We start from the raw sequence: 60,948 nt of genomic DNA, 5'->3' as shown, positions 1-60,948 counted from the left end.
AAAAGTTCAAAAGCTTGTTTTACACAGCCCTGTGTTTGATTCCAAAAGGCCTTATAAAAGTTACAAGGGGAGAAAATAAGAAAGGTCATATTGCTGGGATTCCCTCGTCCTTGCTGTGCTGGAACGACGTGCTCTCCGTGTCAGTGCCAACTCCAGCACCATGCCCTACGTAATATGGATGCTTCCTTGTTACGTGGCACACACAAACAAACCACGTACAAAAGGTTTTACCATAAAAATGAAGATATTTATTCAAGAAGTACAAATCTGATGGTACCAGCCATCTTTGAAAGCCATTACCATGAGGCAGAGAGGACACAAACCTAAGTCTCTTGCTCAGGACGTGTGAAAGCAGGTGTCTTACAAATCTCCAGCTAATGCTGTCATTCCAATCATTGCTCAAAAGCCACCTCCACTTTTTAGACACTCCCTGGACTTGAGAGGCACAAACAGGGTTTTTATTACAAGACCAGTTAGTTATTTTAATAAAGCCATCAGCTAAGAATTAATTTGTTTTAATTTTTCTTTGTCTCCAGCCTTTAACTGGGCTCAAATTTCCTAAGGAAATGGACTTTGAGATGGGCAGGTGCAGAATTTTTGGAGCTCAAGATGAACTGAGAGTTTTAAGGCAGGAGTCAGGATTTTAAGTTCTCTGTTTGCCCCATGGCTCTGATCAAATGGTTATTGTCTGTAAAATATACAAATACGAGTTCTACCGGATAAATACCCAACAAGTGGTCCTGCTGGAACACACTTCTTCACAGAGAGTCCAGTGGACACATTTACAGCAAGTCTCAAAGTCCACAGAATGAAGCCTGCTGGCTGAACACCTCATCTTCTGACTGCTGACGTCTGTAGGGTCGGTGCCATGCCACGTCTGCCATGGAAGGAGCTCCATCTCCTATGAACAAGAGCAACACACACATGCGGCCACGAAGCATCTGAATGGATGAAGTGTGGGAAAGGGGAGCCATCGGCAGAACAGAGCAGTCAAAAACTCTTTATGAAAATGGAAGTCTCAAAGCAGGCAGACTTGTATATACAGTCAGTGACCAACAGAAGCGTTGTAGCTGCGGATATAAAGCAGGACATTCATCTTCTTTGGGAGAAGACAGAAGCAGAGTTGCTGAGTTTAGCTCAAAAACTTCCTGCAATGGTTAACTTGCAAGGCAGACTGTCACCATCTCAGGAATGTGAGGCTTTCATTTTGTTTTGTCCAAGCAAGTTTGCAGAGCGTAGGAAGCTCATCCCTCATCCCCAAAGCAACTCTGCAGTAACTCCTTTCTCAGAATCCCTCTCCATGCTTCCCATGGAGCACAAGCTGCCCAAGAGCTGCCAGCCGGGAGGGATCAGGCTTATGGGGAAGTGGAGAAGGGCGAAGGAAGAAAGCCCCTTTCCAACAGAGCCTCCATTTATTTCAACAGAACGAGATCTGAGCAGCGTAGTGAAAAAGCCAACAAAAATCCTTCATTTCCCACCCCCCTTCCCCCAACGTTAACATGATCTGCAAAAGGTGCAGAGAGTCTGGAAGGTATTTACAGTGATGCAGAAAAGAGTTTGTAGAATATAGATCAGGAGTCAGAAATGTCGCTACCGCTTGTCTCTCTGAACAAGGCAGAGATGGAGAAATGTACAGCATTCAGTTTGCCAACACACAGCTAAAATGCTTTCAAAATCCCACGGCTAAAAGCATCCCACCGTTGCAACAAACTAGGCTCTTTAATAGTATCGTTGAAGTTTTTACATTACTAACAATAGATATCTATGCAGAAGCATGTCATACTACAGCAATACTTTTGTCAGCTGGCCATCTGCTCTACTGTTACTCGCACTGCACGTGTTGCCTTGTTGCATCAAGGAATCCCACCCCTCTCCTCCCCAAGCCGACCTATGAGCTTGCTATGGAAGGCAAAGAGGAGCTGTGCTCTGTCTGGTTGATGAGTTCATCTGTTGTGTTGTTTCTATTACTTTCAGTATTTTTGTGGCTATTAAAATCCCAACTCGTTACACTGCTGATTCACATCAATAAATCTTCCAAGCTCCAGAGTATAAAGGCTTCCAGAAAACTAAGAACATTCATAGTGCAGTTATTCCCAGCTGTTCCTCTGTACATGATGCTAATACACAGCCACTCACAAGCAGCCAACGCAGTGAACTGGGCTCTTAGGTGCAGGGCACCATGCAGGACTGCTGCCAGTTGGCTGTGGAAGACCAGGAGCCCCCTGCTGCAAGTAACCTCTGTCCTGCAGCTCCCAGCAGGCAGTGTTCTGTCCTTTGCACTCCCCACTGCCCAGGAGCGTGGGCTTTTACTGCTTTGTCACTTCTGGGTCAGGAAGAAGCAACAAGGGAGGGTAGAAAAATCTGAAGCACATCAGACAGCAAAAAATGTCATCTACTGGCTCAATTCACGGCCAGAGTTGATCAGGAATGACACAAAGGGCTGACAGGCTTAACAAAAAAACCCAGAGTCCTATTTTTCCTCACTTGTGTGCAGCTGGCATTGCAGTTCGTGGTTGTGCGCATCACTGAAGTTGCTGCATCACTCAGCCCAGCACAGCCCAGGCTGCCAGCAGCACTGAGCTCACCGCTCAGCTTTTCCCACACCACTAAGCACAGGGGCAGCACCAGCAGGCTCCTCTCATCCCCCCATGTGAGCAGCCACAGACCTGCCCCCGTCCCACTTCTCCTGGGGCACTGAGCTGAAAGGCATTTCAGTTTGGTTGGACTCGCTTCAGCCATGCCCCCCCCTGCTCTGCACTGCAGCAAGCCCTTCCCTCTGCCCTGCTCCGGGAACCAGCACGAGTTCCATGCAAATCCAACCTGGGTCCCCTGCACTGGCACTGGCACTGCAGACCATCTTGGAGCACAAAGACAAAGCATTCCGCAGACAGAAGTGACTGTTCTCTCAATGCATACTGCAGCCTCCAGGAATATACAAGGGATAAGTTAGTCAACATGCTGTATGCTTTCCTTACTGATTTTTATTATATGTATTCCTTACTGATTTTTACTATATATATATATATGTATATATATTTGCAACTTGGAATTCTTTTCTCATGTAAATCTTGTAAAATTTGTTTCCAGCAGGGTATGTGCTAAGCACATTTGCTTCATTTCATAAATGAAAAGATTTCACTGCCACCTGTAAAAACACTGAATTTCTGACAGTTCTGGCTGTGTGCTTAGTGGTCAGGAGAGAGGAGAGGCTGTCAGAGAACAGAGCACCTTCACCAACCACTCCTCTGTTCTGCTCAGAGCTCACACATGACACAGCCTTCAGACCATCACTGAGCACCCTGCCAGAAAAACATAACAAAAAACGTGATTATCTGGTACAGCATACTGCAAATGATGCTATTCTGAAAGGGTCAAGAAAGGAAGAACAAAGTCTTCCAGCTCCTATAGTCTAATCTCAAAAGCTGTACATGGTGACAATTGCCTGAATGAAAAAAAAACCCAAAACTCCAAAATATACCCCTCAAAAAGTAGTGTTGTAGTGTTCACAGTTTCAGAAATATCAGGCTGGTTTTAACTTTGCTCTCTCTTAATCACCTATCACAATTTCCCCTTCCCAGAAAGGACTGGAGGGACGTGAATGTTCATATGAAGATGTACAATTATGCCTTACACGACAAGAAGAGCCTTCCTGGCACAAAGCCACCCTTTGACTAGTGAAAAATCAAAGAGATTTGAGTTGTTTATATACCAAATAAATATTTTTCCCTCTGGAATGCAAAAGACTTGGCTGCAAAACCCCAGTATAAGAAAGCATATTTGTCATAAAAAACTCCACAATAGAAAACTGTTGTTCTAGATTAGTATTTATCAGCCTTGATTTAATCTTTAAAAAGAAAAACCACAAATAAACCAAAAAAGCAAAGAACAAGTCACTTGGGTGTTTATGAGAACAAGAAACTAATTCTCCTTTACAGCTCTGCCACTACACTTCCAACATCCTGCACAAAACTGGGACTTTAGAAGCTGTAAGGAAATCTTAGCATACAACACAGGGACCAAAATGAAAGCTATTCTGGGATAGAGAAGTAATACACATAAAATGTGGATCTGTTTTCCAAGAGGTGAAGGTTGGCTGCACCTATTACCTGCATCTGCTTCCACCTGTTGGGTCAGACTTGCGATGGTGTTCCAGGGTCCTTCTGGCTCTGCAGTGATACTTGTGGAGCAAGAAACTCCCTCACAGCCAGACAAAGGGAGTTCTATGCAATTAATCAGGTTTCAAATGGCTGATCCTAACCCAGCAGTTTCACCAGCAGATGAGTAAGAGTTGAGGCAACTGTAGGTTTAGATCGCAGATTCAGAATGGGAAGGCAGAAATCAATGAAACAAAATCAAACCTGGCCAGTGTGTTGGACCTTCGAAGAAATGATTTCACTGATGGCTGCAAAAACAAGCAAACTAGAAATGAAGTTTAAAAGGAGTGGATTTGATCTCAAGCAAAGGCATTGCCAGACAAACCCAAGGAACAGAGCACATCTCTACCCGAGGTAAGCGATGATCAGATTCTTCCCCCCCAGATATGTTTGTCTGATTCAAATTTTTGAGACTAGAAAAGGATTTGTCATTTGCCACAAGGACTCCTCTTACATTCTGAAGGGAAAGTACTGTTGATTGGACACCACAGCCACACTCTGCACTGCTGCTGTGTGTTGGTGAGGATATCTCCAAATCGAGAATGACTGCTGCTTTAAATGACATAGGAAAAGCTGAAACTTGTGTGCTTTTATGTTCTTACCATTTTCCACATGGAGCCCTCCAGAAGGGAGCAGGGGAGGCTGCAATCCATTGCATTTGGGTGTATCTGCACTTAACCTACTGCAGTGGGCACACCAGTGCCACCACACAGTCATGCACCTCATCCTTAATTGCAGACCAGCGCACCACTCCTCCTAGCTAGCTTGCTCAAAGTCTGTTTGAATGCTCTGAGTGCTATACAGTACTGCGGCAGCACACACCCAGGTGCCAGTCAGCAGGTAAACTTCAGGCAAAGTCAGTCTTGTAGGTTTACAGTACAGTACGTGAGAGTATACTTTCACAAAGTTATTGCCTAAGGCCCCAGCAGGCTGCGTCCCCAGCGCTGGCACCAGCAATGGCACAGGACTGCATTGCAACCTCGGAATGTACAACTGTGTGGGCTGAGCACGGCAGAAGCTGCCAGAAGGACAAGGGCTGAGCCCCAGCCTCGCTCCCTGCCCAGGACTGGCAATGCCTCAGCAGCACCCAGATGAAGCTGTGCATTGGGTTAGCCAGCAAGATCCCCACAACACACAGTGGGACCTACGCAGGGCAGCTGCAAGTCTTGCGTGAACTGTAGGTGGTGCTGATATGAAATATCAATTTTTTATTTTTTAAATAAAAGTGCTCTCTTACTCTTGTTCCGTGGATCAGGACACCACCTACAGTTTTAAGGATCATTACATGCTTTTATTGTTTAAGTGAAAGACAACCTTGTCCCTCCCTCTTTGCACGCCCTCCCTTTTCCCTTCCCTTCCCCACTCCTTTCTTCACCCTTTGCTGCTTGCTGCTGTGTTAAATATGAGATCAGGCAAATCCCAAAGGCCAGTTTACGTTTTTATGTTTTGTTTTTGCAGATCTCCATCACAGATGGAATTTTTGCTGGTCAATTCTTGGAACCAATCCATTTAGCAGGACAAAACGAAAGAAGACAGGGCAGTGAAAACCAGTCCCACGACAGAGAGGGAAAGAAGGAGAATCGATAAACAAGCAGAAATCAGTTTTCCACCGGGGTCGGGTTTGCTAAGGGCTGGCTCACAATGACTTGCACCACGTAGTCCTTTGGGATTTTCAGCTCCTCCAGTTTCATTTTGTCTGCGAGCGGCCGGCCCGAAAAGAACCAGCGCTGGCTGCCGGGCTCCACTCCCTCCACTGCGTGCAGCCGCCTCTTCATATGGTACACCGTGTCCATGCTGCGGACCATGAGTTTGAGGTCTTTGCCTGTGGACAGGCGCAAACGGAGCTGGCATTCGTGCCCTGAGTTGGGCGGTGGGTCAGGGATGTCCAGAGTCTCCAGGTCGCCCTTCTCCTCAATCATGTTGATGGGCGGAGCGAGGCAGTAGACGGGGAGCTGGTACCGGTTGCCCAGTTCATCGTAACACTCTGTAAGAGCACCTTGAGGGGTAAGAGAACAGGAAACAGTGAGTGTGGATGTATTTCATGTTTAAAACTGAAGCAGTAACACTTCGGAGCGTTAACCCCACTGTTATGGCAACGATTTAGGTTTTGAGGTCTTAAAAGATCAACCTTAAGTTCCCATTAGGAACTGCTTCACCTTGTTTCCACGTGGAAACTTGGGATTGAATTGAAGCACTCCCTCAAATGCACCCAACCTTTCAGACAGAGCTGATAAACTTCAGGAGCAGCAAGAAGGATGAGATGGAGCGAGCCATACCCTACATGAGCCATGTAGAAGGGCACTTCACTGGCAGCACAGCCTAGCATTTAGGGCATGCAAACATCCAGAAAATACTACTGGGTTGAATTAAACAATCCCAAACATGAGTTATGAAAAGACAAAATGGTGAAGCCTGGAGGCAAAAGACCACTGTGAAAAAAAAAAAAAAAAGACTTTGTAACTTCTCAAGCATGCAGAAATAGCTGAAATGGTTTCATATAGGCTCTGTGTTTTAGTGCTTTAGTGCCAGAGAAAACAAACACAGCCACCCAAGCTGGACAACTCTGCGTTTCCAAATGGAGCAGGGTGTCATTGCTGGAGCAGTGACATGTGGCACACACAGAACCAGAGCAGATTTAAAGCAGTCCCACATCCCAGTAGTGTCAGGAGTCATTTCCATCTCCTCAGACTCCTGAGAGGTTCCCCAAGATAACCTGGCTGTTGCTATAAAAGATAGCTATGCTGCCTTGCATACAGCACATCCTTCCCTACTGGTCACAGCACACACACTAAACAGCTCAAGAACCTATGAGTCTTGCAGAACTAATAAATGCAAGCGGAAAAATTTTAAACCCAGTATGAAACACACCCTGTACAAAGGCATTTCAAGAGCTACCTTGGAAAAACAGCAGCACGTTTTTCTAGCATCCTACAACTGCAGTGTCAGAAGCCAAGAAATGAGCCCTGCTACGCACAGCACACGTCACCGCCTGCAGCGAGCCAGGGAAACGGGATGCCAAGGAAACTGCATCCCCACCACAACAGAAATCCCTTCTCAGTGGAGTTAAAAATAAAACAGATATTCCCACTCCAAGGAAATGCCTCTCCAGTGCCTCAGGTTTACCTGCTCCAGCGAATTTCCACATTTTTGCCCCTAGAGGGGGCACATTCACTTGCAACATTATCCATCCTTTTGTAGTTGGAGCCTTTGAAGGGAAGCCAAGTCCCTGAGCTACAGAATAGTTAAAATGCTTTGACTCGGCACTCCTGCACACAACAAACACCCAACTGCTCCTTGTTAGAAATGATGGCTTCTTTTTTTTTCTTGGCTGGAGGCTTCTTCATGTTGACAGTGGCTTCCCTTAAACTTTGCTGTTTGATCAGCAAAATGAGCGTGCTCTAACATTTAACTTGGGGATATGCTGTGACTCTTACGCTGGATATGTGCTGTCTTTTACACAGATGGCCCCCCCCCCTTTTTTTCTTTGTTGATGAAAACACACAGAGGACATGTTTGGCTAAAGTATCAGCCACTTCTGGGGACTTTCTGTTTGTACCAGTAGTGCCAAGACTGCCGTGCTGTGGTATTTATTGAGAAAACAAAGCAAAAAAAAAAAGAAAATTCAGAGAAATATGGCACTCAGGGCAGTCTTGTATCATTTATGAATCTCCGAGCAAACCAGCTTGATCAAAACTGTATTGGCTCCAGAGCTTTCAGGATGCTTTGCGTGTGATTTATGTAGTAAGGCCCGAAGTCCTCAGCCTTCAGCTTTAAAATGTTCCTTTCATTCTGTACACCTCATCAATTCCGTAAATGGCGCAGCGCTAAATTCTGGATCGCGGCTCACAGAAACAAGCAGACAGTTTGCTGCTGAAAGAAAAAAAGAGAAAGAGCCAAACCCCAACAGTTTTTAAATTTAGCTACTGCAGCTAAAATTGTACCGTTCTTTAAATCCATGCATTTCAACAAGAGCGTCCCTGTTTTAGAGAAGCGTATCCAAGAGCTGATTTCAAACACAATGGGATAAGCTTGCTGTGGAATTTATTCATCGTTTATATCCTTGCCCAGCTGAACTAACATCAAGGTCAAAGCATACGCTATAAACATTCAATTGCTTAATCATCATCAGATAAGTCATATTATAAAAAATCCTATTAAAGAGCAGCCAGCTTGGAGGTGTGGGTGTGTGTTTTTAGGTTTGTTTTTCTTGTTCTTCAAGACACTGTAGAGGAAACCTCTTGCAATAAAAACTGCACAGCCCTACCACAGAAGCATAGCCTCATAGTATGGGTCAGAGATCACCCAGCTTCAATCCCTGCTGTGGGCCAGCTGCCCCCCCACCAGCTCAGAGTGCCCAGGGCCTCATGCATGGCCTTGGGTACCTCCAGGGATGGGGCTATCCTAGGCTGACCATCAACCTATGACAAGTTGCTAATGTCAAAAGCTACCACAAACCTGGCCAACAAACACCCATCCTTTCTCTCTTGTTGGTAAAAATACTCCAGACTCTTGAGCCATATCACATTCAAAACATGGAGAAGGATGTGGATACATGGGTTAAGGCACAGAATCCGTCCACTGCAAGCAGAATCTTCATTTTATGGCTGTGCACCTACGTCAGACCCATCTGCAGGAGCCGAGTGGGACAAGCACAGCTCTGCGGTTGTGAGGCTTTTGGCAGTGACTTTTGGAGAAGGTCAGACTCCACTGACAACCCTTAAAATGCTGTAAATGGCTCAAAGGCAGAGTGTGAAGAAGCGTCATGTTGGTCGGAGTCCAAAAGCTAAGAGAAGGCTGAATGCATTTACCAGAAGGCACGGTGAGTTCGGAGCTATTTTAAGCAATGCTTGCAAATGCAAATTGTCAGAGAGAAGATGAGAAGGCGAGTGTGCTGCCCGCAGGAGTGCTCCCACTGCTGCAGCCAGGCAGAGCTCCCGCCCAGACCATGCAGTGAGCCGTGCATGGAGCACAGCAAGCAAACACCTGAGCTGCAGCACCCAGTAATGCCACTGCTGTAAGTCAGAAACGTTCTGAGCCCTCCTGCATAACACACCAGCTTGGGCTACTGAAGTTGTTCAGCACAAAAGGACACAGAAAAGAATGTTGAGTTCTCATGAGAACACAGAGAGAATGCAAAACAATATATATTTTTAAGGTTTCCCTGTTACCCAGGCAACAAGGGCCCCCAGCAGCCAGTTATGGCACAGGAAGGATGCAGCTCCTTCAGCAGGAAGGGAAGTGATCACTGCTCATGTGAAAGATCACAGCGGTACAGAAGGGTTTTACAGCAACAGCCAGGAGAGGACAGAGCAAGCATATCGATGCTGTAAATACTCAACGAATACACAAATATCTGAGCAGCTTTCTAGATGCTAGCTTGACTTCAATAAACTTCTGCACAGTGTACCCAGGCAGCAAAATGAAGAACTGCCTTTGAGCAAAGCCATTGATAAAAGGTAGTAAAAAATGCACTAAAACCATAAGCCTCTCCAATGCTAGAAACACACTGAAGTATTTTTTTTTTTAATTTATTTTTATATTTGTATTTCAAAGTAATAGAAACTTGGAGACTGGGGAACTCTGGAAAGAATCACAAGGCAGAGGTTCTTGTTGGTTGCCACCCATGTAGGAGACAGCCTGATAGTTTGGGGCAGAAAAGTTAGCAAATGTGACCCTCCAGCACATGGAACTGGAACATTCCTAAACAAATTGCTCTGCAGGCTGTAAAAGGTTGCTTTCCTAAAATGATCAGTATGTGGATGTTTTTCTGGAAAAGGACAGGCTGGAACACTGCTCCATCCTGAGCAGCTCAGACCTTGGACACACATCCACACATGCAAACACCAGCACTTTAACAGACCCAAGTAGCCCAGATTCAAACTTTTTCAAGTATTACTGAAATTATTTGACATGATCACATTCATTCAGAAACATGGAAAGCCTTAATGCATTTTGATGCCATTGCTTCAAAGCTACATACTATTCTCCCCTCAGAAAAAGCTGAATTTCCTGTCTTCTGTTCCTAAAGTGGCTTTTATTCCTCCAAGATTTTAAGCAGTTTGAGGAATGTTGCTCAGAAATGCCCCAACCCTAACAACTGAGCAGATTTTTCCTTTTCCCCTTCCTCAGCCAGACTTGCTGCAGGGAAGAGGAATTAAACCAACACAAAACAACATCTAGCACTGCAATGAGACTACCTATTTAAGGAGCTTAAGTGTCTGTGTATAACACATTTGCCCAAGGAGCAGCTGGTTTGTTTGTTTTTCTTACTGAAAAACTCCATTCCAAAACCAAGCTGAGCTTGGATTGCTGAATAAATTGGCAAGAGCAGAGTTCTCACCTGTAGACTATTGGTTTGTATCCAAGTATAGGTCACAAATAAATGAAAACTCATTACAAGCATCAGAAAACAAGCAAGTCCTATTCTGGATGCAACAGTACAATTCCTAGAGTGATGATTAAGTCAGGCAAAGAAGCTGAGCTTTCTCTTCATCTTCATTAGCAGCTGATTCCAGGTCATGGCTAGGAAACACAGAATCTTATAGGGAAAAAAAAGTGTACTGACGTCAACAGCATGCATGAGTGGTGGTGACTGCTCAGTAGGAGAACAGGGCCGAGACAGACAAGTGAAAACATGCAGAGCTCCGTTCTAGCTCACCTACAACCTCTTCAAACTGGACGGAGTTAAAAGGGAAAAAACCCCAAAATTTCACACAAAAGCCCATATAACTTAACAACCATGGGTACGGATTAGTGCTGCAGTTAACAACAGCAGCTTTCCCATTTTCTGGAGGGCGCTGTGTGAGAGCTCTGTGGAAGCTGTGCCTTACATCATGTGTGAAGAACAATAAACCTGCACTAATCATTAATGGTGTGGATGAAGCGTTTCATAATAAGCCACACAGACAAGTGCCCTCCCTGGCCCCTTCCTACTATGCTTCCACAGGCTATGAAAACTTCAGCTACCCTAAGGCTACCATACAAAGCTGTGCTTCACACTCCCTGCAAAGGCACAGCACGAGCACTCACCCCACACAGCTCTGCTCTCCTCTTCAGCCTCTTTTATTCCGAAGAACTTATTCCACCACCTTAAAGAATGGGTTTTATAGATAATAATTGATCAGAGCTAATAAATACTGTTTCAAGTTCAGTGGAAAAGAGTTGTTCCATTAGGGGACCATCATTGGTCTGGCTCAGCTCTGCAGCACTGCTGCTCCCAGAGCCAGGAGATCACCAGGAGGCAAGCATGAATGGCACTTGGGACAGCACAGCAAGGGGAAGGAGGAGGACGTGAGCATTCTGCTACTGCCTTTGTAACATCTCTCCCAATTCCTTGGCAGGAGGATTGGCTCGTGGTTGCTCTGTGCCCATACCCACACGTGGATGTTCTCCAGAAAGCTCAGAGCTCACCTAGGCTCCGAGATCACTGAAAATACCGTGCATGCAGCTGGCTGAGGAGCTTGGCAAAGCAATCACTTGCATGTGCCTGCAGCACAGCACTGCACTCTTGAGGCCCCTTCTTACCCGAATGATGCTTGCAAACAGCAAATCTCCACCTGAGCATCCAGCCAGGGAAGGGGTGTGCGTTGAAGGCAGGGATTGGAACCAAGCTGGAGACCTCATCAGGAAACCACTCCTAACCTGCAAGTTGCCACACAGGAGAAAACCCAAACCACATCAGCAGCACCAGGTACTTACAGGAACAAGAGGGCAGCAGCACCGCAAAGAGCAGCGCTGGTATCCCAATGGTATTTTGTGAACGCTCCTCTGCCAAAGACACTGAGAGGCAATGAGATGAGATTCGTGCTGGAGAAGAGGGATGTGCCATCATTACCCAACCTGAGGTACACCCCATGCACGTGTTGCAAATCAAAGCCAAACTGTCTGCATGTCATTGCTACATGCATTTGTCAAAAACCTTTTGTACTGGGCTGTATTTTTGAGGGGGAGGGAGGGGAAAAGGAAGGTGCAGTGTGTTTCTTTTGGAATTCATTAGCACTGATTAACTGGGCTGAAGGTGAAAGATAATTAACACTGCCTTCTGAAATATAGAAATTAGATAAGCAATCCACTTTTCTTCAGTCAGCCATCGGTAGTACAACTGAGAGCACCTCCTGCCAGGTCCTGCCCTGAGAACCATCAGGGGGCTCAAACCCCAGCCAGAGGCTGAGACACCTCAATGACACTCAGAGCAGCACCAAGCCACTCAACTGTATTTCACCCGAGTGGGGCACACACACACACACACCAGCTACTGCACACTCTACACAACACAGACTGAGCTGATCCCATATTGGTTGTTTTTGACAATTCTAACAGTCAGACAGCATCATTTCAGCTCAAATCTTAATGGGTAGACAGGGCAGCAACTGGATCTGACCTACAACTGACACCAGAGGAGGATGCAGGGTGCTGCATGCACTATCTGCAGTGAACTTCCAGAAACTCGTATCTCACACTAACCTATGCTACTAACTAAACAATGCAAAAAGACTGTTAACCACAGCCATGGGGTCACCTGGTCACAGCATCATTTACAGTAAGTTTCCATTTCCCCTTCTGTGCAGATTTTTGCAGAGTATTTCTTTGTCCAAATGAGGCTGGATCGAGAAAGTCAATTATGTATTAATGCTCAGTAGCTGTCATATTAACAATACCATATGTTCTGCCACTTCTCTAACACTCCCTAAAACTTGGATGTAATATTGCAAGAAGGTAACAGCTTCCACGAAATGTTATATCAGGGTTCAAGGATAACAAGTCTTTTTTACTAATGAAGTATTCATGCACTATCCTGCTTTGCATTTCATTAAAATGGATGTCTGTCTAGACAGGCTTCTTGGATAACCAGATTTTTATTTTTTGGTAAAAGAGCTCCTTTGTACATCCTCTTCATTTGCATTTGCTGTTCTCCATTACCCATCTTCTTTAAAGGGGGGTGAAGTGGTGCTAGGGTAAAAGTACCCCAATCACATCCCCTCGCAGCTAAGCAGGCAATGGGACCAGGTTATCTGTTCAGTGTGAAGATGCACAGAAGCAGTACTCATGTCACAAAAGTTGTCACTGCCTTTACAACCACTGAATTTATAAGTACTCTGCCAGCAGGGAACACTTAGCACTCAGCATACAAAACCCTATAACTAAAGCGGTTAAAATAGAATACTAGATTGGAGGTTATTAACAGCATTTTATACAACTGTCAGGGGTTTTTCTTGCCAACAAGGTCTCACACCAAGTTTTTGCTCTGCTCTCCTGATACAGATTTGTATAAGTCTCCTTCCAATGCAGAACTCATGGATGCTTGACCATAATGCAGCACACAGGTCACCACAAAGCACAGCGTACCAACCCTTGGGGTACAGACGCTTTATTTTTCACAAACAGAAGATGCCATTCAGGTTGGAGAAACCGCGCTGAGCTTAAACTGAATCCCTCCATTTACAAAAGGACTCCATCATCCTATGAACAGCGGTGTGTTTTGTGGGCCCTGCTTTAGGTGTGCTGAGAAAAAAAAAGCCTTTGTCCATTACAACAGGACACTGCACAGCAACGACACACCAAACACACAGCTATTCAGCCTCGCTTTCCTACCATGACAAACACTTTGCTATTTCCAGTTACTCTTGGAAGACAAGATAACTGCTGTCTAATCCACATTTCACTTTAAAAGGATTTTCCTTTAGCTGAGATCAGCAGGACACTGTCGATCAATACCACTGACTACTTCAGCATCCAACAAATATGCGAGAGCCGGCCGCGCTCCCTTCCGAGTAATACATAAAGACAGAGACAACTTTACCTTTGCTTGGGATTGATCTCATTAGGTACGATCCACGTGTTCTTTCTGCTTGTTCCACTCTGGACTCACTCACATCCCCACCCCAAGATGCAGCATGTCCTTTTGCTTATCAGGCAAAGGAAGCACAGGCTGGCCAGGGAAAGAAGTACTGCTGTACACAGGGAGGTTCAAACAACAACTGGTGACTGCTGTAACTTGAGCCATCCCATCCCTGCATGACCAGTGTCAGTGTGCTTAACCTTGAGCAATCCCCTGCCAGCCACAATGCCCTCTCTGGGCAGCAAAATGATATTTGAGACTTGGTTTAGTCTGAGCTAGAAGTGAATATGGACGGAAATTTGGCTCAAGACAGTACTTATTATAGCCTGAGCTAACACAGCAGTGGAGACAACCCTACAGACTAACAAAAAAGTGAATGCAGGCTATTATGGAGTGCACTGAAGTCCCACATCTGTTTGCAATGAGAGATGAACACACAGAAAATTTCTTCTTTCTAAGACTAAACAACACTACCCCCCCATCTGCATGTAGCAGGGGATGAAAAGAAAGCACAGAATAACCTAGACAAGCTTGCCCTGGAATATTCTTTTCTTACTGCTCCCAAGCTTGCTCATATCCCTGAGTCAACATTCAAAGCCAAGTTAATGAGCACAGGAGTCATTCATTTGCATGCTCAGCCTCCAAGGATAACCAGGAAAAATGTTAAAGGCTCCAGAGAGTTCAAGCACACTGACACAACCTCACATTAGTATCTACATCCTAAAAAAAGACTAAGGCCACAACAAAGGACTGCTTAAAAAGGGCAAGGGGACGATTAAACAAGGTTATGGAAAAGATTTGAGGCAAGTCTGCTGAACAGTTTATTTTATCTAATATCCTCTTCACCTCTAAGGTGTTCACCACTGTTCCTTTAGAATTAATTATAATTAAAAAAAAAGAAAAAAGAAAAGTATTGATTGAGAATAAACGTAGAAAATTGAATGTTAAAGCTGTATCACCCACTCATTGAAACGCTATGACCTGAAATTATCACCTCAAGGAATTCATTGAAAGAGGATGCAGAAGATTACAAGTATTAGAACATCCCCTTCTGGAGTGCTGTGCTGCTGTGTAACACACCAAGGAGCTCCTCCCTCAGTCATCACTTGGCCCCAGAAAGGTGCAATATGAGGCGACTTCTCCAGTTACTCAGACACTGTGAAACATAACTGCCTTGTGAGAAAAGGTACCACTGCTGTCCTACTCAGATACCTGAAGCCAAAATAGAGAATGATGACAAACTTCCTGACCACTGCCCACCGGACATCATAGAAAAGAAGCAGGGTGCACCCCTGGCACGGAGAGGAACACCTCATTTATCCACCTGAGCTTTCAAGGGGACAGTGTGCTCCAGGTGTACAAACGTGGAGACAAAATGCTCTGTGTCAAGCACAGAAACGAGCAATGCCACCTTTGAAGATCACCTGTTTGGACAGATGGCAGCATCTCTCACTGGCTTACACTGAAATTTTCTATGACAAACAATTTTAAACTCTTCGTATTTCTTTTTCTCATTTTAGTAGCAGACAGCAAGGCACATTAAGCTGATGCCTAGTTTCCCAGCTGCAAGCACCCAGGGATGGAGTAAATGTCCACTGTGGAGTATCTCATAAACTACTCATCATGTCCTCGCTGTCAGATACCAAAGGAACACTGCTCACTTCAGGCAAACATGCACTCCTGTCTGCACGATCTGCACCACTGTATCAGTGAGCAGTCTGCAGCTTCTGCTGAGAAGAATTTGAGATATTTTTTCATCACGAGGCCAATCTTATTTTGAGTGTTTTATGGCTGTAACATACGGTCTGTCTTGTTTGCTTTTTGTTTTTTCTTTAAAGGGGTTTGCTGTACTTTCCTGATCACAGATTAATGGTAAAGAGAAACAAACAAACAAGCTGCAATTTTGAAAATAGTGTTGTACAGTCATCCTCAGCACAGCAGAAAAGGCAAACTAAAACCAAAGACAGGAAACAGACGGGCATCTGCTACCAGGGGAAGAGACTTGAGAAGAGTCCAAGCAATTATGTTGATGAAACTCCTCAAAATACCTTTCAGAGAACAAGAGCATAAGTTAAAAATACTTAAAGAAAACAACTGTAGGATGTAGCTGTAAGTGGGTTTCTATTTGAAGGGCTGATCGTTTCTAACCTGCACTTAGATTTATAAATATTTCAGTCAGTCACAACTGCTTCACATCCTGATGATTTGCTTCAATATTCCGTACGAGGAAAACATGGAAATCCAGCACCCCTCAGACAGGATGTTTGCAGCTATTTTAAAAGCGTTAATCACGGCAGTCATGACAGAAAGCATCACCTCAGTTGTAACTCAGGGCTCGAGGGGTTTTTGAGAAAATATCTTGTCGCAAGGTTAGCAGTTGTGTGAAGTACCCAGTCCAACAGGCACCTCAGTGACAAGTCCTTCGCTGGCACCAACACACCTCACCAGAAGCAGCAATGAATGATTTCCACTGAAAACACAAGTGATGAGAAAGCTGCTGCAGGCGCATCGCAGTGCCAAGCGCTCGCTATGGGGAGGTAAGGGAATGAAAGCCATCCCTAGGAGAGATCTGGGTACTGACCCAGCTTGTTAGCTTGAAGCAATTGGAAAATGTCATTCTACACATCAGTCTGGAAATCTGAAGGTGGGAAACAAAATCAAAATAAAAGAAGTGGGTGCACCATTAAAATAAAAGCCCTTGTGGTAATGATGTGCTAACCCAATTCAAATGATTATCTTTAATTGCCTCACTGAATAGCTACTGTCATTTCCTCTCATTCTTTGCTCAAAGGTCTCTGTGCTCAATTTTCCACTACATACTATGAAAGGTGCTTGCAGTACAGAGAAAAGCAAACTGGCCAAATGTTAACCTAGCTGTTATTTCTTTACTTCAGACGGAAAGAAACACCAACTCTTTGGAGCACCATGTGCTAGGCACTCTAAATGCAGTCTTCTCAGACAGAATTCACCAATTACAAAAGAATTTATTAGCATTTCTCTTGAAGCGCTCTCTTTTACAACAGGTATTTCTCTAATGAACAAGCCTGTACAAACAGGTGGCTCTGATCTGCTCAGAAGCTGCTCAGGGACAGCCTGGCAATAGAAGATGACCAAAGCATCCCGTCCTCTCCCCTCCAATCACACCACTGGGGCACACTGTCCTCTCAGGACACAATGGATACATCCCTGAACTATTTGGAAACCTGGCATCACACCCAGCTAGGAGGGAATGGAGATGAATAATCCATTTAGCAGTGCTCTTAAGAATCACTTTGGGACAAGGGTTCCTCTGCAATGCACTGCACTTTAAATAAGTGCTGGTTTACTTTCTTGTTTTCCTAAAATACTCACAAGCTGCTGGTTGTAATGGTAAAGGCCCTTCACAAACGATCCCTTCAACAACCACCTCTGAGGCTGTGGATTTACAGATCCCTGTTTAAGCAGCAAAACTGTCCTCACAGCCGCCTGACTCCCAGCATTATCCATTGACTTGCTAAAGGTGCTCACAGCTACATTAAAAACTGGACTGCTGATGGATAGCAATGTCAACCTGCAGTTGTGACAAAGGACATTTTAAACCTAGAGAAGTTCTCTGGCCCTCTAACAGATGTACTGTGAGAATGAGGAGGTTACACAGAGGAATGCCAGCAACCTGCTCAGCCTTGCTCTGCTGCTTAAAGCTGTCAGGATCCTCAGCCATGATCGGTTTTGGGAAGCCAGTGCTTTCACTTTACCCTTGCTCTCTTGAATTAAGAATGCATGTTTCTCCTGCCTCCTGTACCTAAGGAAAATTGTGAATATACACTCACACCCTGCTAAAGTAATTGGTTCTCAGCTCTTGCCCTGCTAAGATACACACCCTCCCCTCCAAAGTATGAAAAGCTCTCAAGATGAGAACATGGCAAACCAACAGCCCCATCTTGCTGTACAGAACTGATGCTCTGCTTCCTTACATCCCTCTTCTGACTCAAGTACAATCTAAAAAATTACATCAAATGGAAAAAAAAAAATACCAGTAGCTAGCTTTACTATTTAGGAAAGCAATCTTTTATATCACCTCAAGTAAAATCAAGGCTTTCCGTTCCTCAGTGTGTCTCATTGCCATCTTCACTTAACACTGCTTGCGTGGGTCCTTCTGGAGCAAAACCTGGAGCTAACACCGGAGAGTAGAAACAATTGGCTGGGAGATTCCAAGTCAGTGCAGGATTGTGTTATTCACATTAACTCCCTGCCCCTCCCTGCTAGAAGGCTTTCAAAAGGGAAATGGGTAAAGTACTCAAAAGCTTAAGAATTCAGAGCTCCACTTAAACATAGAAGTCAAATCAAAGGTTTCTCCAAAGCTTTCAACTACCAGCTCTGAAGAAATTACTTGAAAGTGTTTCTGGGGTGCTGTGGTCTATAAATGAAAGCTGCACACTTGCCCTTTTTCAGTGTGAAGGTAAATAAATGCGTTGCTTTGCACATCCAGGAACTGAAATAACGTGCTGTATTTTCTGTTCGGAGGAACTGTTCTCACTCATGTTTGTAAATCGAGTATCACCTCCTTGGAGTTCTAGCTTAAAGAAAGAAAAAACAAAAGAAGCTGTAGCTGCCTGTCATGCAGCACGGTCGTGTGATGAAGCTTGTGGACTTCTAAGCCAAACAACTACAAAATGGTTGAAGAGAACGTGAAGCAAAGCCTTTAGAAATGGCATCTCACAGTTTGCATCTATATTTAACTCCTTTTCAAAGGACAACAGAAGGTGAAAACATTGGTAGAATTACTTATTCATCTTTTTAAATTTCACTTGGATACAAGGCAAAAATTAAGCAGTTCTCTTCCTTTTACCAGAAAACTCTCTAGACATAAGTATCTGGCCAGCCATAAATGACGACAGTGACAGAGCAAAGGGACCTTCCTGACACAAACCCAACTTCTATAAGGCCTCTGCTCATGCAATAAGGCTGCAGCATAGGCACGGCTCATCCTCTCTTTCCCAGCACCACTCATGCAGGTGCCTTCCTGGTAAAAGGTGCTTCCCAAGTGGAAGAAGCCATCCCACCAGCTGGATGGGCTCAGCCTGCAGCAAAGGGAATGTCAGGAAGTGTGGAACCTAAAATTAGACAGCTACAGCCATGATAAATAAATCAATAATGATAATAAATTAACAGACATTACAAAAACCTGATCAAGTGTTCTAGATCCACAGACAAACACAGTTCACCATTATTTTCACATTTGAGTGTAGACAATGTAATATATAAAGAAAAAACATTTTCTTAATGACAAAGGTCTCTTCAGACAAATAAGGTATGAAAAAGCAAATAAGGTACTCAACTGGCCTGCAAAAGCTAAGCAATGGATACACCAGTTCAGAGAAGCAGCTTAAATTTAAAATACTGTGCAACTGTGAAATATACCATATAGATTTTTGCAACTGTACTCTGATCAATGCAATAGTTAAGATGTCAAATGTAGCTACTGCACACAAAAGAGGCAAAAATTAGAGTTCCACTTTTGGAAGTACTTATTTTAAATGACACATATTACATAGTTGATGTTACAGATCTACTATACAATTTTGCTGTGGATATTCTGGAATTATTATACAAATCTAAAGACCAGTTCCTGAGCACCTTATGACTGCCTCCCACTGCTTCCTCTCCCACCTCTGTCTGGCAGCTCACTTTTTGTGACTGGTGGTTGGGAGCCTGGAACACAGCACAGGAGATGGACATGCAGGGCCCTTTGCAGGAAGCTGCCTTACAACAGCATCACACCCCTGCATCCCTGTGCAGCACCTGGGCTTTAGCAAAGGTCGACTGCATGGCAGGATTCCTAACACTCACAGAGGAGTAAAGAGTTTGGCAGATATCCCCAGTGAGTAGGGAAAACAGCACAGCAGATGTATTTTCTAGAAAGTGATGTACAAGCTGTACAGCAGAACAAAATTCATAGCTATCATTTGAATTTGAGATGATGCTTCAACACCGCTTAGGAAAAAAGTCTGTTTTCTCTCTGTATAGCATGAAGAAGCCTTCTTCTGATATGGGATTAGGCTTTAATACAAAGAAGATCGTGTCTGTGATATGTAATTCCTTTTATTAAATTAATAGTAAGCAGCGCAGGCAGTAAGTGCTGACACAGCCCTAAAAGCACTTAGGTACTACCTTATCTCCACCAGCACAGAGAGCTGACTGTTCCTCTTCAATAAAAGCATTTCCAAAAAACCTTCAATTCTTATGGTTTACTCCAAGACCTGTAAGGAAGGTGCAGTACCCACCTCAGCAGGCAACAGAAGCTCTCCCAGTGATTTACTTATGTAGCAGAACAACCTCCTCAGGACTTTCAGCATCATGAGTGCAATCAGCACTAAAAGCAGCACTGACACTCTGCCAAACACACGCAGACCACAGGCTGCTCTCCCCTTTGCCCAATGTAATACACTGTTTGATCACGTTCAGCCATTGCCCCTCTTCTCCCCTTCACCTTGTGCTCTCAAAGTCTCATCCAACAGCGTGAAAGCCTTCATTTACAAACAGAAATGGAGCAGTTTTCAACATGTGTATAAAATAAAGCTAGTGAGTGGTGCCATAGTTCTGGCTATGTATGTCAAGCAAACAAAGATCAGTGAGGAACACATGCGTCCTGATGGTGTGCTGAGCTGTGGCCCCCTGTGACCACCTCTTGATATGCTGTACTGAACTGCAGGACATTAAGTCACGATGACACAGACGTGAAACCAGACAACGTGTCCTTTCAGACCATGAAAGCCTCGGACATGTGAATGCATGAGCAGCATTGAGCAGAAGGATGCAGGACTTCAGGCCCAGACATCACCGAAGGGGAAGAAAGTGCTCTGCCCACTACTAGAACATCTCAGTGATTTCACCAACTTTTCCCCAGTACTTAAGGTAAATACATCTCCACTTCTCATGACCTCAAGCGTTAGACTTTGTAAATATGACAGTTCTGCTTACACACACAGAGCCAGCACTGCTCAGTGAGCAAGCACACTGCGAGCTGCAGCAGCTGCACTTGAAGGCACAGAGAAGCTGACTGCTCCTGAGCACAAAGCCACCAGGATTTACAGAGGGGACCTTTATCAAACAGTATTAAACAAGCTAAATTCAATGCTCCGGTTACTATGCTACAGTAGATTAAGTGTCCATCCTGAAATGTAAAAGCTCCACTTAACCCCAGACAGATTCCCATTAAAATTAACTACTTTCAGGATAAGTTCAGCTCAACTCTAATGTTTGGTGCAGACCCTAATAAAGTACTACGCTTTCTAACATTTCTTTTTTCATAGCTGAGAAGTATGTAAAAGCATTCATTAAACTTAAATGGGTTCATTAATAAAATATTGAGGATGTGCTACTTTAAGACATCAGAAAAACATATAAATTGGAGAGAATGTTATTTCTATTTTTAAATACATCCCACAGAGGCACCCAAGATAGATGAGAAGTGCTAAGCCCATCCCACAAGCTTATTTATTTATTTAATACTTAGGTGCTATTTTTAACTGTAGAAGACAGCAGAAGGCATCCGTTAGAAAAATTACATTGGTTTTGATATTTCCTCACCTTCCCAGGTGAGAAAATGCCAAATGCAACATTAAAAGATGCATTTCCTCCTCACTTCCCACCAGGTTTTTGGAATGAAAGGGCAACTCCCCTCCCACAGGCTAGCATCTCTAGCTGCTGACCACCACCACTCCTTGCTCCAAGCCCCTCTTCCCACTCCTCCAAAGGCATCATTCTGGCAGTGGCACACAGCCTGTAAGTGCACACAGCGTGTCAGCACAACGGGGAGAGGCAAAATGCAAAGCTATGGCTTTGTTGCTCTGTTGTGGTAGTACTTTTTTAACCCTCAGTCGTACAAAGAAAATAAAAGAGAGGAAATGCCATAGGCTCACATTAACGTACTGCATCATTCTATTTTTTTCACCAAATAAATCTGTCTTAGTTGGTGCCTGTAACACAGTTTCCCTTAGGAATCCACACTCTTTGGTGAGCTATGAAATCAAAGAAAGAATGTCTCATCCCCATCTGTCAAAAAAAGCCCCACCACAAATACAGATTTTCATGTACTGAATTACCAGAACTACACTGTCAAACTCAGAAAAAATAGTCTTGATGTGATTCCTACACTTCATCTTCCTAAATGCTTGCTTTCCTGTAGGAAATACAATGTTTTAAGCAGTCTAGGCAGCCGATTTCCTATTTTCCTCTCATGTGAAGAAGCAAAAGTTCAGCTCCAGGGAGGCACAACGACACTCCTGGGCAGATCCTATCGGGGTTTGTGGTGGAGTAGAAGACAAAACAGGTGGCTATGTATACATCTTCTCTAAGAAGGCTCTGCAGGCATTCAGTTTGCATCCTAACTCTGAATAAGAGACAGCCTGAACTGGCAGTGCCTTTGCTGCATGGACAAGTAAATAAGCAGCCATGGGAAATAAGAAGGGTGCCAAAGCTGGATGCGAGAGGTGACACCTGCCATGCTGCAGTGTCAGTGCAGAGAGCAGGGAACCCCACAGAGAGAGCTACTGGCACCGGGAACAGCTCTGCATCACATTTGTGAGCACACATCTAAATTGTGGTTGGTGGCACAAAGCAGGTATGCACAGAATTCAGTATTTAATGCACACACAGCAGCCAGGTTCCTCATCAGCTTTAACAACTCCCTTCTTTTTAAATTTTGCACAAGCTGAGTTCTAGTAAATAAAAATGTGGAGAGTTTTGGTGTCACTTGGAACATGGGGAGTTTGTTTGTTCTACCTACCTGGAGACAAGCTCAGCTGACAACAGGAGCCCTGCAGATGGAAGGCTTTCATTCATCATCTGTTCATGCATGACACCAACAACGCTTGCTGACTAAGAAGCACTTGAGTTCCTACAGAAAGTTGGTTGCTTCCTCTGTAGTGGAAAGGTCGCACAACAGAGAACTATGCAAGCAGCTGATGCATGAGACAAGTGTCACAAGCAAAAAGACAGATAAAAAGCAAGTAACTCAATTTTGTGGATACAAAAATCACTGCACTGCACTCAAGATTTTGGATAAATACTCAAAATGTTCTCTGTGTTTGAAACCTGACCAAAGGCCAGGTCTGCCTAGGCAACAGATGCTCTAATACAAGCTTGATTCCTGGCTTATTTCTGAAATATTCGGAATATTCTGTATGTGGGCCTCAGAAAGCAGACTACAGTCTGTCAGTAGTAGGCAGTATCCTGAGCACACTGTCTGCTGCAGAGCCAAAACTTCAGGGTGCACATACCTCTTCTCCCTCAAGTATTACACTCAGTGACAGTGAAAGGGCTTGTTTCCAGGGCAAAGCATTTATCCTAAATTCCTCAGACTGCCCAAAGAAGAGAACTGAGAGCTATCTGCCTAATTTCAAACTTTTGCTTGCAACCAGAACGCGCTGGGACTTAATGCCTGAAACTCTGACTGGGCTCAGCAAGCAGTTATTCAAGAAATTAAGTTATTCAAAATTTGGACTACAGAACTACATACAACACAACCTCTCCTTGGAAGTGAAGGACACACAAGTGACACCATCTCAGAATCCAGACACACTCTTCCCAGCAGAGCTGAACTGCTGAAACTTTCCCATTTGAATAAAATCCTCCTCTGCAATTACAAGCTGTTGTGCCACTCTGACGAGTGGAAGCAGAGACCTAACGTGTCAAGGAGCTTCTCTGCATGACTGGATGCCATGAATTTAACATTTCCCCTGGAAGTGCTGTTCACATGTACGCTTGTGCAACATTTAAACTGAATACATACTCTAATGCTGTCAAAATAGCTCATTATCAGGGTCTTGTCAAATTCCAGAGCTGCATTACACAAATAATACCCTCTCTCCACAAAAGCATGCTCTGTGATTCAGATTATCTTTTTCTAAAACAATTATGTTTCTGTCAGTCTGGCATACAGTCATAACCAGCATCAGACCCTCTGTGCAGAGCAAGCATTCACAGAGAGACTGTTTCCCACAATTCAACCTGGAGAACAGCTCATATTCACAGAAGGAAACCACTGTGGAAGGTAATCTATATTTTGTAACATTTTTCTTTTGGCAAGTAAGCAAGACAACACAGTGGCTGTTTTATGCCTCACAAATCTTCAGTTTCTGAGGCATTATTCCCATGTATTTGAATGGTAACTTAAAATGACTGCCATCTTCACTTACCCACTTTGCCAGACCCCTCTCACCCATACAGCTCCCAGTAGCTCACATGATGCCTCAACACCCAGTTTCTTCCAGGACATTTTCAGCAACTCAGATGTTTTGGAAGGACAAAAATTCAGAAATGCTATCTACCTATTTAGAAGGAGAACATTTTGTTTCTTGGACGCAATAAACGTAATATGTTATTTAAAATATAGTATTGATAAATAAAATCAAGAAGCCTGAGAGGTAATAGTTGGTATGACAAACAGTTGCAGAAAGGTCTTCCGACATCAGTTCCACTTTAGAGAAAGGAGTTTATCTTTTGAAAATCATACTAGCTTGTAAGTAAGTGAATTAATTTTCTCTCTCCAATTGATTAGGACTAATTATTGACATAACTGTAGCAGGTTTGTATAAGAAGCAGCGAGATTTCCTCAACATTGGCAGGTTCTGAAAATAATTGACAAAGTCCTCTTTAAAGCTGCTTCAGAAACCATTTCCATACGTGTAACTGCCCTCGAAGCTATCAATCAAGCCAGCAAAATACAAACCTCCTTGAAAACAAACAGTGTTCTAGAGGACTACAATGCACTGCCCATGAATTATGGAAAAGACAGGTCATATTGCAGCTCTGAAACTTTCCAACCTCTTACAGACTGAGTGCTGAACAGGAGTGGGAAAATCATCCCAAGGCACAACAACTTGCAATGTTTCATGCTTCTATATGGAAAAAAAGACATCCAGACCACTAAACCCAACCCTTCCAAAGGAAATGCAAGATAAACAGTGACTTATGGAAATTGAGATCCTGAACATCGCCAATAAAAGGATAAAAAAAAAATAATAGCTATATGAGTAGCGAACGTCATGAAGATTAATTAGCACAGAAAGTAAGGTGTAAAATCTTCTAAATTCCTCTTCCCAGGAGACCCAAGACTGCATAAATATAGCGTTGTTTATAAAGCATTCAGTTCCATGTGTCTGGGGCAACAGCTCATTTTTTGGTATAACCCTCTTTATTCCTTCCCCCCCCCAGTTTTCTCTCTTCCATATTTGTATTTGGCATAAAGGGAAGTGATTCTATTCAGAGGGGCAGAGTGAATAAGAACAGAACCTGAAAAAAATAGAATTTGGAACAACACTGTGAAAGGGAAAGCAACTAAAATGCTGAGTGCTTACAGTGCATCCTGCACAAAAGCTTACAGCAGATTGCCAGCACCAAGAGTTTGGTTTTTCATACTCTCAAGAAAAGAAACTTTAAGAACAAATTTAAGCGCCACAGACTCCCATAGGATCAGGAAAAAAGCAACTGCCTTGCAAAGGTTGACTGGAAATACTGATTCTTTGAATGTCCAAGTGTTCTACAGGATGAGGGAAAGATAAAACTGTTAATCATAGAGATCAGACACTTAACCTGCCCGTTTTAAATCTGTTGCATGCCTCAAACGATGTTCAGATTAAAAACTCATTAGCTAAACCTTCTGTTATGCTTCTCACAGGCCACACCCACGTCAGCTGAACCTACCATGTGGTAGTGTTATGTTTGCACCATCAATGATTGCTTGTGCCAGTTCATGATCATTGCTCTCAAAAGCGTGTGCAGCAGCCTTGAGAGCATCCCAAATCTCCTTGCGACCTTCGAAAGCTGGTGCTGTGTCCCAAAACTCGTCTCTCTTACTGCGCAGCTGCCCGTCCGTCATGGGGTAATCACTTTTCCATTTTGGTTTCTCTTTTTTCAAGGGCTGATTACGACCAAGAGCAACTGTGGGGTAAAAAGAGAAAGAGAAGTTTAGAAAAAAAGTAACAGCACAAAGTTACTCCAGTATTCCTTGGTTATTTTACGAAGACAAAGCTTACTTTTGGGCAACCCTAATCCTTTTTTTCCCCCACCAACCTCCTCCACGACATTATCTTCCTCCTGCTGGGCTCCAATTTTTAAGCTCTCCAAAGAAGCCCCGCATTTTGCTCAGCTAATGCAATGCTCTGTTAAATGCAGACTTAAGAGGCTAAGAATTTTTTTTTTTTTTTTTTTTTTTGCTCACCTTCTCCTTTTAAATTGTTTTAATTCAGAATAAGTGGGGAAAGGCAAATAAGATGCACGAACACTGCTGAAGATGAATCCCTGAAGAATATCCAGGATTCTGTCAAGCTTTAATGAGTAGTTACTTCATTCACAATAAACATGAGAGTGTTTGTTTTATTTTAACTACAGTTATGTTTATGCAAAAGCCAGTTAAGATAATCACTTAGGTCTAATGTTGGTGGATTAAAACTACCTGCTCGCTTTAAATTACAGCACTGCTGAGAGCACACTAAAAACCTTCTTCTGTCTGTCTGTTTCTGCAAGCAAGGTGTTATTTCAACTCCTGTCCAAGCATGATGTCCAGAGGTGCCTGGGAGCAGGGTGAATGCCTCTTTCCTGTACACAGAATAGGCTCTGTCCTTAGTATCTGCCCCAGACATATCCTGGTGACAGAAAGAACCCATCATTTGGGCTCTTCTGTTGTGGCTGATGTGAGAAAGCTAGAAGACATCCATTCCAAGTATAAAACATTTCATGAGCACTTAAATGAGTGATGGCAACCAGATACATATTACTAGCTTCCATCGTGCTACAAAAATGAAAATGAAAATTGTGCTTTCTAAAAATTGTTTCACATGCTTTATTCGGCAGAAACTAAAAATTACATCCAGCTGTGCAACACTGAGATGCACCAGGGAAACTTTTATTGCCATCTGAGGTACAAAGACAAAGAAGGGACTGAACTTCAGTGCGCACAGGGTAGAACTTCTCCCTGCAAGAGTCAGAGCCCCACTGGCAGCAGGAACCTTGCTGAAGTGGGACTTGGTGACAGCAGCACGGGAAGAGAACAATGACAAACCACAAAAGCAGCTTTCACCACCACAAAACCTCGAGTACATAGCTTACATCTCTCCAGAGGAAGCAAGACGTCTGCAGCAGCCACACTGCTGTTAAGGGTGTTTGCAGCTGAAAATAAGCAGCTGCATCAACACAGAGAGGTCACAAACACTAGATGATGGCTCCAGAATGTTCCTGAGGGACAGGTAAATGCTAGTAGGAGTACCACTAAGGATCCCACCATGACATCCCTTCTTTGTGAAGTGTCTGGGCAGTCCCAGGAGAGCAGAGGGACTGCAGCTGCTACCATGCTATGGAGCAGACCTCCTGTCACCCCACATCTGCAGAGCTGAGGCCTGAACACCTCACATGGGAATGTGGTTTCCCAGCTGCTGGTAGGCTGAGATCAGGCTCCTGGTTAGTCTTCAAGGACCAGAGAGCAGCAGGACAAACACAGGCTTACCTTCAGCATCCTGCATCCCCCAGCTGTCCTTGCCACATAAACAGGTGCTCTGTCTTTCTCCAGACCCTCTGATTTTTCTGTCAGAGAGTTGGTAATAGCTACCAAACAGCTCTGTATCTCCTTCTAGTCTTACTCTAGAGCTCAGATTTTGAGGGAAGGATAATCCCATGTATAAATATTCTTTACTACTCTCAATCCAGACGTACACTGCATCCCAGGTAGCTAGTGATAAGAGGTGATGGCCTTAAGTTGCACCAGGGGAGGTTCAGGTTGGACAATTTACTCTCTGAAAGAGTGGTAATGCACTGGCATAGGCTGTCCAGGGTGGGGGTGCAATCACCATCCCTGGGGGTGTTTAAAGGAAAGGGAAGCTGTAGCGCTAAGGGACATGGGTGAGAGCAGTCACAGGCATGGGCTGATGGTCGGACCTGATATCTTAGTGGTATTTCCAACCTTAATGATTCTATGATGCCCACATTTAGCTGCAGCACATATTTTCGCATTCTATTACAGTTCTTTAGCACAGGTGTGTGGGAGGGATGGGGAAGAGACATGAATGAGAACACCAAATTCCAGTATGTCAGAAATACTAGCCTCAGGTGAGCTGTAACACTTTGCCTAAATATCCTACTCCGATACTCCTTCTCCCCCCTTATTTTTTCCTGCCACAGATGTGTTCAGCTCTGCTTTCAGGACAGCAGTGGGCAGCGAGCACTGCGTCTCAGGAGCAACCACCAGCATCTGGTGATGCAGAAGGCAATGTGACTTCACACAGTCCTTAAGGAGATTAAAACACAATCATTAGAGCTTGCCCCCTTATACAATCTGATTTTCTAGGACCACAGAAGCATCTACTTCAAATCGTAGCTCAGAATGATATTCATACTTAAGAAGCAGTGACATAAGTCATTAAAAATAGAGCATTTAATGAAAGTTATGATGGCAAGGTGACACTTCCAACTATGTGAAGCCATGAGCCTCCTTCAAATTAAAAAAGAAAATTATGGTAGAGAATTTATTTGCATGGAAACTTAAGTCAGATCACAATCAAAAGTAGCAAATGACAACTGCTTGGCACTCCAGACATTATTCTGTGTCCCATCCAGAAACTAACAATAATAAACTTCTGAAACAGAATCCTTTCAAGTGACCACAAGCATTTACTGCCTGTTGTTTCCATGGGATTGCTTCCACAAGATTGCTTCCATTTGCTTTTCAAAGAAGTGCTGACCATTTAATAGACTTCAAAACAGCAAACCTAAGTGTTTACAAAACACCAAGTTTCCTGGCAAAGTCCCCATGTTAATGGTCCAAGCCTTGGTTGGGCACATGCGGGCTGGGAGCTGATGATGGCTCAGCAAAGAACAATGGCAAAGGATGGAGTCCAGACAAGATGCACTGCATGCATTAAACAGTATGTTATGAAACTGTAAAAGCATATGTGGTAAAACACTTGAGCAAGGAATTGTTTCCTTATTAAGACTTAACAGTCAGAGCATGGAAATTTCAGACAGACAGAATAAACAGGACAATGCACCAAATTTGGGTCAGTGGGCATCTTTTCTTCCATTTTGCTTCAGCTAACATCTGTTAGCATGTATGTTCAATGGATGCTAATTTATCCCACTGGGCCCTCTCCTCCTGCCCAACATGAATTATGGAAGCAGGCTAAAGGCACTCCTGCAGTCCCAGAGCTGCATGAGGCTATTTCTCTCTCCTTCCCATCTTTCCCTGCCCAAGACAGCACCTGAATAGATGGGTCTTCACCAGGCAAGAGCAGCAGAGACCAAAAGAGACAGAGACCTCAGCAGTCTCAAGTAACTTTTCCCTAGAAATACAACCCTGCCTAGAGATGATGAACAACCCAGAGATAACTTCTCCTTCCAAGCAGGAAAGGATGGTGGAAGCTGTCCATGCCAGCACTAAGCCTTTAAACACAACTTGGCTTCATGAACTAGTATTCAAAAAGGTCCTTAATGTGTTTACTATTTATTGGAAATGCTTCAAGAATCCCCTAAAAGCTTTAGGCCCTGCTGAAGAAATATTCATCTCTCTTCAGCTGTGTGAATAGATGGAGCAGAAACGACATGAAAAGCACTAAGACGTGTAAAAAATGTGATATGTGAAATAGCTAAAATCTCTCATTTTCCACTTCAACTTTCAGTCACTAGAGAGAAACATCACTACATGAACTTGTATCGTCAAAGTTTTAGACAACATCAAAGCTGTAATAAAGCTGATAAAGATGAGTTAGAATCCACACTGAGACGAACGTTAGCAGTTTGTCAGGTATTTACAATGCCATTTTTATAATCCTCACTTCAGAAGTTAACTACAGCTCAGAAGAGAATGTTGACTTCATTTAAACCACATATATCAGAGTCACAACATCTTACAAGGTCTCAAATAGACAGTCACATCCACATTAAATTTTCATCTTACATCACTCCAACATAACTAAGAAATTATTAATATCCTTCTTGAAAATGTGAAACTGTTTTCTAAATGCCAAAAAGGCACACTCTTTCTAAAGCAATATTGAAAGTCTCAATAGATGGCAATGGTTGATCTTTTGGCAAGTGATTTATTTAGATGGAAATACAAAGACCATTAACAGTCTACTTTTCAAAAAGACAAAGGTCAGCACATTAGTGACACCTCAAAAAAATATATTTGGAGTTTTTTTGCTCTGGGAGCGCACAGAGACTTGAATTCCCTAGGGCTCAGAATGCAAAGGAGGAAAAAAAATGCCTGCCTACTAAGATCCTGCAGGATATAGGGGGTCAGGGCAGAAGGGATGGCTGCAACCTGCTGTTCCCACACATGCAGAATCCAAGCACTGCTTGAGTCTCTACCCAGCCAAGTGCCCTTTACTGGGCTGTTTCATCCCTGAGAGCAGCCTAAGACTATTTCAGAGAGGCAAATAAGCTGCTTGTGCAGCAGTACGTGACATTTTCACTTCACAGGTAGAGGATACCCCCGAATCTTAGAGGCAGCTCCTACTGCAGGTCCTGTTAACCAAAGTCCTGAAATAATGCAAAATCTTATTTTTCAGAAGAACAGATCTATTACCCCCTGTCCTCTCACACTATTTCATAACATGAATTCTGAAGGTTTGTTTCCTCTCCCCAAGGTTACTGGCACAGCAATGGAATCAGTAGGTTATCTATGCTTTGAGTGAGCTTACGCAGATGAAACCAGATATTTAAATCAGTTTCTTCACAGAATGTCAAAGTGTCTGCATAGAACTCTTTTCAGACAGCTGCTGTGTAATGCCACTGTCACTGCAGAGCACAACACTGCTGCCTCCTCTGCAGTGGGCCAGATGAGCAGAAGCAGCTGGTAATGAAGTCTCATACTAAATGCCAATATCCAGTTAAAGCACTCATAACTCCTAGTTTATAAACTCATGAACTGTAGCCCTCGATAATCAAATGGGATGATATTTCTGCCCCAGAGAGCTTACGTCAAATCAAATAACACAAATGCATCAGACAACGTACTCTCTCCACAGAAGGACAGGTAGATCTCTGCTTCAGTGATGAAATCAATCTCCCCCTTTCCTGCTATTAACCACCCAGGTAATCCCCTAAGACCACAGGACTTGGTCTGTTGCAACAGCCTGAGTTACCTCCTGCAACTGAGCACAACCACCTCAGGGAAGGTCTCTGCTTTCAGTCATCCTCACGCCAGCTTCTTTCCTCTCGCTCCACTTTCTAAGGAATCTTTCATCTATTTCTTAAAATGAGGTTAGGAATAATATTTGGCTTACACTAAATCCATGCAAGTGCTCCACAGTGAATTTCTTCCTTTTCTTTTGAAACTGTTGCTTGCAGCATCAGAATTCTGCTGCTCTTGCAAGAAAACACATCCAAATTTGGCCAAAGCATGCATCAGAAATATCTCTACGGACACACAGCCCACATGGTGTGGAGAGCCTGCAGCACGATTCTTAGAAGGAGACCTGTGGTCTGGTCAGACTCTGCTTTGGGGTTGAAGCCCAAAGCTGCTGATCTCCACGCATTCATCAGAAGCTGAAAGAACAAGGCCCTTTGCACTTTCACTTCTGCAGATGTACAGCAAGAGCGAGATGGGCATGCAGGATTCCTCAGCCTGGAGAGCACAAGTTAAGAGCAGATATGGGCAAGCGTTAGCAGAGAACATAAAAATGTTGAAATGACAACAGCATTGAGAGAATGTGGCATTTTTTTTTTTTTTAATATGTAAGAGATGGAGACAACTGCTTAAGTGTTAAAGAGATGAAAGATTTTGAATGAAGTGTGGGAAAAAGAGCAGGAACATTTAACAGAAGTACTGAAAGCAGGGCAGAAAATTAACAAAATGGAGACTATTCGAATAGAAAAGAAAGAGACAGATTTTCCAAAGCTGTTCTCAGTGAAAAGGCAAGGTCTGATGACTGCCAGGTTCCAGGGGGGGGAGGACAGAAGCAATAATCATTGAGGAGACAGCACGGACCAAGCTCTGTGTAAGGCAGCAAGGATCATGGTATACAGCCCCTGCACAGTTCACTTAAACCATAGGTATGCACAGCTTCAACAGTGGAAGTGATATCCTCTCGGGGATGAGCAACTTGGGAAGTAAAGGGTAATTATTTGAAGACAGTCATGAGAAGTTAACTAACTATTATACAAATTGAACTAATCAAAAATAATGTTTGAAAAATTGCTTTGCAGTTCAGGATCAGTTGCTAACAAAATACTTTTCTAAGACAAATGAAATGCAAAGTAACAAATTGCTACCGATAAAGTTTCTTTTAGTAATAGTCCCAAGGGCTTCCCTCCCCAAAATCAGTGAGTAGTACTCTACTTTATCATCAAATGACTCTCATTTTAGATCTATTTTGCTCCAATTTCCTCATAAGGCATTTTGTAATTTGGCATCACTATCTAGTACCTGTCTTTGTGCCTGTGTCTGGTGTGATCCTTCCAGACTGAATGGCAATCGCATTTGGAGGAAAGGTTACTACAAAGGATAGATGCAGAAGAACAGAGAAACTGGGGAGGGGGTAGGGAGAAATGCATTGCATCTAAGATGACGACAATCTGAATTACATTAAGTCACATAAGCTTATACAATCTAAACTGCATTAAGTAATGCAGGCTTACACAACAACGGGAAAATAGCAGAAGCTGATGTTTACTGCTTTCCACATTATTTTTTTCTTTTGGAGGCTACATTTTTTGCAAGGCAAGAACAGTATCTTGGAAAGGAAGTGTCCCTGGGCAGTAATAAAAGGTTTTCTGCCTTACAGATGTAATGTGTCACCAAATAACCAAATTTTTGTAACAAGTAAAAGAAGGAACATCGAGATTTCATAAGAAAACCGAAAGAAATTTATTAGGACAGTTATGAGAGTATTTAGAGCACAGTAATGCTTCTAGGGATGCTGAGGACTGGGAAAGTCACAAACTATATATGTATGTATACCTACCTACCCATCTGGTAATGCTTGAAACTACGTTTTTCACAAAGGGAGATGGTGAAGCAGGGAGAAATGAACACTACAAGAAAAACTGTATCACCTGATAGGAATTCAAGTCTGTATTTGAACACATGTGTCATAAAACAGAATGTTACAGAAGAAAGAAGGAAAGAAACAGGTGGCAAAAGGGAAGGAGCAGTTGAGGCCAGGAACTGATCGCTCAAAGCCAGGTCTGTGCTCCTCCATGACCGCAGTGTGCTGGTGCTAAGCAGCGTATGCAGCCCCCTGGGGATGAAGGTGCCATCCATGTGCCATCCCAGTGGCTGCTGCCTACTGGTGCCAGGACCATGAATGTCACAGAGCAGCACTCAAAGCAGGAAGAGGGAACACACCTTCTCTGTTTCTCAAAGTTTCTCTTCAACTTTTACCCAAGATCATCCTCTAAAACCAACTAATTGTACAGAAACAACTTTATGGTGCAAAATGTAAGTTATGCTGGTAATGACAGCTTTGGACAAGTCATACAGGAGGCACTCCGCAGACACACAGCACTAGATCCTTGCAGAGGCTTCACAGCACAAGATAAAACACATGAAAGGATGAAGGCGTACAAATGTGCTAGACAAAGAAGGGAGTTGACTCTAATTACAAGCTATTACACTGTATTTTCCAGTGCTCCCATCATCTTCAACAGGAACTGCAGAAGAAATCAAGAGTGCGTGGATTTCCAGCAGCTCATCTCATCACCTCTCACATTCCAAGGAAACTGACAGTACCGCAGCAAGAAGTCAAAGCTTCAAAGCTGTGAGATCTGCATGCTGACAGCATACCAGACCCAAACACCCCAGCCCATCCCAAAACTCACACAGGTTCTGTCCAGCTACCCGGCAGCCCTGACACCCGCTCTGCACTGCGATAACAGAGGTGCTGTTCACAGAACTCAGAAACCTAACTGTGTTTTGTCTGTGAGGTGCAGCTCACAACGGAAGGCCAGCTGGCGAGAGGTGAGAGCCAGCCTCCGGTCTGTTCACATTTTATGAGGATGCTTTTTCTGCTTCCAAGGCTGTGAGAATAGGACACTGAACCCTGACATTTACAAAAGCTCTGAGTAAGTGCTGCAGGATAGAGCAATAATGCAAGAACAAGAAAAGCCACTGCGAGGTTCTCTATTGTTATTTGCCTCAACTTCTCAAACAATTTTTCAAAGGAAACTTTTTCACACTGGTCTGCCACTGAAATTCAGCACTGTTTCCTAGTATTAGTTCTATGGCGTTATTATATTGTCTGTTTGCAAAAGCTTCAAAGGACATCATGGTTATTCCTGAGCCCTGCCTGTCCACTGGTTCCTTGCTGGAAGCACAAGCAAAGAATTCATCTCATCTCAAAGTTCTGATACTGTGTATCTTTAGAAAGAAGAAATGCCCATGGGAGCAATCACCACCTCCAATCCTTAGCACCTTTGCCAAGGGGTGGCGGCACATGGAGGCAGATGCTGTCAGGCAGGGTGATGGCCAGATGTTGCCCACCTGCCCTAACTGCACCCCAGAGGCACTCAGAGACACAGATCCTGCTCTGCAGCAGGCAAACACAGTGCAGAGATACCGACTGCACAGCTTCAGCCCTGCTGTGGCAGATGAGCTTCAAGGGACTGTCTTTATCAATACAATTATCTTTCAGTGCTCTTTACACTAGCATCTAAACTATTCCTATGCCTGGCAGATAGGAACATTTTGTTTTTTGCTCTGCATGATGCAGAGCAGGATAAAGATTCACGTGTTTGCAAATCACTGCATGCAAGCACTGAGACCTTCACTGTGCATCATGACAGCGCACAACCTGGCCATCCTGTTGGATACCTATGGCAACCACCATTAAGAAAGCTGTCAGCAGGACTCAGCGATCCTTATGGGCCCCTTTCAACTCAGGATACTCTATGATTCTGTTTGAGATAGGCTGTACAACGTGGTTCAAGTTGAGACTTGGTCACAGCTGAGAGTCTGGCACCAACACATCTTCTCAAGTGCAAAACAAAACACTCCCAGCATGCTGCACAGCAGAGCTGGAAACCACAGTGGGAATGCAGCAGGAAGCTTCTGCAGGAATTACCTAAAAACCCAGGGCATTCTGTCTCCCATTATGAGGAAGAATGCAATTTGGCAACTTCACTACTAACGTGCCAAGATCCTGTTGTAGCTTCCCCTCTTGTTCCGCTAACAGAGGAACTTCAGCCACCTGATAAAACCGTACAATGAGGTTCCTGTGGCCAGCTGCATGGGACAGCAAACGCCAAAAAACTTTCAGCCAAAGTGCTGCAAGCATTTCCCTGCAAGCTAACAGCTGAGCTGCGTGAGCTTCCAGTGAGACAAAGGCAGCACCAGGCTCAGCTCAGAGCACAGCCCGGCTTCCCAGAGGCTGTGTCCATGGAGCGGTGCCATCGCTGAGCCCCTGCCGTGCAGCAGGGCAGCACAGAGGTGACAGAGTTCCCTGCATTCTCCAATTGACACACAGGCTCATCTACCTATCTGCTCTCTAGTTAGTGCATCACAATTTTGCTAGTGTTGGAAGGACTTAAGAAAAACAATAACATATCAAAGGCAGCCTTATCTTTCATCCTGCTAGAGTTATAAGAGTTATTAAGTTAATAATTTTCTTTAAACAACGCAGCTGGTTCCACCCTGATTAGGTGCAATCTTGCTGACATCCAGCCAGTAAGCCCTTGCCAGCAGAACCACATCTAGCTGTGTGCACTCTGATGCTGCTACTTCTGAAGGCTTTCTGGGAAACACCACCAGTGAATTTCTTCTATGACAATACAAAGCTTCCCTTTGCTGTCCCATCTCCTGACCCAGCAAAGAGCTGGTAGGGGAAGCACAATGCCAGGTGTGCTCAGATGTCACCAGCTCCAGAGGGGAAAGAACAGAATGTCCCCAGTTGTCAATTGTTTTTTGTTTTTTTGTTTTTTGTTTTTACAATGATCAATGATTAAATTAAGCTTGGTAACAAGGCCCAACACCGTATCTTGAATTTATTCCAGTGACAGCTATTGGCAGGGATAGAATTTCACATTAGCCAATTAACTAAATGCACTGCTACTGCATCTCAGCTACTTAAGCTCATCAGTTAATTAAGAGATCAGTATGAACTGAAAATAGGAATTTCACCTGACACACATTTCAAACATACATTATCTTAATTATTTAATTTTACAGTTCTGCTTTATGTTCCACCATTTGGAAAGCCAAAAGGCAATTGCTCAGTGTAAGGAACGGGTAAGACACAATAAGCAAACATTTAAGGATTTAATCAATAAGCTCTGTTTTTTACACTTGCTGCTTCACTAAGCTCTATTTTACAAGGCAGTTTTTCCATGATGAAATTACTGCTTCACACTCACTCACAAATTATTTCTTTATCAATTTTTAGCTGCTTTTGATGTGCTTCCCATTTAAGAGATGTTTTAATAGTTACACTTCATGTCCAGTAGCTCCTCTGCTTTGCCCCAGCTGCTGCACACACAGCAGCAGCCCTGGTGAGGACAGGCTGGGGCTGAGGCTGGTCAGCCTGGAAAAGAAGGCTCCAGGCAGGTGGTGCCTTGGCCCTGCAGGACAGCAGTTCAACATGGGAAGCTCCAGACCAGCATCTCCTAACAGCACGAGAACAGGATCAGGACCATTTTCTCTCAAGTATAAGCAAAGCTGGATGATTTGCAGTAACACCAGCACCTGTCCATGTGTCCCAGCTTCTGACTGGAGCATGCAGTTCCTTCTCGTGCTATAAGGCAGCATGGTGCCTCAAGGCTCCAGTAGAGTGACATGGTGACAGCCATCCTCCTGGCTCTGGTTTCCACGTGGAAACATGCAGACCATGGAAGAAAGGTTAAAACATGCCAGGAATTGAGTTTTTATGTTAAAAATGATTTTCAATCACTACCTTAAATCTAAAGGAGAGAAAATGTTACCCAGAATGGCAGAGTTCTGGGTAACAACTTTCAGCCAATTATTCTTCTGTAATAACAATAAAGGTTTACTTTCCATACTGCCTTGCTACATAATTCAGAAGTAGCTAGGGTTTAATAATAATAATAATAATTCATCACTAGTTAGCACAATTACCTTTGAGTAAGCCTTCTTTTGGTGGTAAACGCAGAGAAATCCCTCTCTTTTGTGCATAATGTTTATAATGCAAGACAACAAAGCTAATAGCATATGATGTCAACGTGAAACAAACTCTGTTCAAGGGTTGGGGTGGTTTGCTTGGTATTTTTTGTATTTTAGCAGAGGCCAAGTTGAACACGTTCTACTAGTTTCGTTACTTTTCACTGCTCATCAGATTAACACTGATAGAACTTACAGACTGGTCGGATATCAAGACATTTCTGAAAGGCTATTTAACAGGTAAAGCTTCAGAACAACTCATAGGAGGTTTTGTTACCTCTTATCTACAAGCAGGACTTCTCTAGAATAGCACAAAGTGTATCGATGCTATTTTATGCTCTACATACTAATAATGCCCAAGCAACTTCAGAAGACCAAGCTGCAAAAATCGTGCCTATTTGCTGGTATTAGGCATACAAAACTCTGACAAAGATTTCCTACTTCCCAAGTATACTTATTGCTAAGAAAACCATCTGTATCCTAGAATTAGAGACATGTTATAATAACGAGGGTCCTTAGCAGGCTTTGATAATCAGAAAGCTATCATTTGTCTTCCCAATCTGAAGTGAGAAGTGTACACAAATATACATGGGTTGCAAAAAAAACGCTTGTGTGTTTCACATTGAGGTGGAAATAAAACCACCCCTAAATGCACAAAGCTTTAAAATCACATCCCATCAAAGCCATTTTATCCCCTGGTGGATGCACTTAAAAGGGGAGGGGATGCGGGGGGGAGAGGGGAAAGGAAGCAAATTATAGCCTCTACTTGAGGATTACTGACAAAATCCAAATTTAAGTGTTTAACTGAAGGTGTTGAAAGCAGGAGCACAACCCCACAGCCAGTGAGTCCAGCATCCTCACAGAGTGCCTGGCTCACCCCTGGCTTCCAACCTCCTGCAGAGCCTGCACGAGATGAGGGACCCAGGGACAAGCCAAGGAACTGCTCTCTTCATTGAAATTGTTCAAATCAAGATAGATTAGAGCAGCCAGAACCCTTCCGTCCTTAGCAAATTAATTTAATCTCCTTCAAAAGGCCCCAGGCACAGAAGTCTTCAGCTCTGTGAACACACCGAGCGATGCCCGCTCTGCAACAAAGGGCAGCACCTTCAGCAGACACAACATCACTTAAGGAACTTATCTTCCTTTGTAAGGAAGGGCTAACTTGGTAGTAGGATTTGATTTATAATGCTTGTAATTCTCAAAAGCTCAGAATATACTAAAAACATGCAGTGATAATGTTGGCAAAAGCATCAGCCTTGCACGTGGGCTACCCTCCATCTTCTCAAGTGTTCACCATACGCCTGAGGGAGCTCATTTCTCTACTGTTATCATTTGCCATAAGCAAAAGTAGCACTGTCTGTCAGAAAACATGTCCCTTCTCTTATTTTCGCATAATTTAAGTAACAAATGCTGTAATAGCAGATAGAAGTAAGTCTCTGTTGACACTGAACTTAAGAGTTCTGGTAGGAGAAGTCTTCGGCCCTGAGGTTAAGGTATCACCAGACAGATGCCTCTTCTCAGTCCTTTCCCCGTTCTTGATGAGAAAACACACTTCAGCTAAAAATTTAAGCATAAGAAATTTTGGCAGATAATGAGTATGAGAGCATTGGTGAAAAGGGCTTCTTATTTGGGCCATTTGAAAACAAGCCATCTCCTGCAAAGTCCCATACACTTACTGCACAGCTACAACTCTTTTGTTTAGGTGAAGGCACTACTGAAAGCCTTGAGTAAAACGCTGCTTACAGGGGCTAAGGGAAGAACTAGCAGAACGACTGGCTGCAAGAACACTTTTGATTCACCCAGTTTGCTAATTGCTACGCTCTAATGAGCAAACTATGCACACACAACGCTGCTTCTGCAAAACGGCAATCAGGGCACCCTGCATCCAGGGCCCGGCCAAGCAGGGACCCCACTGCTGCCTCCCTGACACTAGCAATGCCATTGTAAACATGAAAGAAAGCCATTCAGATCCCCCAGTGAATAGAACAAACACACAAAGAAACTATTTGAGTTTTCTTGCTTTTAAAAGCCTGTATCAAAACTAAGAACTAAAAACGTACGGCGGGGATTGGAAGCCATCAATCCAGCACTGTTATCACAGCCAGCCCCCAGGCAAGGGGGTTTTTCCAACAGTAGTTTCTCTTTACTTCTTAGGCTGTATCTCTGGTTCAGAGAACTATGGCCAGCATCCAGTACCCTCCCCTTTCCAGCAATATTTAGGCACTATTAGCAACAGAGGCCATTAAAAATAACCAGAAAAGCTGCAAGAAACAAAAGATTCCCTTGGTGTGGGAAGAGTAATCCTTGCTGGTATGTCCATGATGAGTACAAGCTACTTCAAAAAGGGTGGAAAAAACACCAGAAAGAGTAAGTCACTTTTCATATTCTTTTCACACTAAACCTGAAAGATTGATTTCCTGCATTCTGAACAGACTATTTTTACAACTGAGCTGTAATTCCCTTCCCCAGATCACGGCGTTTTCCTCTCAGCTGTCACAGAATAGCTTGTGCCTTCTGATTCATTCGGTAGGAACTGAGTTAAAAGAAAAAAAAAAAAGGCCAATTTCTGGCTCATCCAGTTCAAGGTATGCCTGCTCCTAAAAAGCAGATATTTGCTAAGATTAAATTTTCTAAGCACCTGTAATGAGCATGCCTTCCTAACATCACACATTCCCTACTCCCCTCTAACACACCATTCAACAGAGAGTTATAAAAACAATGAAAAAAATATTAAATTTAGATTGTGTCAGATTAGATCGCGTCAGGCGTAACTATCTTTAATCCCATTCTCAAAACAAGGCTCTCTTAAGCCTTCCAACAGTCCTTAAAAGCAATGCAGAATATTCACTGCCCAGAAGCTTTCACTGAATCATCCTAAGACACACTTTGTAGAATGAAAACAGCATTTGCTCTCCTAATCGAAAACAGCCTGTTCATGTGGGCTCACTATTCAGCAATAAAATTGACTTTCATACATAATAGTCAGTACTCTTCTTAGAAAATAGCTGTTTTCCAAGAAACCATATTGTTTATTTATTATCCTTCAGAATGAACAAGCAAATCTGCATTGGAACGCATCAAAACAAAACAACAGAAGAAGTGGGGCAGATACCTAAATCTGACCTGCATGGAAGAGTACCTCCCACTGGAAAAAATCCTTTGTTGTCTCTTTTTTTTTTTATAACAAAATACAACACGAGAAAGAATGAAGGGTGGCTGTACTGAGCCATTAGAAGCAGACTTTATCAATGGGAGAAAAATTCAGCTGAGAAATTTGGCAGGAAGAGTAATCAGATAGTGACAGCATACTTGAGTAGGCAACCCTGGGAAAGAGTTTAAGAGAAGATTAAGTTGCTTGGTAGCATTTCTTATAGGGAATATTCTGTTTGACACAGCACTGAATCAGAAAACACAGACACCTCTGCCAGCACTGTCATCTTGGACTTTGCACAACCTTGGTTCAAGCTGAAACATCATTACTTCTATAAAAACAAATAAACAAAAACTATTAACGGCTTTGCTCATCAGACAGCAGCTCTCACAGCATCCCTGTGCACAAAGGCTGCCAAGACATGTTAACAAGGCGGGATGCCTGCAGGAACTGAACCACCCCACCACCCCTGGTACCACCCATGTCTTCCTAACCAAAGCAGAGCTTAATGTTAATTATTGAGTCTCAGTAATATGTTTCAACCTCAAGATGGTAAAACGCTACTGCTTCTTCCACAGTTCTACAGCATGCTTGTTTCCCTAAGTACAAACAACAGGAAGAGAACATCAGCCCTGGGGCTGATGATGTCTGGATACGTGCAGTGACAGAGCTCTCCGACGTGCCACTGCTACTCCAGCACTGAGCAGCCAGCAGGACCTGGCCATGGATGGGCTTAAGGGCGAGTTTCCCTTTGGGGTTTGCAAATTAACACACCACCAGACCTCTACTCCTCACCTGCCTGGTAAATAATCCACACTTAACTGACTTATGTCAGACATGCTTGGAATTCTATACCGGCAAAACTAGGCTGCACTCAGTGTTTTAAAGTTAAACAGGGAATACAAATTCTTCCTACTTAAAATAAGGTTGCCGTGCCTTCCTCAGTGCTGGGCATCGACTCTCCAAACATCAGTGAAGCATTTCCCTTTTCAAGTTGCCTAAAAAGCTCCGTTGGCCATTTAACCTCAAACCACGGCTTCTCCTCCTGAATTTTAAACCAGTTCCCAGAAAGTATGTTATTTGGAAGAATTAGGCACAGCAGACCAGTAAGCCTACGAGAAAGGGTATGGAACATCCCAGGAAGATCAAACACACAAAACTTGAGCCTCACCTCTACTGACATCTCACCAGACTTCAATGAGTGAAGGCTCACAAAACCTTGGTTTTGTGGTTACTGCAGAAGTCAGACAGCACTTCATACAAGGCTGCTACTTCAGAGCACTAACTAATGGTAAATAAGTCAGATGACAACAGAAGCAAGACGGGAGGATAAGAGTCAAAGAAATTCACTTTTAGTCAGGCCTACTTGACCAAAAACTGGTACATGCAAACAGAAAATGCAGAAGTTGCCTCTACAAGCCTGTTCAGGGCCATCTGAGTATGAACCCTCTGGGGCTGGTTCTGTTCTTGGTTCAATGTACCCAGTGTTCATTAGCTCGTCCAACAAGACTCTGTCTGTGTCTTTACTCACACAGCGTGATCCAGCTGTGAGCACAGCTTCCCCAAAGAAATCAGCAGCAGGACAGAATCTGAGGCAGCTCCACAAGGTCGCAGCAAGTCACGAAACACTGCAGTATTCCTCCTCACTGCAAATTAACTCAAAGGGTATTTTGAGTATTTTGATAAGGTTTTTTCCCCGGAAGAAATAAGCTTTTATACAAAAGCTTTTGGAAACCTGTTTGGAGACATGGCATTAACTCTATAATGACCTCCCTGGAGCTGCCTGGGCCATCAGCACCTCGTCACAGTGTAGTAGCATCAGGTATGCTTTCAAAGGGGTCATGCCATTTAAATAAATTCTAAAAAATCTCAAAATAGTTAAGCTGTTTTGAAAGGTTTACAGAAAAATAAACTGTTTTCTGTATTGTCCTTCTCACGCTGAGAGAAAAAACAGGACTTTCAGAGCTTCCCCTGTGAGTTACAGTTGGAGAACTGGTGGGTTCCCTATGGTCCAAGGTCCCTCATTGCAGCGCTCCTTTGAGATGCTGAACCACAACATCCCTGCTTGCCTGCTCTGACAGTGCTGCTCCTTGCTTTTCTCAGAGGGGAGACCAAAATCCTGAATTCCCTCTTGTTCCTTTCTGAAGGCACTTTGCTGAGACCAGAAACTGAGTCTGTAGTATTTCTGGAGCTATTTCTGTGCTGTAGCATCAATACAGCGGCTGAAATGCCTTGGATATGTACAATGAATGTGTTTGTTTCAGTTGTGTTAATGCAATGTTCCATCACTGTCTTAAGTACTATCAGCATGAGGCTATACAATACGTGACTGATTCAAAGCATGTGACTTCAATTGAGCAATGTAATTTCAATACACATGTGGTTTTCTGTTGGAACTCAAGCTGTTTTGGCACCAGAATTAGATTTAGATTTGGACAGGGATACAATGGAGATACACAGATGTGAAAAACTGACGTACAAACGAGCAAAGAAGAGAACTGATTATTTTAACTTGTCTAAGAGTAACACCCAATATTGATAAACACTTGACAGAACGTAAGCCATTACTGAATAGCAAGCCATGTTCTTTTAATTTAATTCTATAAGCATATAGTAAAGAAAAGTAAAAAAGAAAAAAGAAAAATCAGTCCATGATGCATTTTACTGAGCCAAGTCATCAACATATAACTCAAATCAGTTCCCACTCCTTAAAAAAAGTTCAAAGAGCAATTTGACAGCCTTCCCCTTCCCCACCCCTGGATGCACCAGCCCCCAGCTGGGACCACAATTCCCCACTCTGCAGTGGGCACTCAGTGCACAACACACGCAATGCAAAGCACAGCTTGCTGGCCCTCAGCAGCAGGGCGTTCTGCTCACGTCCCAAACACAACAGCACCAAAAGTGGCAGGAGAAGGACGATGAGAGCGAGAGGTGTGAAGGACTGGATTGCAAAGCTTCATCTCAACGTATGTTTAACTACTGCTGCCACCAAATATAGCTTCCTCGAGAGTACATCCAGCAAGTGTTAGTGAAATTGTTAGTCCAACCTCCACGCAATGTTTATTATTTCCAAACCGTTTTCCTCGTTCCCATTCCCAAACAGCTTATTTTCCTTTGCCTTCATCTCACCATTCAATCTGTGTTGCAGTTGCCCCCTCCCTGGAGGTGCCCCAGGCCATGGATGGGCCTTGGGCAGCCTGAGCTGGTGGGGGGCAGCCAGCCCATGGCAGGGCATGGGACTGGGCCATCTTTGAGGTCCATTTCAACCCAAACCATTCTACAGGTCTACTGTAAGCACGTGAATTAGCCATTTTTCTTCAACTATTTACCTTTTCGCCAGATAGGCATTACTCTGCAGTTACCAATGGTCCACACTAGGCTCAGTCGCTCAAAAGCAGCACGTTGCCAAAGAAAAATTGGCAGGACGAAATGGCATTTGCCAGCTGCAGGTGCTATCCACTGTTTTGTAGGTACTCTTTTACAAAAAGACTGTATTTATCCCTACAGACAAGAAATCACAGGAGATGATAGTTCTATGGCAGAAAAATAAAGCGACAAAGTAAATGCCACGAGAGATCCTTCTCATGAATCTGGAGTGCCCTTGATCACAGCGTGAGAGCAGAAATTGAGTTCCACAACTGAATTTTAAAAATACAAAGGTAGCAGGCTTCCAACCCCGAACTATTGTGCTCCACTTCTGATGCAATTTCAGACCCTATGAGTATTCTCAAAGACCACGCATCTCTAATGAGAAAAAGGTGAAAAATACCTTTCTACATTACAGGTTCTCCGCACTACACAAATTATTTACAGTTGTGACATTTACTTGAGATTACAAATTGAAAATGTTAATAATTATGAGCAATATTTTAGTTATTTATAGAATAATATGTCAATAATGGGAGATTGAACATATACAAAGAGTAAGCACTCTATGAAATGTGAAATGGTAACATGCATTGTACAACATCACACTGTACATTTCCAAATGCTTTAGCCTGTAATCTTTTTCTCCATGGCAGCACCTGTTCTCATTTAAAACCACGGAAGTACTCCTGACTGCCATTTGTAAAGGGCCTTCTCTTTCAAGTTTGAGAATGTTGGAAAACCACGTGATAGCTCATGCAGAAACTCCCAGCCCCTCTCCTTTCTACCTCATTTCAGCACAAGGATGCATATATGCATGTATGCACATATATACATACATCTGAGTTTCTCCTGAAGAAATTATTTTTCCCTTCTAAATGTTGCTCATCTCCTCCCACAAATGGCTTCCAAGCAATGCTCGAGTTTTTCCTGTTAAATCACATTCATTAAATAGGTGGGAAGGGAACAGAAAAGGACATGGGAAAAAAGAAGAATGGGGGAAGCTGAAGAAGTGGTCCAATAGGCAAGCACAGCCTCCCCCCCACCTGTATTTGTATTTAACACAGTTTTCAAATGCTATACATTAGCTCCCAATGGGTCAGATGGATGCAAATTCATTAACAGCATGTATTAGGTGCTTCTGCACTTCTTACCTGCACAATCTACAGTAGCTCTGCTTCTCTCAATACTGTGGAGCCTCAAGATGACAGGCTGCTTATGTCATTTCAAATATTTAAGGTAGCCTAAGAGATACCAGCACTGCTCAGCATTTAAAATAGAGCTTTTAGTTCACTTCAAAAGGTAGGAAACAGATTAAAATCCACTTACACGGTTTGCACTGCTCTGCCTTTGGCCATCGCTCACTTGCACAGCCCTAACCCAAGCCTGCCAGGAGAGAGAGCTGCTGCCAGGTGACAGCTGGGAGATCAGCCCAGGGTCAGCACAGGCAGAAATGCAAAATTCAGGATCTGGCTGAACCTTAAACCACATCAGACATCCTGTATATTTTACTGCAAACAGGTCAAGACAGTAAAATATCCAGTTACATGTGATGTTAGAGGTGCTTTCCATTAAACAAGCAGCGTAACACAAGCACTCTGGTAGCTTTTGGATGTGTCACTTGTACTGCTTCTGCCCATCTCTGATAAACCAGTATGAAGCACTGAATTCAATTCTGCACTTCCCACACCCGAAATGCAATCACACTGTGAAGGAAAAACTATTTTTCTTTAAAATAAACAAACAAACCTTCGCTTCTTTTGCATCTCAAGCAGTGGAACATTTCTGTTCCTTCAAATCTTAGATTTCAGCCAGACAACAAAGACGCAGCAGATTAAGTTGTAACTGGAAACCCCAAGGTGCAAGTAAAGCTGTTCTCCAACTGCCAGAAACCAGGTTACTGACTTTACCTTTTTCATTCTTCCTTCTGCTCTATGTGCTTCACAGAAAGGGTCAGCTCACTGAAGCCAGGTCTGCAAGCCCTGCCATGCTCCAATACCGTATAATGACCGCTCCAGTCATTATACTGGTCCCCACTGGAGGGCAATGGGGGTTGTGGCACAGCTGCTGCCCATGGAATAACTCTGATGTGCCAGCGTGCTCGACTTGTCGATCCCTCCACAGTGCCAAGTGGCAACGCAAACACCCAAGGCTTAGCATCACTGTGAGTAAATAGAGACCGTGTGTTGTCAGTAAACAAAGCACAGAGAGGACTGAGAGCCCAATGTGTGCACACATACTGCTCGCATCACCCGGCACCCACCCAAGGTCAGCCAGCCACCTTCCAGCACCCCAAACTGGGGAGACATCAAGCTCAGCCTACTCACTGCATTCATACTATGAATAAGATGATGACAACTGTCTGAATGGAATAGCTTTTAAAACTAGACACAGGAACATGTAGAAAAGCTTACTTTCATAATGTGCCTTTAAGACCTATAGAGCTTCCAGCTGGAAGAAGAAAAAACAAACCTCCACGAACTACACCCTAAGCACCTGGCACATGAAAGCAAACCAGTGGCTCCTGCCTTTAGGCTGACACTTGCCACACATGCATCCAACTGATGCCACATGGCCTTCTTTCCAGCTGCAGGACTCCCAGCTGGAAAGGCTCTCACCCTTCCCTTCCAGGAGCAGGGATGCCATTGACACAGGGAAAGCAAAACTTGCTGCTGCACAGCCAGCTGTACTTTTCAGTCAGGCTCTCATGGACTATCCCACTATCCCCAGCACAAATGGAAACCACTCACTGCATTTTCCTTCAGAGCACTTCTTTGAAAAGCCACAATGCACGGCAGCACACATGCTGGTACCTGGCACCCCTGCAGCAGAGGATGGCCACAGCACACCAGCCAAGCTCAAAGTCACAGCAATGTGATGGGAAAGAATCGGGAGGATCATGAGGTACCAGGTCGGTACGTGCCTGGCCAGGAGGCCAGGAAACCATCCATTGCTGTAGCACACACAAGCAAAATTTGCAAATTATACATATATTATAAAATTATGCATGTATAACATTAAGAAGAAACACATCTACAGAAGTCTAAGAGGAAAAAGTAAATAAAGCATAAGAATTTGCTTCAGTGAAGCCTGAATTTTAAGCGAAGGAGATGCTGGTAACATACTGGTTACTAGCAGGTAACAACTGCCTAAGAACCCTAAGTGACATACAAGTATTTGCCTTCAGGACAGAGCAAAAGTGCTTCTTACTTAAAACCCTCCAAGCAAAGAAGGACTGTGATACTTAAACAAAGGAATAGCTGCATTTGTTGCTGGAACATCAACATCTGGTCTGAAGTTCTTCAGAATTACTTAGAATTAATCTATTTTTAAAAGCCGGGCAATCAGACCACCTGTGGCTTCCTTGATCCTTCCTGGTACTTGCAAGAGGACCTGCAGGAATGGCTGGGACCTAACTGCAAGGCAGATCTTTATTTCTGGCTTCAATTGCACTATAATTCATGACTCATAAATTGCATTGTTCAACATTCATATGAAAAATAATAGCTATCATATTATCCCACTGCAATAAGAGAGGATTACTGATTTTTTTTTTAGAGTTTATTCAAACAGGCAATGAATAACATGTTTTCATTTATCAAAAATCTCCAAAGCACAAAGAATGTTCAATTTATTATATTTAATATTCAGTGATTTCAACACCGAAATCCCAAGCAGAGAAATTAAAACAAATTGCTTCATCTAGAAACCAAACAAACAATTACACAGAGGAACAATGCCAAAAAGGAAACAGAACAGCTGCATTAGTCAGCCCTTATTAACAGTAAAAATAATACCTTATTTCATTTTCTAAAAGTTATTTGTTAACACCTGAGAAACAAAGCCTATGAGGTTACAAATGGTATCAAAGTGATCCTCAGGTGCTCTCTGTGCCAAACTGCACATCCCACTGAACCCAAGTAGGCTGCAGGTGCCCAGCCACTAGAAAACCAAGTCATTCATTAATAGCTTTTATTAAAATACCCTGATTAAAACCACATGTACTGTTGTGAAAAATCACGAGAGACTTAGAGCAAGTTGTGAGAACCATACTAAGCCTTCTTATCCCATTTTAAAACAAAAAACCACAGTAGGATGTGACGCCCAATGCTTGTTCCGAATTTAGCATTAGAGTTGCAAAAACAGCACCTTATCTTAGGGCTGCACTATAAAACAGCAGGAACAACCTGAAGTCCCAAACAACCTGTTTCAGACAACACCACAATCCCAGGAAGGTGCTACAAACTGGCACACACTATCCATGGCTTGCAATCAACAGCTAAAACACTGCAAAATGCAATCTGGGAGATTCTTTGTGTGCTGACATACGGGGTATGCACCAAATGCTATTAACTGCTCAGTCATAAGATCCTTGTTTAAAAGCCCTGTGCTAGCTGTGCATGGGCCTACTGTATTAGTGCAATTGTGAGCAACAAATCTGACTACTTAATATGCAAATTCTCTTGGTCAGCCTTCCATAGAAGCACCATGAAAGCAGTTATTGTAACTCCAGATCAGACATGTGATATACAGCCCAACGTCACTCAGCTGAAGATATTTCAGAAACCGTCGTCCAGCCATTGAAAGCAGAGGTCAAGCCTGGCATGTGGCTTGCTAGAACTTAACGAAGCACCAGCACTGTACCAAATACTGCAGAAATAATTGATACTTTTCACACATTCTGGTGCGGCCGTCAGATGTGCAGCCCTATTTCCGCTTGCTGCCATTATCACTGCTGGGTGATAGGGGCGGCAGTAAAGAAGACAAATTTCAAACAGAATCATCGTCTTACCTAACAAAGAAGGGCGATAAGAGCTCCAACAGGCAGCTCGCATCCCGACAAGGAGAGCACAGCAGCAATCAGACAGCCACAGCCGAGAGACTTAATCTGTAATGACTTGTCATGCCAGCACGTCAGGACATCGCATTTCTTGCCCTGTGTTACTCTTCACAGATAACTCTCTCTGAACTTTGGGAAGTAAGACAAAGTAATTTGCAACTAGTAACAGAGGTGAGAGTTTACCAGAAGAAAATGAATGGATTCATTTTTCTTTCACAACCTTCCCCATCCTCCCCTCCAAGAAAAGGAAAAGAACTATAAGAACCCTCCGAAGAGGACTTGCATGTGGGAAGGCAAATTTTCTGGTTTGTGCCAAACCAAACTTAACCTGATAAGCTGTTAGACCATACTTGGAAGCACAACGCAGAGCTCTCCAGCAGTTAACTCCAAACCAATGCTTCAAAGCTTTTTTGAACAGACATCTGAGGTCACCACACAAGCTGTACGCAGCCAGAGAGCAGCTATTTCTCCCCCGATTTCCCTGTTCTGCAGAAATTCCGTCACCTTTGACAAGGCACAGCAAGAGGAGATTTGTTGCTTGGCTCCTGAAAGCTTGGAATGTCTGACAGGAGACAGCTGAGCTAAAGCAATGGGAAAAAAACATCTGCGTCTACAAACATCCCCCATTGTTCTTTTTATCTGCTTTAAAGAGTCACCAATAAATCCACCTCAGCATCCAGGACATCCACACACCACCACGCAGCTCTGCTGGACTGTAACGCCCCAAGCTTTAGACAGCATTTTTTTCTAAATACAACAAAACTATTCTATCAAAATGAAAACCCACTAAAAAGAGCAGGGATAATGAAACAGGTGGTATCAAGCTGAAAAAACCATTTCATCTCCAGCAGGATGGGCAGAGCAGCATCTGTTTAATTCTTGCCAAGTAACACTCCTCCTGCTTTGGTCAACGGGAACAGGACACACAGTAAGCTGCACACACACATATGAGCTGGTACATTTGATTAGCTTGTTCTTACACTCAGAGACACACCTAAGTACATTAAATAGCTCTCTGGATAAATGCAAGCATCTCTCTGACCTTTCCAATAGGAAAAGACAAAGGAACCACACACAGCCTGGGCACTGTCAGCTTTGCTGAGCAGCAGGGAAATAACTGGAAGTGCCGGTGACTGACAAAAGCTCGGAGGACAATACAGGGATGTGACAAATTCTGATTTTAATTCCAGTGATATCATCTAGCAGGATTTCATCAGCTCTTCACTGCACTGTAATAGATTGATGCTGCTATGAATTAGACTTGAGATCCGGCTCCCGCTTTTATGCAACATCAAGCACTGTTGTTACTATCTAATCAATCTCATGACTGCTTGTCATTCTTTAAGAAACTTTCCTGTTCTGAGGAAAAAACAAAGCTCCTCCAAAGTAAGTCTATCAGCAGCAACATTCTGGCTGGAACTGGAACGTTTCTATTCTAAAACATCTTCCTGAGATTTATAAAATGAGGCAGCTCTGCTGATTGACAGCTATTTGAAAGTGATTACACTTGAGTTGGTCACAAAACAGCAGTTGGAGGAAGTAAGCCTTGTTATCGGGATCTGGAGCAGGCTGCTGTTCTGTCCAGGAAGGGCTCAAAAATGACACTCACTTGGGGCTTCAGCTCGTTTGTTTTCTGATGCCTTAAGACATAAGGTCCCTCCAGAGATCACGTCAGATTTCATTCTCAGCATGGGCACACTTTCAGAATTTGTAACCCTAAGGATTAGCAAAGGCAGGACACTTCAGCGCCTTGGGAGTTAAATGTAACAGAAGAGGTACTGAAGTTCTTGCCCCTTAGCCTATATCCCCACCTCCCCTATTTTGTTTTGGAGGTGAACAGATACGCAGCCTTACAGAACAGGCTATCGCACACTGCAGCTCATTGTTTAAGACAGTCCTAAGAAGCACAGAATTCAACTGAAATTACATCACTTCTCACTTCAGCAAGTCAACCTTAAGGAACATTATCTTCAGAGCATGAATCAACACGAGCCAGCTGACATGCATTCTGCATCTCACATCTCGAGGAATCCAGCTGCTGTTCTGATGCACCAAGCACAGTGGGTTATTAACCCAAAGGCTGCAGCGTGTCATGCCATGCATGGTATTTACAGGAATGTGCTCCAACTAAGTCTTCTTAGGACAGCAATCTTTACACAACTTGGATGGAAATCACGTACCTCTGCACTGCTACCAAGCACGTAATAAAGCAGCATTACTATTTTACAACATCTGCAAAACCCTGATAATAATTATTTTCCCCCCTATCTCATCCATTGGACATCAGAGGTAAGATAACAGTAAGGAAATTAAACCACAGCTATTTCTGTGACACAATCTTACCTCATAACACCTGCCTCACAAAGCTGTCAACACAGCTTTTTGATGTTGTTTTTTTTTGTCAAGATTTTAGAAGACATGAAGATTTCTGCTGTTCTTTTTCCTTGACTTCCACGTCCCTTACTCAGTTCTGCATTTCTTGCTGGCTGGTAAGTTTCCTTAGCACTGAACACAGCTTTTAAGAATAACTTTTTAAAAAAATGAACTACTTACTTTAAATAGATGGGAAGAGCAGGGAAGACTTGCACTAGAGAAAGCTATGCAATTTCCTTTAATGTAAATGATGTGATTAAATCCCACACAGCTGGACTTCCTGGTATTTCTGTAAACTGTGTACCTGGCATTAATCAGCAGGTGGCTGCATCAGATGTAACTGTATGAACTGCATTTTTGTATATATATTATGGAATGATGGTAAAGTCACTGATGTGACAGAACACCAACCAGCTGGGCTGCCTGAAGTGAAACCAAACCAATAAATAACACTCTGCAAGGCACGGGGGAAGATGCAGATCTAGGTCAGCAGTTTTCAGCCTGGAATCCGTGGCCCCTGTATGTGCAAGGACGACCGATACACCAATTGTTGTGCTGGCAGGCTGACTTTAAACGACTGCACAGCACATACAGCTCTGCTGGAGAACATCAGGGGTCCACAAACCTCAGATTGAAAAGGCAATCAGTCAGACGTTTAGGTGGAGGGAAGCACACGGCAGTTACACCGCAGCAGTGTTTGCACACGGGAGGTGTGCGCTTCCACACAGCGAGAGCACACTGCTCCAGCTTCTGAAGTCATTGGAAGCTGATGTTAGCATGGGTGAGCTAGGCTGGAAGAAAGCATCCATCTTTCTCGGAGAGAATAAAGAGAAAAAAAAAAAAATAAAAAGCGAGAGAAAAGAGCCCAAACCCACGGCAGTGCCAGGACCTGAGTTATCTGAAGAATTATTTTCCACACACCACAAGGAGCTGAACCCAAAGAAAACAAAGTTCCGGAGCCCCGGGCAGGCCGCTGCCCCGCCGCCGTGCGCTGCAGGAGCGCTGCGGGCGGGGGGAGCAGCAGAGCCCCCAGCCGGGGATCCGACCGCGGAGCACCGCGGGGCGCACACGTGCCCGGCCGGCCCCCCGGCTCCGGCCCCTTCCCGGCGGAAGGCGGGAGACCCTCCGGGGGCCGAGGGCTCGGAGCACGCCCGCGCATCGCTCCGGGAAAGTTGCGGCCCGGGCGGCAGCCCCGCGGCCGGGCGCGGTGCGGGGAAGGCGGGCGCGGAGCGGAGCGGCGCGGTTCCCCCGCCCGGCCCCGGCCCCTCGGCAGGCCCCGGCCCGCGGCGCCCGCCCGCCCGCCAGGGGTCCCCGCGCCGCGCCGGGGGCAACCCGCCCGTCCGCCCGCCCCGCGGCCCGGCGCTCACCTCCGGTGCCGTCCGAGTTCTCGTTGAGGCTGCCCGAGGAGTCGTGGTGGGAGCCCACACACCCGCCCATGGGGCCCGCCCGGCCCGCAGACCCGCCGCCGAGCCGCCCCCCCACCCCCCTCCCCCTGCAGCCGAGCTCCGCGGCCGGCCGGGCAGGCGCGATGGCTGCGGAGCCGCCTCTTCGCTCTGCGACGCCGCCCCCGGGGCGCGGCCTGCTCCCTGCGCGCGGCTCCGCCCGCGGTCCGCCCCGGCCGCGCGCCCGGGCGGGGTCGGCGCTCCGCCCGGCCTGGCCGTGGGTCGCGGAGGGCCGCGGGCCGGTTGGGCCGCGCGCTGTGCGCGGCTCGGCTGCGCTCCGCTGCGACGCGGGCGGGCCCAGGCCCGGGAGCGGAGTGCGGGCAGCGGGCGGCCCGGTTTGTTTGGTTTTCCCGGCTTGGCGGTCGTGGGGCTTTCCCTGCTCATTTATTTATTTATTTTCCCCCTGCGCTCCTCATGTTTGCGTATGAAAAGAAAGTACACACGTGCTCAGATAAATCCATATCCTGCTAATAGTACAAACAGCTCTGTGTTAACAGCCTGTCAGTTTGAATTAGAAACAAAACTAAGCAAAATCGCTGCCTCTCGGTCAGTCGGCACTCGGCCTTCAGACCTCTGAGAGGAGATGTTTGTGCTTCATGCATAAAGGGCTCATAGATCTGTACGTAAATGCATTTCAGTATCTAGAGGGGGGCTGCAAGAAGGGGACAGACACTGTAAGGGGAATCTGTTGTGATAGGACAAGGGAGAATGGTTTTGAACTGAAAGAGGGGAGATTTCAATCGGAGATAAGGAAGAAGTTCTTTATGATAAGGGCAGGGAGGCCCTGCACAGGTTGCCCAGAGGTGGCGGTGCCCCATCCCTGCAGACACCCGAGGTCAGGCTGGAGGGACTCTGAGCACTGATGGAGCTGTGGTGTCCCTGTTCATTGCAGGGAGTTGGACCAGATGGCCTTCAAGGGTCCCTTCCAACCCAAACCATTCTGTGATCCTGTATCACTCTAGCAGTGGTCTTGCTGTGGGCTTGGGGAATTGGAGTGTGTGTGCTGCAGATGTACAGGTGCTCTTTGGAACAGCTAACAATAAATCAGAGCGCTGAAAAGTGAAAGCAGTACAAAAAGTAAAGCGTGGTAACAAACTGAGCTCTGGGTTCCCTGCACGTTCTGCCGCACACAGCAGCTTAACGTTCCTGTACACAAAACAGCAGAAAGCAGAACTGAAGCTGAAAGTATTTTACCTACTAAGAGATGGCTTTTGCAGATGTATTTTTTAGAATTAAAATACAGTCTCTGATCATAGAGCTCATAGCCACCACAATGAGAGCAACACACGGACAAGTCCATTTCTACCATTAATTTTCACATGTATTCCTCAAACTGGAAGACCAGCCAGCTTTTGGGAAAGCACTTGTGTCATTAATTAAAATCTCAAATGTATGAGATAAGCCGAGTGCAAAATGCTGAGCGCTTCATTGAGAACAAAAAGATGTAGAGCTGGCCTGCTTTAGGGGTCTAAGTAAGAGTGGTAGGAACTGTAAAGAACGTGGGAAAAGATTATGACATCTGCCTATGTATGCACTAATTGCAAAAGGAAAAATTCCTTTTCCGTGCAGAACTTTAAACCAGAGAGAGAAAACACAGTGTTCAGTTGTTTGGGCCATAATCAGAAATACACTGGACACATATTTTTTAAATTTTGGATTGAATGTCATTTGTTAATAAATGTAGAAATAGAGAAGAAAATTCAGGATGTTTGAAATTTTAAATGCGATTAGGTGTTGATGTGTGCATGTCACCACAAAAGTATGGTAACCATCTGGAGAGAAATCATGGACTGTGGTGAGGTTCTCAGGATACGCAATGGGAGGCACTGGGATCCCACATTCCTGTCGGTGTGGCTGAGGGGTTAACTAACATGTGGCTGCTCCATAGCAGGGTGGCTGCAGGACAGCCAGCCGGCGTGGGAAAGTGTGTTGCCCTGACGCAGCAGTCTGCCTGTGGAACACTGCAACAATTCACTGACACATACTGCTCTGAATGGTCGCTGCTAAACTTTGTTGTTACTGCCTTGTTCTCACACACACGCTGTATGTAGTCTGTATATGTGTATTAGTGTGTGTAAACATCAGCCAAAGTCGGTATTTACTGTCTGACCCCAAGATCTGGATGCACTTGTAATGTACCAATAAAATACAGAAGACAAGTGAAGACTTCTTCCAAACAGATGACCTGTTTTGCAGATTATACTCCTTCCCAAAGCATGTTTCACAAGAAGCAAGGACTGAGCTTTGCAATCAAAGGTTCTGCACTCTAATCTTGGCTCTGCCTCTCAATACCCACTGTGGCCTTGGACAAATCACATAACCTCAGTTGCTCTGTTTCTGTCAGTAGATTAATGTTTGCCTACCTATCTCCTGGGATATGGTTAGGATTAATTAATTCTTACTCTTCATTACTTGCTAACTGCTGCAATGTGTGGGATGTAAAACACTTTGAAGATCAAAAATGCCATTTCACAAATTAAATGGAGTAATGAATTGACTATTCCATACAGGTGCAATGACCCTAAATGGCTGGAAATTATTCCTTGTTGTTGTAAACCCTCCAGTGCTAATGGCTACAGAGTTTTCTCTCGGCACAAGATGCTGCCGGACTGTGTGTTGTACCAGGAGGGTCAGAGTGATGGGATGCCTGGCCCAAGGAACGAGGCATTGGAAAAGCCTTAATGGACATACATTTGTATTGCCTGCGTTATTTCCTATACATTCCTGTATATTAAAACATTTGGTATGCTTCACCCAGCTTTGTCTCCAACTGGGATCTTACTGTTTTCTTGCAGTCAATGGCGGTGGTTTTCGCTGTCACATGATGACACAGTGTGATAAATCCCTGTTCTCTGATGAGTCATCTTTGCGTGGGAACAAGCATGAGATGCCGACAAATTGCACCAGTGCTGAAACTTCTGTCTCAGGCATCAACATTTTGATTTTTATCCGTGCTACCCAGGACTGTAGTATCAAAGTCTTATCACTGCAAGTGAAATTCTGCCCAGCTCTCTTTCATCCTCCTTTGACAGATGGGAAAGGAAGACACCAAGATGAGGTTATTTGCCAGAAGTCCCACAGGAAGCAGAAGCAGGAAAGAACTATTGAGTCCAATCAGTATATGATGCTGAGCTCATCTTCCTTCTCAGAGAGCCTGAAGAAATTTAGCAAATTGCAATTTTCAGATTTACTTCCACATGGCTCTCGTCCTGAAATCTAATGAGGCTGTAGCCTTGTTCTCCAACGCAACATGATCAAGGCTTCCCCTGCCCCCATACGATGCACAGCACTTTCATTTAGATGTGGTTTTGAGGAATGCCAGCTCCCATTCCAAAATTCCCACCAACAGTTTTTCAGCTGACTCCACGCTAGTGTAATTTGTCCCTTAGAAAACCATACCAAAGCATCCAATCCCTTCCATCTAGAGGCCGCAAAGTTGTGTCTAACTGATGTTAAACTGGGCAGAGTTTGTTTTCATGGAAAGCCAAAAGAAAACTACTGCACAGAAGGGACCTGTGGCAGAGGAACCCCACCAAACACTGTGACACTGACAGCTGGCTGAGGATAAGCAGAATGACTGCCTGCCTTGTTGTGTGCCCACTGGCAAGGTGTGCCTTTCAGCAGAGCTCCAGCAGCACGAGCTGCTTGGAGCACCTCGGCACACAGCTGCTGCTTGAAGTGCTGGGACAGGCACGCTGAGCTACTGGGGGATCTTCCCCCAGTGTTGCAATGTGTATTGCTGTCAAAAGATAGTTATATTTCTCTCCTGATCTCCACCAAGCCCAGCTCTTACTCCTCTGGTCTGCTTTTGAGGCTTTTGTTGTCCTCTCTGCTAAGTAACAGAAGGAATTGTGATGTTTCAGCCTTCTTTTGTACATTTCTGCAAAGCTGTGTGGTTTCTGTCCTCAGTAGCTGTAGAAAAAGGGACAATGGAATGGCTAAAAATTGCTATTTAGTGTGCAGATTTAAATGTGATTGTAGGAATCTCCAGCCATAGCAGGGGTGGTGGATTCTATTGTGATAAATGACAGAATTCCCCCAGATATTCCTTGCTGGCAGTTTTACTGGCAGCTGTACCCTCTGCTGACAGTCTTCAGAGAAAATGCTGGTTTTTCATTGATCGTTTCTGCACAATTTTATTTTACAAAGAACACAGAAATAGATTTGTGCGTATTTTTTACTTTGAAAAGCTTGAAAGTGGACAAATGACTCCGAGCTTAATCCTTATCTATAACTGGGAGAGATATGGATATGAATGCTGGACTATTCAGTGGATGAAGAATTGGTTAGATGATCATAACCAGAAGGTTGTTGTCAATGACTCTATGTCCAGGTGGAGGCTGGTCATGACTGGTGTCCCCCAGGGGTCCATGCTGGACTGGTGCTCTTCAGCATCTTTATCAGTGACACTGACAGTAGGATTGAGCACACCCTCAGCAAGATTGCTGGTGACAGCAAGCTGAGTGGTGCTAATGACACAACAGAAGGAAGGGATGCCATCCAGAGGAACCTGGGCAGGCTTGAAAAGTGGGCCCCTGTGGACCTAATGAGGTTCAACAAGGCCAAGTGCAAGGTGTTGCACTTGGGTCACGTTAATCCCAACATGTGTACAGACTGGGAGATGAACCCTGTAGAGAAGGACTTGGGGTTTTGGTTGTGGATGCCCCATACCTGAAGGAGTTGAAGGCCAGACTGGATGGAGCCCTGGGTAGCCTGATTTAGTGGGGGGCAACCAGTCTTTGACAGGGGTTGGAACTGGGTGATCTTTAAGGTACCTTCCAACTTAAGCCATTCTGTGATTCTATGATTAATCAGGTAATTTTTTCTCCATTCACGTCTTTAAAACTGGATCTTTACAAAGTTATCTTTGGCAAATATTATGTGGGAAAAGAGTTGCTGTAACTTCAGGCTATAAGTATATAAGCAATTCCACTGTTCTGTTCCTTGTCTGCATTGGATATCAAGAACTTGCAAACTCATTATTTAAATGGGGAGCAGGGACATATATCTTAAAGCATCAGCAGTTGGCTGGCAGGTGCCACCATGACAGACACACAGTGAGGCAGCTGGCAAGTGAGCTGTCCACTTTCATTTTGTGTTTCATGACAGCTTTATTGCTTCTTCTCCTTTTAAACACACTTATCATTTTTCATAAATTCTGAATACTGCAAGCTGTTCTGAAAGCAGATTTTTTAACCCACAGTCCCAACCAGCTCCTGTCAACTTGAATTGTCTGAATAAGGGACTTACTGGTTGATATTTATTGCTTTGTGACATCAGGGACGTATTTCTAATGCTCAAAATGCACATTTTTAAAAGAAGTAGCCTGGAATGCTAAGGAGACGAAAGTGAAACGCTGCTTCCCTCTTGTGGTGTTCCTCCTCATTGCACACTGAAATGCCAGTATAGTAAATGAAAATGGCAAGTATTATTTTTGTGTTATTCTGACGACATTTGCAGAGCATCACTTTCTCACTGATCTGCAGCCAAGTGTTTATTCCCATCCTGCTGTTGTTGTTGCGGTGCTGGATGGAGGCTTTCTTCCCAAAGCTGTATAAGCACACAAAGTGTCAGCCTTCAATAGGCTGATAGAAGACATTGGAAGCTCATCTCGTTAGGACCTGTTTGTGGGCACGTTCTCCTCCTCTCTCAGCTGCATTTCAATAGATTGTCTGTTTGGGGGAATGCCTGAGTACCATGTACGGTGTGCTAAGTAATGAAGTGGATTGGTGGCAGTGGGATAAGGCATGGGGAAAAGCTACGAGCCCTCTTGTGCTGATGCAGCACGAGCTGTGTTACAGGCTGCTGGGCCAGCACAAGGCAACAGACAGCACAATGGGCTGTATTATTGCATTTCTGCACTTGCTGCTATTATTGTATTAATGTCTGGAGGGCTCAGTCAAAATCCCATATCTCCATCCAAAAGGACACTGAAGTTTCAAAGGAAAGACATGGAAATGTAGGATGTGGTTTACATTAGAAAAGGAACATAGCAGGAGACAGGATAAAAAATATCTGTGGTCATGAATAAGTGTGAGGAGTTGAGTCAAGAGATTTGGATTTACTACTTTTTTTTTTCTTTTTTTGTGGTGCAAGAATGAAGGCATGTGCTGGCAGCGATAACAGGATCAGCCAGAGCTGATAAAGCAGCTTTCTTCCACGGAGCATGTAACTGAGCAGGGAGTGTGAGGAATCGATAACCCTGAGGGCTCTGCAGGGTTTTGCAGAGGTCCGTGTGTGGATCTGGAGATGCCTTGGGGCAGCTCCTCTCATCCACACCTGCTGCAGGGTGCTGGGTGCAAGGAGAGGACGCAGGAGCAGCACAGCCCATCAGCTGCTTCTCCGTTAATCTGCAGGCAGAGGGGCCTCCTGCGTACCAGAGCAGTGAGGAAGGCATGTTAGTGGTGGAGTCAAGGTATGCAGGCTGCTTCATGACCCATTGCTTCTGTCTTGGCTTAACACCAATGGACACTGAAAACTCCTTTGGGAAAGAAGTTTGTATTCACGTGTTCCTGGGTTTTAGCTCTGCTTCCCAAACACAGAGCATTTGAAATCTGAGTTATCTCCTAGACAAAATATCCAGACAACCTCCTCACACAGGGCCGAAGAAATGGGTTCACTTGAGGAGAAATCGCACAGTTTCTGGAGGGAGGAGGAGGAGGGGAGAAGAAAAGATGCTACCTCCTGTCAAAATGCTTTTGATACAATTAAAACTGAGCCAGATGGTAATGGTACAGGCTAATGTTACCATATGGCAGGATCAATCATGTGAGAAATATGCTACGCTAAGGAATGTGTGACACTGATAGATGTTAATATTCCAAATATTTGAGACTTGTATCTTCAACGTTCTCATGGCCGTGTATGGGAGGAGAGGCACGTGGTCGGGAAGTGCTCACTTGGATTGCAGTCCTGCTCCAGTGGGAATTTCCTCCTCCGTGCTCCTCAGCAGTAGGAAACATCTGGTATGGCAATGGCTTCACTCTCCCCACGTCACACTGTGTGTGTGCCTGGGCAGGTGCTTGCCTGGAAGGGAAATGGTGGCATGGGAAGGCAGAGGAGCTGGCTGCACATGGGGCACCCCAGTGAGTTCCATCTGCGGCTGTGCAGGAGCTCTGGTGAATTTGTGTCATGCTCAGAGTGTGGGAGATATTTCCCTCGTTGGTGGGCCTGGTACTACGAAGAAGAGGAATGATGGGACTTTTCATCTCCCAGATTCATGCCAGCTTTCCTAACTGTGGCATGTGGTGGTATTCAGAGGTGGAATACATTGTTCTCTTTTATATGGCTGAGTTTTACATGGAAAAAAAAAAAAAAAAAAGAATAAGCTGAACAAAATCTCCAGCATGCACGACACATTCACACTGAAATGTTGGATGACTTTGCCTGGATTTATGTCAAAAGCTTGTCTCCTCCTGTCACTATTGTCTCTGAGGAGAAGCTTATTCCATACATACTGAAACTCTATTGAGTTGGAGGAATTATCTCAGGGATGATAAACTTGGCTGAAAATCTGTTTTGAACTTTTGATGATGATATCAAAAAACAATAGTGACAAGAAGGGATCTCAGCTCGTGATAACTGTTGTTTGTCCCCTATGCTGTATACTGCCTCCTGCTTTAGAATAGGATCCTATTGTTACACTTCTGATAAACAAAGAGGCAGTTTCTCCTCCTGCCTTATCAGTGTTTGTATGAATTGAGGAAAATAACGGTGGCTGTATGGCATGCTGCATGCGACCAGGCTTGGCCTGGCCTGGTGGACGTGGCCTACAGCACGTGTGAGGAAACCAGGTGAGGGATATCCAGACAGAAGGCTGAAAATCCATCAGTTCAGATAAATAAGATTTGCTTTAATTTATACTTCAGAATTCTGAGCTCTTCTGCTAACCACATCCAGTGATTTAAACTGAAGAGATGCTGGATAAAGTGAATGCCACCTCATAAATAGAATCAGAGAATCATTAAGGGTGGAAAAGACCACCAAGATCATCAGATCCAACCACCAAACCATCCCACCATGCCCACGAACCATGTTTCTCAGTGCCACATCTCCACAGTTTTTGAGCACCTCCAGGGACATGACTGCATCCTCTCCCTGGGCAGCTGTGCCACTGCCTCGCCACTCTTTCTGAAAAGAAATTGTTCCTAATATCCAACCTGAACCTTCCCTGGCACAACTTAAGGGCATTAACTACTGTCCTCCTTAAACTCTCTATAGGCAAAATCTGAAGAGAGAGAAAAATGGTTTAAACATTGATATTGGTAAAATCAGATCATCCTATTGCTGTGCATGGAAACAGAAGAGAATTCTTAAACTTGTTCTTCAGGACATGAGTCAACCCCTTACTGCTGGATCTAACAAGAAACACCGTTTGGGGCATGGGAACTGAGAAATGACTAAGATGAGATTTCCTCTTTCAGCTTAGCCAGGTACAGGGACTGAGTGGATTTGCTTGGCAAGCACTGTCCTTCAGCTGCAGACGATGTGGGACTCATGGGACCAACTCATGGGACCATTGGCACATGGCAGCACACTGCACGCACTACAGCTTCATGGAGAGTGATGTGCATCTGTCCCAGAGGGGATGGTAGCTCTGGTAGTCCCTCACACTCGCTACATGTGTTCTCCGCTTAGGCTCCCCACTACACAGTTAGTTTTTAATGAATGAACCCTGGAAAAAAGAAATTCTCTTTGCCAAATG

General features: G+C 44.2%; 1 protein-coding gene across 1 annotated transcript; it reads right to left on the bottom strand.

The window, feature by feature from the left end:
- Positions 1–225: 225 nt before the first annotated feature.
- Positions 226–52,293, bottom strand: UBTD2 (ubiquitin domain containing 2). Its single transcript, XM_031598090.2, has 3 exons — positions 52,170–52,293; positions 25,678–25,914; positions 226–6,150 (listed from the first exon to the last, which is right to left on the bottom strand). The coding sequence occupies exons 1-3, from the start codon at positions 52,237–52,239 to the stop codon at positions 5,753–5,755; spliced, it is 705 nt and encodes a 234-aa protein (XP_031453950.1). The 5' UTR covers positions 52,240–52,293; the 3' UTR covers positions 226–5,752.
- Between the last annotated feature and the right edge of the window lie 8,655 nt (positions 52,294–60,948).

Source organism: Phasianus colchicus, chromosome 15 (genome assembly GCF_987193195.1).
Source record: "Phasianus colchicus chromosome 15, bPhaCol1.hap1.1, whole genome shotgun sequence".
NCBI lineage: Eukaryota > Metazoa > Chordata > Aves > Galliformes > Phasianidae > Phasianus > Phasianus colchicus.
This window is presented reverse-complemented; position numbering and strand designations above follow the sequence as displayed.

Coding starts and splice junctions, on each gene's coding strand:
- UBTD2 (XM_031598090.2), bottom strand. CDS start 52,239: ATGGGCGGGTGTGTGGGCTCCCACCACGACTCCTCGGGCAGCCTCAAC. Junction 25,915..52,169: donor GAACTCGGACGGCACCGGAG/GTGAGCGCCGGG, acceptor TTTACCCCACAG/TTGCTCTTGGTCGTAATCAG. Junction 6,151..25,677: donor AAACATAACACTACCACATG/GTAGGTTCAGCT, acceptor TTACCCCTCAAG/GTGCTCTTACAGAGTGTTAC.